The sequence below is a fragment of the Procambarus clarkii genome, chromosome 87 (assembly GCF_040958095.1).
Source record: "Procambarus clarkii isolate CNS0578487 chromosome 87, FALCON_Pclarkii_2.0, whole genome shotgun sequence".
In the NCBI taxonomy this organism is placed as follows: Eukaryota; Metazoa; Arthropoda; class Malacostraca; order Decapoda; family Cambaridae; genus Procambarus; species Procambarus clarkii.
Window position 1 is genome coordinate 13,526,764 of NC_091236.1, and position 72,089 is coordinate 13,598,852.

The following is a 72,089-nucleotide window of genomic DNA, read 5'->3' on the forward strand; positions in this document are numbered from 1 at the left end:
CTACCTACCTTCCTAGAAGCCCAGCCCCCATTAGCCCCTAAAAGCACCCACTCCTGACCTCTTTCACCCCCCTACACCCCCCGGACCCCCCCCAGACACCCCCCGGATCCCCCCGGACATCCCCCGGATCCTCCCCGCCCCCAGTCATCTTCCAGACACCCCCCCCAGATCCCCCCTGCCCCCAGTCACCCCCCAGACACCCCCCAGACCCCCAGAGAAAGGGAGAACTCTGGTACAAGAGTTTCCATGAAGAATCTCAAGGTTTGGTACACCAATGCTGATGGGGTATCTAATAAAGCAGAAGAGATAAAAGAAAGAGTGAGTGAAGCAGATCCTGACATAGTTGCAATTGTGGAAACTAAAATTAATGACATGATCTCAGATGCAATCTTTCCTGAAGGGTACCAGGTGATACGAAAAGAGAGGACACAGAGACAGGGAGGGGGAGTGGCACTCCTAATAAAGCGGAAATGGAAGTTTGAAGACCTGGGAAATCGAGTTACCAATGAGTGCACAAGCTTCATACATGGAAATCTGGCAGTAGATGGGAGGAAGATTGTGATCTTGGTAATCTACAATCCCACACCAAACAGTAGAAGACCCAGGCAGGAGTATGATGACAACAACAAGGCATGTATAGATGAACTGCAGAAGGCAGCAACACCTGCCCACAGAATGAGAGCGAAGCTGCTGATCATGGGGGACCTAAATCATGGAGAGATAAATTGGGAATCAAGGAATCCCCATGGAGGGGACGAAACGTGAGGAGCAAAATTAGTAGATGTTATAGACAGGAATTTCCTAACACAACATGTGAAGGAAGACACAAGGGAAAGAGGAGGAGATGCACCGAGCCTATTAGACCTGATTTTCACCCAGAACGTAGAAGATATCGAGAATTTAGAGCATGAAATACCTCTAGGGGCCAGTGACCATTGTGTCCTAGTCTTTGACTACATGATGGAATTCAAACTTATGACCATATAACAAGAGATCTGGGAAAGGAGAGTTGACTACAGGAAGGGGACTATAAGAGGATAAGGGACTATCTGGGTGAAGTGCAGTGGGAGGAAAAAATTAGAGGTAAAACAGTTCAAGATATGATGGACCTAGAAATCCCAGGAGGCCGAAGAGAGATTTATACCAACAGTAAAGGGAAAAAATAAGAAGGAATATAATAACCCATGGTTTAATAGACAGTGTCAGGAAGCAAAAATGGCCAGCAGGCGGGAGTGGAGGAAGTACAGAAGACAAAGGACAGAGGACAACAGGATCAGATACAACAGAGCTTGGAACGATTATATTAACATAAGACGAACATTGGAAAGGGACTATGAGAACGATATTGCAATCAAAGCGAAAAAACAACCTAAGTTGCTACACAGTCATATAAGAAGAAAAATGTCGGTGAACGACCAAGTGACAAGACTAAGGAAGACAGAGGGGGCATATACTGAAAGTGACAAGGAAATCTGCGAGGCACTGAATGCCAGTTTCCATGGAGTGTTCACTACCGAGCAGCTCCCATTAATGGAAGGGGTTATCCTAGAAGAAAGACTATCAGATATAGAGGTGACAGCAGAGGAGGTAGTGAAACAGTTGACAACTCTAGATGCAACTAAAGCAGTTGGACCAGACAAAGTATCACCGTGAATACTAAAAGAAGCAGCGCAGGCCCTCAGCGTGCCTCTGGCAATGATCTTTAATGAGTCACTTACGTCGGGAGAATTGCCCAGTTGCTGGAAGAAGGCAAATGTCGTGCCGATCTTCAAGAAAGGTGATAGGGAGGAGGCACTTAACTATAGACCTGTATCACTGACAAGCATCCCCAGTAAAATACTGGAAAGAATAATTAGGCTACGACTGGTTAGACACCTGGAGAACATTAGGTTTGTGAACAAACATCAACATGGGTTCTGGACAGGGAAATCGTGCCTAACAAACCTTCTGGAATTCTATGATAAAATAACGAGGATAAGACAGATCAGAAATGGTTGGGCAGACTGCATATTTCTGGACTGCCAAAAAGCCTTTGATACAGTACCACACATGAAACTGCTGTTCAAGCTCGAGAGGCAGGCGGGGGTGGGGGGAAAGGTCCTAGCATGGATAAGGAACTACCTAACAGGAAGGAGCCAAAGAGTTATGGTAAGGGGCGAGAAGTCGGACTGGCGAACAGTAACAAGTGGAGTACCACAAGGATCGGTGCTGGGACCAATTCTATTTCTTGTATATGTTAACGACATGTTTACAGGCGTAGAGACCTACATGTCGATGTTTGCGGATGACGCAAAGTTGATGAGAAGAGTTGTGATAGATGAGGATTGCAGGATCCTCCAAGAGGACCTGAACAGGTTGCAGAGATGGTCAGAGAAATGGCTACTGGAATTCAACATGAGCAAATGTAAAGTTATGGAAATGGGACTAGGAGATAGGAGACCAAAGGGACAGTACACAATGAAGGGGAACAGCCTACCTGTGACGACGCGCGAAAGAGACCTGGTGGTGGACGTAACACCTAATCTATCTCCTGAGGCACATATAAATAGGATAATGACAGCAGCGTACTCTACACTGGCAAAAGTTAGAACATCATTCAGAAACCTAAGTAAGGAGGCATTTAGGGCGCTTTACACTGCCTACGTGAGGCCAGTCTTAGAGTATGCCGCCTCATCATGGAGTCCCCATCTGAAAAAGCATATAATGAAACTGGAAAAGGTTCAGAGGTTTGCAACGAGACTCGTCCCAGAGCTACGAGGGATGGGGTATGAGGAGCGCCTGAGGTAACTGTGCCTTACGACATTAGAAAGAAGAAGGGAGAGGGGGGACATGATAGGAACGTATAAGATACTCAGAGGGATTGACAGAGTGGACATAAACGAAATGTTCACACGGAATAGTAACAGAACGAGGGGACATGGATGGAAGCTTGAAACTCAGATGAGTCACAGAGATGTTAGGAAGTTTTCTTTTAGAGTGAGAGTAGTGGGAAAATGGAATGCACTTCAGGAACAGGTTGTGGAAGCAAATAATATTCATAATTTTAAAACCAGGTATGATAGGGAAATGGGACAGGAGTCATTGCTGTAAACAACCGATGCTCGAAAGGCGGGATCCAAGAGTCAATGCTCGATCCTGCAGACACAACTAGGTGAGTACACACACACACACACACACACACAACTACACACACACACACACACACATACACACACACTAATGTGTGTACTCACCTATTTGTACTCATCTATTTGTGCTTGCGGGAGTTGAGCTTTGGCTCTTTGGTCCAGCCTCTCAACTGTCAATCAACTGGTGTACAAATTCCCTACTGAACATTCACTCCATAACCTACTTAAACCTCCCTAACATATTGAAAATTCACTCCCTACTGAATTGAAAAGCTGTCCAACTTTTGCATCATTCAAAATCAATACTAAAAAGTACCTAATTTCATCTTCATAGTTTTTCACTTTTTGCCATAAAATTGCACTGTATCTAGTGCTACCCAATCTCCCAACCTTTATGTTCCCAATTTGAACATCTTTACCATTGTGATCATTGCTGTCTTCTTATATGTGCTGCCAATCTGCTGTATGGTATTTATAAATCTTGTTTATCTGTATCTTTTGCTACCCAGTCTCCCAATCTTTATGTACCCAATCTGAACATCTTTACCATTGTGATCATTCCTGTCTTATATGTGCTGTCAATCTGCTGTATGGTGTCTATTAATCTTGTTTAAATTACTAATCAAGCTGTCAATGTAATCAATCAGAGCTTTAATATAACAATGTGCTTTAATATACTTACTAAGCTCTCTCATCTCATTTTTCTCTTGCAATGTATCTTTATCATTTATCAATTCTGATAGAAATTACCTACTTAAAATTATCTGTTAGATTAAGGACCTGCCCGAAACGCTGCGCGTACTAGTGGCTTTACAAGAATGTAAATACTGTACTATCCAATGTATTCTCACAAACCCAATGTACCTTCTTGTATATAAATAAATAAATAAATAAATAAATAAATAAATAAATAAATAAATAAATAAATTAATTAATTCCTGAGCCTACTGGGCTCTATCATATCTACATTTAAAACTGTGTATGGAGTCATCCTCCACCACATCACTGCCTAATGCATGATATCCGTTAACTACTCTGACACTAAAAAAGTTCCTTCTAACGTCCCTGTGGCTCATGTGGGTACTCAGTTTCCACCTGTGTTCCCTTGTTCGCGTCCCACCAGTGTTGAATAGTTTAACCTTGTTTACCCGGTCGATTCCCCTGAGGATTTTGTAGGTTGTGATCATGTCCCCCCTTACTCTTCTGTCTTCCAGTGTTGTAAGGTGCATTTCCCGCAGCCTTTCCTCGTAACTCATGCCTCTTAGTTCTGGGACTAGTCTAGTGGCATACCTTTAGACTTTTTCCAGCTTCGTCTTGTGCTTGACAAGGTACGGGCTCCATGCTGGGGCCGCATACTCCAGGATTGGTCTTACATATGTGGTGTACAAGATTCTGAATGATTCCTTACACAGGTTCCTGAATGCTGTTCTGATGTTAGCCAGCCTCGCATATGCCGCAGACGTTATTCTTTTTATGTGGGCTTCAGGAGACAGGTTTGGTGTGATATCAACTCCTAGATCTTTCTCTCTGTCCGTTTCATTAAGTACTTCATCTCCTATTCTGTATCCTGTGTCTGACCTCCTGTTTCCACTGCCTAGTTTCATTATTTTGCATTTACTCGGGTTGAACTTCAACAGCCATTTGTTGGACCATTCACTCAGTCTGTCTAGGTCATCTTGTAGCCTCCTACTATCATCCTCAGTTTCAATCCTCCTCATAATTTTTGAATCATCGGCAAACATTGAGAGAAACGATTCTATACCCTCTGGGAGATCATTTACATATATCAGAAACAGTATAGGTCCAAGGACTGAAACCTGCGGGACTCCACTCGTAACGTCTCGCCAATCTGAGACCTCACCACTCACACTGACTCGTTGTCTCCTGTTGCTTAGGTAATCCTTTATCCAATGGAGCACCTTCCCGTTCACTCCAGCCTGCATCTCCAGCTTTTTCACTAGCCTCTTGTGTGGCACTGTATCAAAGGCTTTCTGACAGTCCAAAAATATGCAGTCTGCCTACCCTTCTCTTTCTTGCCTTATTTTTTTTGCCTGGTCGTAGAATTCAAGTAACCCTGTGAGGCAGGACCTGCCATCCCTGAACCCATGTTGATGCTGTGTTACAAAGTTCTTGCACTCCAGTTGCTCCACTAGCTTTCTTCGCACAATCATCTCCATCAGCTTGCATGGTATGCAGGTTAGGGACACCGGCCTGTAATTCAGTGCCTCCTGTCTATCCCCTTTCTTGTATATCGGGACTACGTTAGCTTCTTTCCAAATTTCTGGCAGTCCCCCTGTTGCCAGTATTTTGTTATACACTATGGAGAGTGGTAGGCACAGTTCTTCTGCTCCTTCCTTTAGTATCCAAGGGGAGATTCCATCTGGGCCTATAGCCTTTGTTACATCCAACTCTTGTAAACACTTCCTTACTTCCCCGCTGGTAATCTCAAACTCTTCCAGTGGTTCCTGGTTAGTTATTCCCTCTCTTATCACTGGAATTTCTCCTTGCTCTAAGGTGAAGACCTGGAATTTCTTATTCAGTTCCTCACACACTTCCTTGTCGTTTGTAGTGAATCCTTCTGCCCCTCTCCTTAATTTCATAACCTGTTCCTTTACTGTTTTTTACTCCTGATGTGGCTATGCAGCAATTTAGGCTGAGTCTTTGCCTTGCTTGCGATGTCATTTTCGTATTGTCTTTCTGCCTCTCTTCTCATCCTGAAATATTCATTCCTGGCATTCTGGTATCTTTCTCTGTTCTCCAGTGTCCTGTTATTCCTATAGTTTCTCCATGCCCTTTTACTTTGCTGCTTAGCTAGCCTACATCTCTGATTAAACCATGGGTTTCTCATCTTCATTTCACTGTTTTCCTTTTGGACTGGGACAAACTCGTTTGCTGCATCCTTGCACTTCTGCGTGATGTAGTCCATCATATCTTGGGCCTTCTTTCCTCGGAGCTCTGTTTCCCATGCTATTTCTGTTTGGAATTTTCTTATCTCCTCATATTTTCCCTTTCGGTATGTTAACTATTTGGTTTCGGTATCCCTCCTCGAGTTCAATAACCCTTCTTCAATCAGATACTCAAACACCAGTACTCTGTGGTCGCTCATTCCTACTGGGGCCTCAAAACCGATTTCTCTTATATGTCGGAGTCGTTCAGAGTGAAGACCAGGTCGAGTCTCGCTGGTTCGTCATTTCCTCTCATCCTTGTGGGTTCTCTGACATGCTGAGTTAAAAAGTTTCTAGTCACCACCTCCAGTAGTTTGGCTCTCCACGCATCCTGTGTGTGTGTGTGTGTGTGTGTGTGTGTGTGTGTGTGTGTGTGTGTGTGTGTGTGTGTGTGTGTGTGTGTGTGTGTGTGTGTGTGTGTGTGTGTGCGTGTGTGTGTACTCACCTAGTTATACTCACCTAGTTGTATCTGCAGGATTGAGCATTGACTCTTGGATCCCGCCTTTCGAGCATCGGTTGTTTACAGCAATGACTCCTGTCCCATTTCCCTATCATACCTGGTTTTAAAATTATGAATAGTATTTGCTTCCACAACCTGTTCCTGAAGTGCATTCCATTTTCCCACTACTTTCACGCTAAAAGAAAACTTCCTAACATCTCTGTGACTCATCTGAGTTTCAAGCTTCCATCCATGTCCCCTCGTTCTGTTACTATTCCGTGTGAACATTTCGTCTATGTCCACTCTGTCAATCCCTCTGAGTATCTTATACGTTCCTATCATGTCCCCCCTCTCCCTTCTTCTTTCTAGTGTCGTAAGGCACAGTTCCCTCAGGCGCTCCTCATACCCCATCCCTCGTAGCTCTGGGACGAGTCTCGTTGCAAACCTCTGAACCTTTTCCAGTTTCATTATATGCTTCTTCAGATGGGGACTCCATGATGAGGCGGCATACTCTAAGACTGGCCTCACGTAGGCACTGTAAAGCGCCCTAAATGCCTCCTTACGTAGGTTTCTGAATGATGTTCTAACTTTTGCCAGTGTAGAGTACGCTGCTGTCGTTATCCTATTTATATGTGCCTCAGGAGATAGATTAGGTGTTACGTCCACCCCCAGGTCTCTTTCGCGCGTCGTCACAGGTAGGCTGTTCCCCTTCATTGTGTACTGTCCCTTTGGTCTCCTATCTCCTAGTACCATTTCCATAACTTTACATTTGCTCGTGTTGAATTCCAGTAGCCATTTCTCTGACCATCTCTGCAACCTGTTCAGGTCCTCTTGGAGGATCCTGCAATCCTCATCTATCACAACTCTTCTCATCAACTTTGCGTCATCCGCAAACATCGACATGTAGGACTCTACGCCTGTAAACATGTCGTTAACATATACAAGAAATAGAATTGGTCCCAGCACCGATCCTTGTGGTACTCCACTTGTTACTGTTCGCCAGTCCGACTTCTCGCCCCTTACCATAACTCTTTGGCTCCTTCCTGTTAGGTAGTTCCTTATCCATGCTAGGACCTTTCCCCCCACCCCCGCCTGCCTCTCGAGCTTGAACAGCAGTCTCATGTGTGGTACTGTATCAAAGGCTTTTTGGCAGTCCAGAAATATGCAGTCTGCCCAACCATCTCTGTCCTGTCTTATCCTCGTTATTTTATCATAGAATTCCAGAAAGTTTGTTAGGCACGATTTCCCTGTGTTACGGCCCTCTCGGGACGCAACGGGGTTCTTACTCTGATGTTGTTAGAGGAAGTTGTATCCGACCCCAAGCCAGTAGAGGCTTTCAAGGGATGCGATCCGTGACGCAAGTAACTTAAAGGGTGAAGGGAAAGAAAGTTAAGAACTTAAGACTATAATTACCATCACCAAATAAATAAATAAGATATAAAAGAGTTCACAGGGGGAGGGGTATAAACACTTATTTACAGGGGAAATACACTGTAGTCTTCTGCTGAAGACTATGGATCCTCGCTCTTGGTGCTGAATCCTCGGTGCTTCTTCGTGGCCTCACAACGAATCCTTCTGAGAAGCTGAGCCTACCCTGGCCACAGGTCAGCCAAAACACAGGTCCACTGGGGGCACCGCCGTGGAGGCCGTCAACCACAAATCCAGCCGGTCTGCTGGCAGGTTCCGGACCCGCAACGCTGGTCAGGCCACTCCACGAACGATATTAGGGTAACGCCCTAGACAGGAGTCTCGTGTGATATCACAAATCACTCTCCTGTCCTCAGTACCCCAGTGGATAATCGTCTCCAGCCGTCGGTCCCGGGTAATCCTTCTACTGTCACTCCACTGACAGGGTAACACCACAGTGTTCTTCCGGGAAGCGACGTCACAGCTGCTGCAGCAAAGCACAAGGTATGGAGACGGCTGCCTCGGGTAGACTGACTCAACTTCCATCACAGCAGTCCCAGGTCGACTCTGTAAGCAGACATGTCATCAATAACTGGGACACACTAAGGCACCTCACTTACAGGCTCAGACACAAACGCCCACCTATCCACTCCATAGATGGCGCTGGTGTCTGAGCACCACCTCACCAGAGGTCAGCAGCGGCTGTGTTGTGAGCTGCACAGGACTGGAAATTGGCCCTTGTGGCCAATATACGTCGTCCTCGCCAGGTGTCGTCGTCCATTTGGTGGGGGTTTCGGGAGCTGACCCACAGATGGAGCGGTTGTCACTGCTCCGGGCTCGGACACTGGATCCGGGTTCGTAACACCTCCCCACCAAAAAGAATTTGGTTTGGGGTTCTATGAAAAGAAACACAAACCAAATTAGTACGGCGACACAACTCCAAATGGACTTACTTATACTGAAAACTGGAACGGCGAGGCTGTCTCGTCCACAGAACTGTACTACTGGACAATTCCGGCACAACAGGAACTTGCAGATAGACGATGATCTGTCTGAAGTAGTCTTCCACGTCTCCACTGCGATGTCAAGCAGGGGCGTCATTTCACATCTCTCGAGTAAGGATCGGCGTAGACACGATGAAGGGCGACTCGACACTTCCCTGTGTCGTGGCACCGATGATGGCTGGACACAGACCGCATTTCTGGTACCGATCCGGCGGTCCTTCAGGGAGTCGGGCACCTGGAATACAGGGGTCTGATAATTCAGAGTGACAGCGACAGCGGGTAAAACAGTACTTACAGCATACTCCTCTACTAGGTCCACACCTGGTCCCAACAGAGCTGTTCGTACGTCGCAGATGGCATTCGCTCTGCCACCGTCAGGTCGACCAACGTTCCACATAACGCTGCATTGAGGCTCAGCAATCACGCGGGGGGTGTCAACCTGTCGGAAACAGTCACTCATATTATCATTTCTCGTACCTCCTGTATCTACCATCACCTTCCAGGTCCTCACAGTGCACGTCTCCAATCCCTGGGAACTCTTCACGATGTTCACGGGAGCCATCATCCTTCGGGTCGTCCACTGATCCTTACTTAGAACACAGAGAACACATACGAGAACAAAACAAAATACCGGTAGGAAACATTTGGTTACCTTAGGGACAAGTTTCCTGAGCCTGTCATGTCCATAGCCGGCAACATCCACTAGCCTGGCTTGGACCGAAGAGGGCACTAGACCTTTTGAACACACCTCACATACCTCTGACGTCTGGGGAATCTCTGGCTGGTTCAATAAACGCTGTAACTTGCCATACCGCAAGCACACATCCGCCTTCGCTCCAGACTCGTTGGTATCCGTGGGTGCCTGCACACAAGGCCTCTCTTCTAGCTCAGGTACTTCTGCCATCGTAACCTCATGTTCCTTGTCGAGAGAAGAATCAGGAGACACTGCTAGATAGCTGTCGATCTGCGGGTGAGAGGACAAATTAGACATGTTCAAATCCGGGTCTGTCTTTACCTGGACATTACCACGGCCCGTCGTTACCTCAGACCTTGCTGTTCTGGCTGACTCGTCCGCTATCTTGGGATGATTGGTGCTCCAATCGGTCACCAAGTCATTGGCTAGTACCACGTCAATCCCAGCCACAGGGAGGGTATCGACTACTGCCAACGCACATGTGCCGCTAAAATAAGGCGAGTCGAGATGTACTGGCACTAAGGGGGCGATGTACTGCGTCCTAGGAAACCCAACCAGGACAACCTGTTGTCTCCCGTCCACACTTACTCCCTCGGGTAACGAGCTCTTCACGATCAGGGACTGGGCTGCTCCACTATCTCTGAGCACTACAACTGATCTACCAGTATGATCACTCGATACATACCCGCCTGAAGTGTGAGGGGAAAACAATCTGGGTTCTTCCTGCGTCGTCGTCGACTGGCTTCCTGCTGGTGGTATTACACAGCTCATCATCATCATCACCTCCCTACGTGCGCTGCCACCTCTTCTGCCTCGGCACCTAGCAGCTACATGCCCTTTCTGCCCACAAGTCCAGCACACCATATTCCTCCTCGGGCTCCAGTGTTTCGGACTTCTAGGACTTGTTCTTCGAGGGCTACTTGGGGGCGTCTTCTTAGCACTTTGTGGGACGGGTCTTTCCTCTTCATCATGAGGTCTGTCAAACCGGCGCTGGTAATTCCTTGGGACGTACTTAGCAGACGGCCTATGAGTCAGGATGTACTCTTCAGCCATGGTGGCTGCCGCACTCAAGGTCTCCACCTGCTGTTCCTCTAGGTACGTCTTCAGGTCTACAGACAAACAATCCTTGAAGTCCTCGAGCAGTATCAGCTGCTCGAGGTCTTCCTTGGTCTCCACCTTCCGAGAGGCACACCATTCTTGAAAAATTCGCTCCTTGATGGTGGCGAATTCGGTGAAAGTGTGCTCTGAGGTCTTCTTCAGGTTTCTGAACTTTTGCCTATATGCCTCAGGTACCAATTGGTACGCCATGAGCACCACCTTCTTCACCTTGTCGTAATCGCCGGAGTCGTCAAGGGATAACGTAGAGTAGGCGATTTGGGCCTTCCCAGTCAAGACTGACTGTATCATGATGGCCCAATTCTCCCTTGGCCACTCCAAAGAGGCAGCGACTTTCTCGAAGGCTGCAAAGAACTTCGAAACGTCCCTCTCATTGAATTTGGGGACCATTTTGATGTTTCTTACCGGATCGAAACCGCTGGTGTCCGTTGTTGGCCTCTGACCACCGCCTAATCGTAATACTTCTAGTTCATGTTGTCTCTGTCTTTCGTTTTCTTCTCTCTCTCGCTGTTCTCTTTCTCGTTTCTCTTCTCTCTCTCGCTCTTCTCTTTCTCTTTTCTCTTCTCTTTCTCGCTCTTCTCTTTCTCTTTTCTCTTCTCTTTCTCGCTCTTCCCTTTCTCTTTCTCGTTCTTCTCTCTCTCTTTCTCGTTCTTCTCTCTCTCGTCTCTCTTCTCTTTCTCGTGCTTCTCTCTCTCGTTTCTCTTCTAATTCTAGACGCCTCATCGCCAATTCCTTTTCTTTCATCTCCATTTCTTTATTTTTCATCTCCACTTCTTTCCCAGCAAACAATTTTAGGTTGCCACAACATATCTGGAAAGTATTTGAAAGTATTGGAAACGTTTGTTTTATCGTATCAGATACGATATTGTGTGTGGACTTAAATAGGTTTCCAAAACTTATAACCAGGACATATGTATCTAACACTAATTTGAGATGTTGTGGCAACTTTACACTCCTAACATGAGTCATTCATAATCCATTCATATACCAATATGAATCTCTTATGAAAGGTTTGAGCCAATAATCTGAACCCTTTTCACATCTTTGTGTTTAAAGTTAAATTTTTTGAAATTAAATTATATTTTATATTATATTATTTTTATTATATTTTATATTATATTATTATTTTCAATTTAAATATTAAAACCAATTTAAGGGTAAAAAAAATCTAATAATTTATATTTCTTTTATTATTTACTAACAATTATAATTATTTACTAACGGAGAGAGGGGAGGCTGTACGGCGGAGAGTGGCGGCTGTGGCGGACAGTGGCGGCGGTGGCGGATAGTGGCGGCGGCGGGCGGACAGTGGTGGCGGCGGGCGGACAGTGGCGGCGGTGGCGGATAGTGGCGGCGGGCGGACAGTGGCGGCGGTGGCGGATAGTGGCGGCGGGTGGACAGTGGCGGCGGGCGGACAGTGGCGGCGGGCGGACAGTGGCGGATAGTGGCGGCGGGCGGACCGTGGCGGCTTTGGCGGCGGTGGTGGACAGTGGTGGCGGGCGGACAGTGGCGGCGGAGGGCGGACAGTGGCGGCGGCGGGCGGACAGTGGCGGCGGCGGGCGGACAGTGGCGGCGGCGGGCGGACAGTAGCGGCGGTGGGCGGACAGTGGTGGCAGCGGGCGGACAGTGGTGGCGGCGGGCGGACAGTGGAGGCGGCGGGCGGACAGTGGTGGCGGCGGGCGGACAGTGGTGGCGGCGGGCGGACAGTGGTGGCGGCGGGCGGACAGTGGTGGCGGCGGGCGGACAGTGGTGGCGGCGGGCGGACAGTGGTGGCGGTGGCAGACAGTGGTGGCGGTGGCGGACAGTGGTGGCGGTGGCGGACAGTGGTGGCGGTGGCGGATAGTGGCAGCGGGCGGACAGTGGCGGCGGGCGGACAGTGGCGGCGGTGGCGGATAGTGGCGGCGGGCGGACAGTGGCGTCGGGCGGACAGTGGCGGCGGTGGCGGATAGTGGCGGCGGGCGGACAGTGGCGGCGGGCGGACAGTGGCGGCGGTGGCGGATAGTGGCGGCGGGCGGACAGGGCGGCGACGGGCGGACAGTGGCGGCGGGAGGACAGTGGCGGCGGTGGCGGATAGTGGCGGCGGGCGGACAGTGGCGGCAGGCGGACAGTGGCGGCGGGCGGACAGTGGCGGCTGTGGCGGATAGTGGCGGCGGGCAGACCGTGGCGGCTTTGGCGGCGGTGGTGGACAGTGGCGGCGGGCGGACAGTGGCGGCGGCGGGCGGACAGTGGCGGCGGCGGGCGGACAGTGGCGGCGGCGGGCGGACAGTGGAGGCGGCGGGCGGACAGTGGAGGCGGCGGGCGGACAGTGGAGGCGGCGGGCGGACAGTGGAGGCGGCGGGCGGACAGTGGAGGCGGCGGGCGGACAGTGGAGGCGGCGGGCGGACAGTGGTGGCGGCGGGCGGACAGTGGTGGCGGCGGGCGGACAGTGGTGGCGGCGGGCGGACAGTGGTGGCGGCGGGCGGACAGTGGTGGCGGCGGGCGGACAGTGGTGGCGGCGGGCGGACAGTGGTGGCGGTGGCAGACAGTGGTGGCGGTGGCGGACAGTGGCGGACAGTGGCGGCGGTGGCGGACAGTGACGGCGGTGGCGGACAGTGGTGGCGGTGGCAGACAGTGGTGGCGGTGGCGGACAGTGGCGGACAGTGGCGGCGGTGGCGGACAGTGACGGCGGTGGCGGCGGTGGCGGACAGTGGCGGCGGTGGCGGACAGTGGCGGCGGTGGCGGACACTGGCGGCTGTGTCTGGCGGTGGTGGCGGGCGGTGGCGGGTGGCAGCGTCTGTGATGAGTGGTGGCGGCTGGCGGTGGTGGGTGGTGGCGGCGGTGGTGGTGGGTGGTGGTGGTGGGTGGTGGTGGCGGCGGCGGCTGGTGGTGGTGGTGGTGGTGGTGGCGGCGGTGGTGGTGGTGGGTGGTGGTGGCGGCGGTGGTGGTGGGTGGTGGTGGCGGCGGCGGCTGGTGGTGGTGGGTGGTGGCGGCGGTGGTGGTGGGTGGTGGTGGCGGCGGCGGCTGGTGGTGGTGGGTGGTGGCGGCGGGTGGTGGGTGGCGGCGGCGGCTGGTGGTGGTGGGTGGTGGCGGCTGTGGTGGGTGGTGGCGGCTGTGGTGGGTGGTGGCGGGCGGTGGCGGGCGGCGGCGGCTGTGGTGGGTGGTGACGATCGGCGGTGGGGGGGGGCTGGTGGCGGCTGGCGGTGGCGGCTTGCGGTGGCGACTGTGGCAACGGGCGGTGACGGCTGATAGCGGGCGGTGGTGGCGGCTGGTGGCGGGTGGTGGCTGGTGGCGGGTGGTGGCGGGTGGCGGCTGGTGGTGGGTGGTGGCGGGTGGCGGCTGGTGGTGGGTGGTGGCGGCTGGTGGTGGGTGGCGGGTGGTGGGTGGCGGTGGCTGGTGGCGGGTGGCGGCTGGTGGTGGGTGGTGGCGGGTGGCGGCTGGTGGTGGGTGGCGGGTGGCGGCGGGTGGCGGCTGGTGGTGGGTGGTGGCAGGTGGCGGCTGGTGGTGGCTGGTGGCGGGTGGCGGCTGGTGGCGGGTGGCAGCTGGTGGTGGCGGCGGGTGGTGAGTGGCGGTGGTGGGTGGCGGTGGCTGGTGGCGGGTGGCGGCTGGTGGCGGGTGGTGGCGGGTGGCGGCTGGTGGTGGGTGGTGGCGGGTGGCGGCTGGTGGTGGGTGGTGGTGGGTGGCGGCTGGTGATGGGTGGCGGGTGGCGGCGGGTGGTGGGTGGTGGCGGCGGGTGGTGGCGGCGGGTGGTGAGTGGCGGTGGTGGGTGGCGGTGGGAGGTGGCGGGTGGCGGCTGGTGGTGGGTGGCGGCTGGTGGTGGGTGGCGGCTGGTGGTGGATGGCGGGTGGCGGCGGGTGGCGGCTGGTGGTGGGTGGCGGGTGGCGGCGGGTGGCGGCTGGTGGTGGGTGGCAAGTGGCGGCGGGTGGCGGCTGGTGGTGGGTGGTGGCAGGTGGCGGCTGGTGGTGGGTGGTGGCGGCGGGTGGTGAGTGGCGGTGGTGGGTGGCGGTGGCTGCTGGCGGGTGGCGGCTGGTGGCGGGTGGTGGCGGGTGGCGGCTGGTGGCGGGTGGCGGCTGGTGGCGGGTGGTGGCAGGTGGCGGCTGGTGGTGGGTGGTGGCGGGTGGCGGCGGGTGGCGGCTGGTGGTGGGTGGCGGGTGGCGGCGGGTGGCGGCTGGTGGTGGGTGGCGGGTGGCGGCGGGTGGCGGCTGGTGGTGGGTGGTGGCAGGTGGCGGCTGGTGGTGGGTGGTGGCGGGTGGCGGCTGGTGGTGGGTGGTGGCGGCGGGTGGTGAGTGGCGGTGGTGGGTGTCGGTGGCTGGTGGCGGGTGGCGGGTGGTGGCGGGTGGCGGGTGGTGGCGGGTGGCGGCTGGTGGCGGCTGGTGGCGGGTGGCGGCTGGTGGTGGGCGGCGGGTGGCGGCGGGTGGCGGCTGGTGGCGGCCAGCTGGGACACACCCTTCACCACTGAAGGTCTGAGCAAAACTAACCATATGTCTCTCTCACCCACCAGCCCAGTGTTGCCAGCTCGCGCTCTCAAAATGTTTCCTTCAAAGATTGTATATTATCTTTGAACAACAAGTTTGATTATCAAGGAAATAATGCATATATTATTGTCACATTAATACTGTGCAATATCTTATTACATTCCTGCTAAATAATTATAATTTGAAACAGGACAAAAAATCAAACATATATATAAAAACCAACATTAGAGATCACGAGGCCTAGGCCTCGCCTGTGACCACAAATCCTGCCTCCCTGGCCTGCTACTCTCTCACACCTCACACTCTTAACTCTCTCATAATCACTCTCACTCTCTTACTCTGTCACTCTTACTCTCTGTCACTCTTACTCTCTGTCACTCTTACTCTCTGTCACTCTTACTCTGTCACTCTTACTCTCTGTCACTCTTACACTCTGTCACTCTTACTCTCTGTCACTCTTACTCTCTGTCACTCTTACTCTGTCACTCTTACTCTCTGTCACTCTTACTCTCTGTCACTCTTACTCTCTGTCACTCTTACTCTCTGTCACTCTTACTCTCTGTCACTCTTACTCTCTGTCACTCTTACTCTCTGTCACTCTTACTCTGTCACTCTTACTCTGTCACTCTTACTCTGTCACTCTTACTCTGTCACTCTTACTCTCTGTCACTCTTACTCTCTGTCACTCTTACTCTCTGTCACTCTTACTCACTCTCAGTCACCCTTACCCATTCATACTCACTCTCTCACTCTTACTCTCATACTCTTACTCTCAATTACTCTTACTCTCAATCACTCTTACTCCCAATCACTCCTACTCCCAATCACTCCTACTCCCAATCACTCCTACTCTCAATCACTCCTACTCTCATTCTTACTCTTACCCTTACTCCCTATCACTCTTACTCTCAATCACTCTTATTCTCATTCTTACTCTTACTCTCACTCTTACTCTTACTCCCAATCACTCTTACTCCCAATCACTCTTACTCTCAATCACTCTTACTCTCAATCACTCTTACTCTCAATCACTCTTACTCTCATTCCTACTCTTACTCACTCTTACTCTCAATCACTCTTATTCTCATTCTTACTCCTACTCCCAATCACTCTTACTCCCAATCACTCTTACTCTCAATCACTCTTACTCCCAATCACTCTTACTCTCAATCACTCTTACTCTCAATCACTCATACTCTCAATCACTCTTACTCTCATTCTTACTCTTACTCACTCTTACTCTCAATCACTCTTATTCTCATTCTTACTCTTACTCCCAATCACTCTTACTCCCAATCACTCTTACTCTCAATCACTCTTACTCCCAATCACTCTTACTCTCAATCACTCTTACTCTCAATCACTTTTACTCTCAATCACTCTTACTCTCAATCACTCTTACTCTCACTAACTCTCAATCACTCTTACTCTCACTCTAACTCTCAATCACTCTTACGCACTTTTACTCACTCTTTCTCTCAGTCATCCTTACTCACTCTCATACTCACTCTTACTCTGTCACTCTTACTCTCTGTCACTCTTACTCTCTGTCACTCTTACTCTCTGTCACTCTTACTCTGTCACTCTTACTCTCTGTCACTCTTACTCTCTGTCACTCTTACTCTCTATCACTCTTACTCTGTCATTCTTACTCTGTCACTCTTACTCACTCTCAGTCACCCTTACCCATTCATACTCACTCTCTCACTCTTACTCTCATACTCTTACTCTCAATTACTCTTACTCTCAATCACTCTTACTCCCAATCACTCCTACTCCCAATCACTCCTACTCTCAATCACTCCTACTCTCATTCTTACTCTTACTCCCAATCACTCTTACTCTCAATCACTCTTATTCTCATTCTTACTCTTACTCTCACTCTTACTCCCAATCACTCTTACTCCCAATCACTCTTACTCTCAATCACTCTTACTCTCAATCACTCTTACTCTCAATCACTCTTACTCTTACTCACTCTTACTCTCAATCACTCTTATTCTCATTCTTACTCCTACTCTCACTCTTACTCTTACTCCCAATCACTCTTACTCCCAATCACTCTTACTCTCAATCACTCTTACTCCCAATCACTCTTACTCTCAATCACTCTTACTCTCAATCACTCTTACTCTCAATCACTCTTACTCTCACTAACTCTCAATCACTCTTACTCTCACTCTAACTCTCAATCACTCTTACTCTCATACTCACCCTTACTCTCAATCACTTTACTCTCACTCTTACTCATTCTGTCACCCTTACTCTCACTCACTCTGTCACTCTTACTCACTCTCAGTCACTCTTACTCTCATACTCACTCTTACTCACACTTACACACTCTCTGGCACTCTCACTCACCTTCAGTCACTCCTACTCACTCTTACTCACACTTACACACTCTCTGGCACTCTCACTCACCTTCAGTCACTCTTACTCACTCTTACCCACTCTCGCTCACTCTTACTCACTCTAGTTAATAAGAACACGCCAATATAAGACAACAAAACGTTTTCAGATTCTTTCTCACCACTTTCCAGCAACTTTTATAATTTATATAAATTATCTTAGGGAATAATACATAAATTATATATTTAAACATGATATTAGTGTTTAGTGGAATGCATAAGGAGTCAAATTGTGTTAAAAAGAGCGATTTTTAGAAAATTTGGAAAACTACTTTTTTCTGTTCATATTATAACTAAATGGATTTTAAAGGTTTCACTCAGCCAATATATATCATTCACAATTTATTAATGAATTTTACAAAAAAACACCATAAATTTTATATTTAAACATGTAAAAACTATTTGTTTTACATTTGGAAGAAAATAATTGTAGAAAAACAATTTATAATTAAACCTTTGTGTTTGGATTTTTTGAGTAAAAGTTTCTCAAAGGCTCTCCTGCACCATTCTCAATGCAAATCATTCCCACACCTATGGGAAGAGATAGGCGAACGTTGTGTAGATGATTTGTGTTTGCTGGGTTATCTTTTAATTCTCGTTCTAATTCTAACTTCTTCCACTCTATCTCGCGATTTATCTCTAGGGCACGCATTTTGACTGTTAGGAAGCTGATATTAAGCTCACCTGCATCACTGTCAACGTCGCTGCCCTTATCTTCCTTTTCCGTGGAAGCTATTTCCTCACCTTCCTTTGTACTAGGAGCCTCGCCTCCCTGTTTCTCTTCTGCCTTCAAGTGCCGGTGAACCTTGGACAAGATCTCCACACGGGAATCACTGGCACGGATCTTGATCTCCAGGTAGGCGCTCACTAGTACAAGTTCCGGTTTGCTCAGATACTTTAATCTGGCAAGACAGTCCTCTCTGTTCAGAAAAGCCTGAACATCGTCCAGATCATCGATGGTAGCTTTTCCTGCCATTGTCACAGATGGAACACTCAACTAGCACTTAACACACCGCTTTCACGTTAGCACTTTGCGCACCGAGCACTGTTCTACGTCAATATGGCACTTTATCGCACCAAACACTGCACTTGCCACTATTGCACGTAATCACTTCGGGCACCGCACTACGCAATATCGCACTTAATCACAGCGAACCCTTCGCTCTACAATATTGCACTGAATCACTGAGCACCGCACTACTCAATATTGCACTTAATCGCTTAATCACAGCGAGCACCGCACTGCACAATATCGTACTTAGTCACTCTGAGCACCGCACAGGACGTATAACGTCACAATCGTCACACAGGGGGAATTATTTACAGGGATTACGCCACTTCACCACCCCTGTCAAACATACTTAACAAGGGGACGGATCCCGCTGGGGATGCCAATTATGTTACGGCACTCTCGGGACGCAACGGGGTTCTTACTCTGATGTTGTTAGAGGAAGTTGTATCCGACCCCAAGCCAGTAGAGGCTATCAAGGGATGCGATCCGTGACGCAAGTAACTTAAAGGGTGAAGGGAAAGAAAGTTAAGAACTTAAGACTATAATTACCATCACCAAATAAATAAATAAGATATAAAAGAGTTCACAGGGGGAGGGATATAAACACTTATTTACAGGGGAAATACACTGAAGTCTTCTGCTGAAGACTATGGATCCTCGCTCTTGGTGCTGAATCCTCGGTGCTTCTTCGTGGCCTCACAACGAATCCTTTTGAGAAGCTGAGCCTACCCTGGCCACAGGTCAGCCAAAACACAGGTCCACTGGGGGCACCGCCATGGAGGCCGTCAACCACAAATCCAGCCGGTCTGCTGGCAGGTTCCGGACCCGCAACGCTGGTCAGAAATCACTCTCCTGTCCTCAGTACCCCAGTGGATAATCGTCTCCAGCCGTCGGTCCCGGGTAATCCTTCTACTGTCACTCCACTGACAGGGTAACACCACAGTGTTCTTCCGGGAAGCGACGTCACAGCTGCTGCAGCAAAGCACAAGGTATGGAGACGGCTGCCTCGGGTAGACTGACTCAACTTCCATCACAGCAGTCCCAGGTCAACTCTGTAAGCAGACACGTCATCAATAACTGGGACACACTAAGGCACCTCACTTACAGGCTCAGACACAAATGCCCACCTATCCACTCCATAGATGGCGCTGGTGTCTGAGCACCACCTCACCAGAGGTCTGCAGCGGCTGTGTTGTGAGCTGCACAGGACTGGAAACTGGCCCTTGTGGCCAATATACGTCGTCCTCGCCAGGTGTCGTCGTCCATTTGGTGGGGGTTTCGGGAGCTGACCCACAGATGGCGCGGTTGTCACTGCTCCGGGCTCGGACACTGGATCCGGGTTCGTAACACCCTGTCCAGAACCCATGTTGATGTTTGTTCACAAACCTATTGTTCTCCAGGTGTGCAACCAGTCGTAGCCTAATTATTCTTTCCTGTATTTTACAGGGGATGCTTGTCAGTGATACAGGTCTATAGTTAAGTGCCTCCTCCCTATCACCTTTCTTGAAGATCGGCACGACATTTGCCTTCTTCCAGCAACTGGGCAATTCTTCCGACATAAGTGACTCATTAAAGATCATTGCCAGAGGCACGCTGAGGGCCCTCGCTGCTTCTTTTAGTATCCACGGTGATACTTTGTCTGGTCCAACTGCTTTAGTTGCATCTAGAGTTCTCAACTGTTTCATTACCTCCTCTGCTGTCACCTCTATATCTGATAGTCTTTCATCTAGGGTAACCCCTTCCAATAATGGGAGCTGCTCAGGCTCGGTAGTGAACACTCCATGGAAACTGGCATTCAGTGCCTCGCAGATTTCCTTGTCACTTTCAGTATATGCCCCCTCTGTCTTCCTTAGTCTTGTCACTTCGTCGTTCACCGACATTTGTGTGTGTGTGTGTGTGTGTGTGTGTGTGTGTGTGTGTGTGTGTGTGTGTGTAATCACCTAATTGTGCTTGTGGGGGTTGAGCTTTGGCTCTTTGGTCCCGCCTCTCAACCGTCAATCAACTGGTGTACAGATTCCTGAGCCTACTGGGCTCTATCATATTTACATTTGAAACTGTGTATGGAGTCAGCCTCCACCACATCACTTCCTAGTGCATTCCATTTACTAACTACTCTGACACTGAAAAAGTTCTTTCTAACGTCTCTGTGGCTCATTTGGGTACCCAGCTTCCACCTGTGTCCCCTTGTTCGCGTCCCACCAGTGTTGAATAGTTTATCCTTGTTTACCCGGTCGATTCCCCTGAGGATTTTATAGGTTGTGATCCTGTCCCCTCTTACTCTTCTGTCTTCCAGTGCCGTAAGCTGCATTTCTCGCAGCCTTTCCTCATAACTCATGCCTCTTAGTTCTGGGACTAGTCTAGTAGCATACCTTTGGACTTTTTCCAGCTTCGTCTTGTGCTTGACAAGGTACGGGCTCCATGCTGGGGCCGCATACTCCAGGATTGGTTTTACATATGTGGTGTACAAGATTCTGAATGATTCCTTACACAGGTTTCTGAACGCCGTTCTGATGTTAGCCAGCCTCGCATATGCAGCAGACGTTATTCTTTTTATGTGGGCTTCAGGAGACAGGTTTGGTGTGATATCAACTCCTAGATCTTTCTCTCTGTCCGTTTCATTAAGTACTTCATCTCCTATTCAGTATCCTGTGCCTGGCCTCCTGTTTCAACTGCCTAGTTTCATTACTTTGCATTTACTCGGGTTGAACTTCAACAGCCATTTGTTGGACCATTCACTCAGTCTGTCTAGGTCATCTTGTAGCCTCCTACTATCATCCTCAGTTTCAATCCTCCTCATAATTTTTGCATCATCGGCAAACATTGAGAGAAACGATTCTATACCCTCTGGGAGATCATTTACATATATCAGAAACAGTATAGATCCAAGGACTGAAACCTGCGGGACTCCACTCGTAACGTCTCGCCAATCTGAGACCTCACCACTCACACTGACTCGTGGTCTCCTGTTGCTTAGGTGCTCCTTTACCGAATGGAGTACCTTCCCTTTCACTCCAGCCTGCATCTCCAGCTTTTTCACTAGCCTCTTGTGTGGCACTGTATCAAAGGCTTTCTGACAGTCCAAAAATATGCAGTCTGCCTACCCTTCTCTTTCGTGCCTTATTTTTTTTGCCTGGTCGTAGAATTCAAGTAACCCTGTGAGGCAGGACCTGCCATCCCTGAACCCATGTTGATGCTGTGTTACAAAGTTCTTGCACTCCGGATGCTCCACTAGCTTCTTCGCACAATCATCTCCATCAGCTTGCATGGTATGCAGGTTAGGGACACCGGCCTATAATTCAGTGCCTCCTGTCTATCCCCTTTCTTGTATATCGGGACTACGTTAGCTTCTTTCCAAATTTCTGGCAGTCCCCCTGTTGCCAGTGATTTGTTATACACTATGGAGAGTGGTAGACACAGTTCTTCTGCTCCTTCCTTTAGTATCCAAGGGGAGATTCCATCTGGGCCTATAGCCTTTGTTACATCCAACTCTTGTAAACACTTCCTTACTTCCCCGCTGGTAATCTCAAACTCTTCCAGTGGTTCCTGGTTAGTTATTCCCTCTCTTATCACTGGAATTTCTCCTTGCTCTAAGGTGAAGACCTCCTGGAATTTCTTATTCAGTTCCTCACACACTTCCTTGTCGTTTGTAGTGAATCCTTCTGCCCCTCTCCTTAATTTCATAACCTGTTCCTTTACTGTTGTTTTTTTCCTGATGTGGCTATGCAGCAATTTAGGCTGAGTCTTTGCCTTGCTTGCGATGTCATTTTCGTATTGTCTTTCTGCCTCTCTTCTCATCCTGAAATATTCATTCCTGGCATTCTGGTATTTTCTCTACTCTCCAGTGTCCTGTTATTCCTATAGTTTCTCCATGCCCTTTTACTTTGCTGCTTAGCTAGCCTACATCTCTGATTAAATTATGGGTTTCTCATCTTTATTTCACAGTTTTCCTTTTGGACTGGGACAAACTTGTCTGCTGCATCCTTGCACTTCTGCGTGATGTAGTCCATCATATCTTGGGCCTTCTTTCCTCGGAGCTCTGTTTCCCATGCTATTTCTGTTTGGAATTTTCTTATCTCCTCATATTTTCCCTTTCGGTATGTTAACTATTTAGTTTCGGTATCCCTCCTCGAGTTCAATAACCCTTCTTCAATCAGATACTCAAACACCAGTACTCTGTGGTCGCTCATTCCTACTGGGGCCTCAAAACCGATTTCTCTTATATGTCGGAGTCGTTCAGAGTGAAGACCAGGTCGAGTCTCGCTGGTTCGTCATTTCCTCTCATCCTTGTGGGTTCTCTGACATGCTGAGTTAAAAGGTTTCTCGTCACCACCTCCAGTAGTTTGGCTCTCCACGCATCCTGTGTGTGTGTGTGTGTGTGTGTGTGTGTGTGTGTGTGTGTGTGTACTCACCTAGTTATACTCACCTAGTTGTGTCTGCAGGATCGAGCATTGACTCTTGGATCCCGCCTTTCGAGCATCGGTTGTTTACAGCAATGACTCCTGTCCCATTTCCCTATCATACCTGGTTTTAAAATTATGAATAGTATTTGCTTCCACAACCTGTTCCTGAAGTGCATTCCATTTTCCCACTACTTTCACGCTAAAAGAAAATTTCCTAACATCTCTGTGACTCATCTGAGTTTCAAGCTTCCATCCATGTCCCCTCGTTCTGTTACTATTCCGTGTGAACATTTCGTCTATGTCCACTCTGTCAATCCCTCCGAGTATCTTATACGTTCCTATCATGTCTCCCCTCTCCCTTCTTCTTTCTAGTGTCGTAAGGCACAGTTCCCTCAGGTGCTCCTCATACCCCATCCCTCGTAGCTCTGGGATGAGTCTCGTTGCAAACCTCTGAACCTTTTCCAGTTTCATTATATGCTTCTTCAGATGGGGACTCCATGATGAGGCGGCATACTCTAAGACTGGCCTCACGTAGGCAGTGTAAAGCGCCCTAAATGCCTCCTTGCTTAGGTTTCTGAATGATGTTCTAACTTTTGCCAGTGTAGAGTACGCTGCTGTCGTTATCCTATTTTTATGTGTCTCAGGAGATAGATTAGGTGTTACGTCCACCCCCAGGTCTCTTTCGCGCGTCGTCACAGGAAGGCTGTTCCCCTTCATTGTGTACTGTCCCTTTGGTCTCCTATCTCCTAGTCCCATTTCCATAACATTACATTTGCTCGTGTTGAATTCCAGTAGCCATTTCTCTGACCATCTCTGCAACCTGTTCAGGTCCTCTTGGAGGATCCTGCAATCCTCATCCGTCACAACTCTTCTCATCAACTTTGCGTCATTCGCAAACATCGACATGTAGGACTCTACGCCTGTAAACATGTCGTTAACATATACAAGAAATAGAATTGGTCCCAGCACCGATCCTTGTGGTACTCCACATGTTACTGTTCGCCAGTCCGACTTCTCGCCCCTTACCGTAACTCGTTGGCTCCTTCCTGTTAGGTAGTTCCTTATCCACGCTAGGACCTTTCCCCCCACCCCCGCCTGCCTCTCGAGCTTGAACAGCAGTCTCATGTGCTGTACTGTATCAAAGGCTTTTTGGCAGTCTAGAAATATGCAGTCTGCCCAACCATCTCTGTCCTGTCTTATCCTCGTTATTTTATCATAGAATTCCAGAAGGTTTGTTAGGCACGATTTCCCTGTCCAGAACCCATGTTGATGTTTGTTCACAAACCTAATGTTCTCCAGGTGTGCAACCAGTCGTAGCCTAATTATTCTTTCCAGTATTTTACACGGGAAGCTTGTCAGTGATACAGGTCTATAGTTAAGTGCCTCCTCCCTATCACCTTTCTTGAAGATCGGCACGACATTTGCCTTCTTCCAGCAACTGGGCAATTCTCCCGACATAAGTGACTCATTAAAGATCATTGCCAGACGCACGCTGAGGGCCTGCGCTGCTTCTTTTAGTATCCACGGTGATACTTTGTCTGGTCCAACTGCTTCAGTTGCATCTAGAGTTGTCAACTGTTTCATTACCTCCTCTGCTGTCACCTCTATATCTGATAGTCTTTCATCTAGGGTAACCCCTTCCAGTAATGGGAGCTGCTCAGGCTCGGTAGTGAACACTCCATGGAAACTGGCATTCAGTGCCTCGCAGATTTCCTTGTCACTTTCAGTATATGCCCCCTCTGTCTTCCTTAGTCTTGTCACTTGGTCGTTCACCGACATTTGAGTGTGTGTGTGTGTGTGTGTGTGTGTGTGTGTGTGTGTGTGTGTGTGTGTGTGTGTGTGTGTGTGTGTGTGTGTGTGTGTGTAATCACCTAATTGTGCTTGCGGGGGTTGAGCTTTGGCTCTTTGGTCCCGCCTCTCAACCGTCAATCAACTGGTGTACAGATTCCTGAGCCTACTGGGCTCTATCATATCTACATTTGAAACTGTGTATGGGGTCAGCCTCCATCACATCACTTCCAAGTGCATTCCATTTACTAACTACTCTGACACTGAAAAAGTTCCTTCTAACGTCTCTGTGGCTCATTTGGGTACTCAGCTTCCACCTGTGTCCCCTTGTTCGCGTCCCATCAGTGTTGAATAGTTCATCCTTGTTTACCCGGTCGATTCCCCCTGAGGATTTTGTAGGTTGTGATCATGTCCCCCCCTTACTCTTCTGTCTTCCAGTGTCGTAAGCTGCATTTCCCGCAGCCTCTCCTCATAACTCATGCCTCTTAGTTCTGGGACTAGTCTAGTAGCATACCTTTGGACTTTTTCCAGCTTCGTCTTGTGCTTGACAAGGTACGGGCTCCATGCTGGGGCCGCATACTCCAGGATTGGTCTTACATATGTGGTGTACAAGATTCTGAATGATTCCTTACACAGGTTCCTGAACGCCGTTCTGATGTTAGCCAGCCTCGCATATGCCGCAGACGTTATTCTTTTTATGTGGGCTTCAGGAGACAGGTTTGGTGTGATATCAACTCCTAGATCTTTCTCTCTGTCTGTTTCATTAAGTACTTCATCTCCTATTCTGTATCCTGTGCCTGGCCTCCTGTTTCCACTGCCTAGTTTCATTACTTTGCATTTACTTTGGTTGAACTTCAACAGTCATTTGTTGGACCATTCACTCAGTCTATCCAGGTCATCTTGTAGCCTCCTACTATCATCCTCTGTTTCAATCCTCCTCATAATTTTTGCATTGTCGGCAAACATTGAGAGGAACGAATCTATACCCTCTGGGAGATCATTTACATATACCAGAAACAGTATAGGTCCAAGGACTGACCCCTGCGGGACTCCACTTGTGACGTGTCGCCAACCTGAGACCTCACCCTTCACACAGACTCGTTGTCTCCTGTTGCTTAGGTACTCCTCTATCCACCGGAGTACCTTCCCTTTCACTCCAGCCTGCATCTCCAACTTTCGCACTAGCCTCTTGTGTGGCACTGTATCAAAGGCTTTCTGACAATCCAAAAATATGCAGTCTGCCCACCCTTCTCTTTCTTGCCTTATTTTTGTTGCAACCCGTTCTCTCAAATTTAATAAGTCAATATTGACTTATTATATATGTGCATAGGTGACATACTTAACATAATAGATACCCTTAAAATGATTCATAGAAAACACCGACCTTACCTAACCTTGTTAGTATCTTTAGATAAGCATCTTATTGCTTCGTAATTACAATTATTACCTAACCTATAATAGGTATAGGTTAAGTAATAATTGTAATTACGAAGCAATAAGATGCTTATCTTAAGATACTAACAAGGTTAGGTAAGGTCGGTGTTTTCTATGAATCTTTTTAAGGGTATCTATTTTGTTTAGTATATCACCTATGCACGTAGTTAATAAGTCTATATTGACTTTACGAATTTGCGAGAACGGGTTGTTTGTTGCCTGGTCGTAGAATTCAAGTAACCCTGTGAGGCAGGACCTGCCATCCCTGAACCCATGTTGATGCTGTGTTACAAAGTTCTTTCGCTCCAGATGCTCCACTAGTTTTTTTCGCACAATCTTCTCCATCAGCTTGCATGGTATGCAGGTTAGGGACACTGGCCTGTAGTTCAGTGCCTCCTGTCTATCCCCTTTCTTGTATATCGGGACTACGTTAGCTGCTTTCCAAATATCTGGCAGTTCCCCTGTTGCCAGTGATTTGTTATACTCTATGGAGAGTGGTAGGCACAGTTCTCTTGTTCCTTCCTATAAAACCCAAGGGGAGATTCCATCTGGGCCTATAGCCTTCGTCACATCCAACTCTAGGAAACACTTCCTTACTTCCCCACTGGTAATCTCAAACTCTTCCAGTGGTTCCTGGTTAGCTATTCCCTCACTTACCTCTGGAATTTCTCCTTGCTCTAAGGTGAAGACCTCCTGGAATTTCTTATTCAATTCCTCACACACTTCCTTGTCATTTGTAGTGTGTGTGTGTGTGTGTGTGTGTGTGTGTGTGTGTGTGTGTGTGTACTCACCTAGTTGTGTCTGAAGGATCGAGCATTGACTCTTGGATCCCGCCTCCCGTGTGTGTGAGTGTGTGTGTTTGTGTGTGTGTGTGTGTGTGTAATTACCTAAGTGTAATTACCTAAGTGTAGTTACAGGATGAGAGCTACGCTAATGGTGTCCCGTCTTCCCAGCACTCTTTGTCATATAACGCTTTGAAACTACTGACGGTCTTGGCCTCCACCACCTTCTCCCCTAACTTGTTCCAACCGTCTACCACTCTGTTTGCGAAAGTGAATTTTCTTATATTTCTTCGGCATCTGTGTTTAGCTAGTTTATATCTATGACCTCTTGTTCTTAACGTTCCAGGTCTCAGTAAATCTTCCCTATCGATTTTATCAATTCCTGTTACTATTTTGTATGTAGTGATCATATCACCTCTTTTTCTTCTGTCTTCTAGTTTTGGCATATTTAATGCCTCTAACCTCTCCTCGTAGCTCTTGCCCTTCAGTTCTGGGAGCCACTTAGTAGCATGTCTTTGCACCTTTTCCAGTTTGTTGATGTGCTTCTTAAGATATGGGCACCACACAACTGCTGCATATTCTAGCTTTGGCCTAACAAAAGTCGTGAACAATGTGTGTGTGTGTGTGTGTGTGTGTGTGTGTACTCATCTATATGTACTCACCTATATGTGCTTGCAGGATCGAGCATTGACTCTTGGATCCCGCCTTTCTAGCTATCGGTTGTTTACAGCAATGACTCCTGTCCCATTTCCCTATCATACCTAGTTTTAAAAGTATGAATAGTATTTGCTTCCACAACCTGTTCCCCAAGTGCATTCCATTTTTCTACTACTCTCACGCTAAAAGAAAACTTCCTACCATCTCTGTGACTCATCTGAGTTTCCAGTTTCCACCCATGTCCCCTCGTTCTGTTATTATTACGTGTGAACATTTCATCTATTTCCACTTTGTCAATTCCCCTGAGTATTTTATATGTCCCTATCATATCTCCTCTCTCCCTTCTTTTCTCTAGTGTCGTTAGGTTCAGTTCCTTCAGCCGCTCTTCATATCCCATCCCTCGTAACTCTGGGACAAGCCTCGTCGCAAACCTCTGAACCTTCTCCAGTTTCTTTATGTGTTTCTTCAGGTGGGGGCTCCATGATGGCGCGGCATACTCTAAGACGGGTCTCACGTAGGCAGTGTAAAGCGCCCTAAAAGCTTCCTCATTTAGGTTTCTGAATGAAGTTCTAATTTTCGCCAGTGTAGAGTACGCTGCTGTCGTTATCCTATTTATATGTGCCTCAGGAGTTAGATTAGGTGTCACATCCACTCCCAGGTCTCTTTCTCGAATCGTTACAGGTAGGCTGTTCCCCTTCATTGTGTACTGTCCCTTTGGTCTCCTGTCACCTGATCCCATTTCCATAACTTTACATTTACTGGTGTTAAACTCCAGTAGCCATTTCCCTGACCATCTCTGCAGCCTGTTTAAGTCCTCTTGGAGGATCCTACAATCCTCGTCTGTCACAACTCTTCTTATTAATTTTGCGTCATCTGCAAACATTGACATGTATGATTCTACTCCTGTAAACATATCATTTACGTAAATTAGAAAGAGGATTGGTCCCAGCACCGATCCTTGAGGTACTCCACTTGTTACTGTTCGCCAGTCCGACTTTTCGCCCCTTACCATTACCCTCTGGCTCCTTCCTGTTAGGTAGTTCTTCACCCATACTAGGGCCTTTCCGCTTACTCCTGCCTGCCTCTCAAGTTTGTATAGCAGTCTCATGTGCGGTACCGTATCAAAGGCCTTTTGGCAGTCAAGAAATATGCAGTCTGCCCAGCCTTCTCTGTCCTGCCTTATCCTTGTTACTTTATCATAGAATTCTAAAAGGTTTGTTAGGCATGATTTCCCTGTCCAGAACCCATGTTGGTGCTTGTTTACAAACCCAATGCTCTCCAGGTGCTCAACAAGTCTTAGCCTAATTATTCTTTCAAGTATTTTGCAGGGGATGCTTGTCAGTGATACGGGTCTGTAGTTGAGTGCCTCCTCCCTATCACCTTTTTTGAAAATCGGTACGACATTTGCCTCCTTCCAGCAACTGGGCAATTCTCCCGACATAAGTGACTCATTAAAGATCATTGCCAGAGGCACGCTGAGAGCCTGCGCTGCCTCTTTAAGTATCCACGGTGATACTTTGTCTGGTCCAACAGCTTTATTTGCATCCAGTGTTGTCAACTGTTTCATTACATCCTCTGCTGTCACCTCTATATCTGATAGTCTTTCATCTTGGGTAATCTCTTCTAACAATGGGAGCTGCTCAGGCTCGGTTGTGAACACTCCATGGAATTTTGCATTCAGTACCTCGCAGATTTCCTTGTCGCTTTCTGTATATGCCCCTTCTGTTTTCCTCAGTCTTGTCACTTGGTCATTTACCGACATCTTCCTTCTTATATGGCTATGTAGTAATTTTGGTTGTTTTTTCGCTTTGATTGCAATATCATTCTCATAATTTCTTTCCGGCACTCGTCTTATGTTAATGTAATCATTCCTAGCTCTGTTACATCTAATCCTGTTGTCCTCTGTCCTTTGTCTTCTGTACTTCCTCCACTCCCTCCTGCTTCTCACCTTTGCTTCCTGACACTGTCTATTAAACCATGGGTTATTATATTCCCTCCTGCTTTTTTCCTTTATTGTTGGAATAAATCTATCTTCAGCCTCCTTGCATTTCAATATGACTTGGTTCATCATACCTTGCACTGTTTTTCCTCTAAGTTCTTCCTCCCACTGCACTTCTCCCAGGTAGTCCCTTATCCTTCTGTAGTCCCCTTTTCTGTAATCAAGTCTCCTTTCCCGGACCTCTTGTCCTTTGGTCACAATTTTAAACTCCATCATGTAGTCAAAAACTAGGACACAATGGTCACTAGCTCCTAGTGGTATTTCATGTTCCAACTGCTCGATGTCTTCTACATTCTGAGTGATAATGAGATCTAATAGGCTGGGCGTATCCCCTCCTCTTTCCCTAGTATCTTCTTTCACATGCTGTGTTAGGAAATTCCTGTCAATAACGTCTACCAGCTTCGCTCCCCAGGTCTCCTCCCCGCCATGGGGATTCCTCGTTTCCCAATCTATCTCTCCGTGATTTAGGTCCCCCATGACCAGCAGCTTCGCTCTCATTCTATGCGCTAAAGTTGCTGCCCTCTGCAGTTCGTCCATACATGTCTTGTTGCTGTCCTCGTACTCCTGCCTGGGCCTTCTACTGTTTGGTGGGGGATTGTAGAGTATCAAGATTACAATCTTCTTCCCATCCACTGTCAGAGTTCCATGTATGAAGCTTGTGCTTTCATTGGTACCCGGATTTTCCAGCTCATCAAACTTCCATTTCCGCTTTATTAGTAGTGCCACTCCTCCTCCCTGTCTCTGTGTCCTTTCTTTTCTTATCACCTAGTACCCCTCTGGAAAGATTGCATCTGAGATCATGCCATTTATTTTAGTTTCCACTATTGCCACTATGTCTGGGTCTGCCTCACTAACTCTTTCTTTTATCTCTTCTGCTTTATTGGCTACCCCATCAGCATTGGTGTACCAAACCTTGAGACTCTTCTTGGAAACTCGGGCGTCAGAGTTCCCCCTTTCACCAGGGGTCTGGGGGGAACTGGGGGGTGTCTGGGGGTCAAGTAGGGGCTGTGGGGGTGAGTGGGGGGGTGCTAGGGGGGTGCCTGGGAGTGCCTGGTAGGCGAATGGGGTCTGGGCATCTAGGGGGGTAGGAAGGGCATAATGGGTCTGAAAGTTAGGGGTCTGAATAGCATAGGGGGGTTGAGAAATAGAGTGAGACTGAGAGTCAGATAGAGGTTGAGAGGTTGGGGGGGAGAGGGATACTGAGGGCGGAGAGCTGAGATGAGAATGGAGCATGGGTGCTGGGAGTGGAAGAGAGGGTATATTAGTTAGGGGGGAATCGGGGGTAGGTGGGGGTTTTGGGGTAGAAGAGGGGAAGAGGGAGATGGGGGAAGGTGTTAGGGAGTCACAAGGTGAGGGGGTTAAATGTGGGCTGGAGGTGCATAGGAGGGGTGAGGGTTGGGTGGGGTTTGGGGATGAGTGGAAGAGGGGTGCAGTGGAAGCTGGGATGGAGTAGATGGAATTGAAGTCAATGGGGTAGAAGGGGCAGGGGAGTAGGAAGGGGTATTTGGGGAGGGGGGATGGGAAGGTGGGTTTGGGGAGGGCATGGCTTGACCCACTGGGGTCGCTGACAAGTGTGATGTAGCAGGGGCAGGGGAATCGTTGGGGAGGTGCAAATGTGGAAGGGACAGGGGGGTTTTGGGAGGCTGAGGCAGGGGGGATGTATAGGAGGGCTGAGTTGGGGAGGATGCGACCTGGGAGGTGACCTGGGAGGTGGCCTGGGAGGTGACCTGGGATGTGACCTGGGAGGTGAGACTACCTGAGAGGCTAGTTCGGTGTCGTTGTTGCCATCTATTTTTGTGGGCTATTTGCTCATCTTTCGTCATAAACCTCTCTATAAACACATTGTAATGGGTTTCACTTCCTCTGAGTAAATGCTTGGTCCTCATTATGTACTCCACTGCCTCCTCATTGGAGAATTGCACCAGAACAGGTCTATTCTTGGTACAATTGTAAGGTCCAACCCGTCGATTGATATCCACCTCGTGTTCTGCCATTCCTGCTCCAATACACCTCAATATCTCGTGCAATTCGTATTTTTCTGTTTCTATTCTCTCTTGTCTTGTTGGTGCCCTAGATTCGAATAATCCATGTATTATAATAGACCGTCTCCTCAGTAATTCATTGTCATGCTGGTAGCCTGTCCCCTGGGGATTCCCCATCCCAACCGCAGTCACTAACCCATCCCCCACTAATCCTCTATCCTTAGCCATGCTGCTAATCCTTCCTAATTCATTTGTGATACGAGCACATTCCCTCTCCCAGTCCTCTCTTCCCTTCCTAATCTCTTCCTGAACATAGAGCATAAGTTCTTGTTTCTGCCTCTCTACCGCATCCTGTATTTGCTGAAATACCTCACTTTTAATCCCCTGGATTAGATCCTCCAACCAATCACTCCTTCTCTCTACAAATTTCCCTATTAATTTGTCTATAAATCTGTCCTCCTCCTCATCCCTGCTGGTGATTGACCTTGAACCCCTTCTAGTCATTGCAGTAACAATCTAGCCAAAAAGGCGCTCCTCAATACCTTGCACAATCTGCTAACACAATAGGTGAGTGAATCTCCAATCGTCGTCCCACGTGGTGGTAGAAGGGTTGCTGCCGGAGGTGAGGTCACGCGGTCAGAGGTCGGTGAGGTCTGCTTCCACACTGCACACTTGCCACAGTATTTCCTCAACTATTTTGAATTACGCTAATTAAACTGTTTTTCTTCACTACCTTATATCTCTGGTCAAAACCCAAGGTTTTTTCATTCACTTGTACACACTTTTTCACATCGAGGTTGCCTGATTACCCCTCCCACTCCACTAGTGAACCAGGAGCTCCCAACCCCACGTCCACCCAACACGATGGTCACAAGACAAGACATTTGTGTGTGTGTGTGTGTGTGTGTGTGTGTGTACTCACCTAGTTGTACTCACTAGTTGTGCTTGCTCTGGGGGTTGAGTTCTGGCTCTTTGGTCCCGCATCTCAACCGTCCATCAACTGATGTACAGATTCCTGAGCCTACTGGGCTCTATCATATCTACATTTGAAACTGTGTATGGAGTCAGCCTCCACCACATCACTGCCTAATGCATTCCATCTGTTAACTACTCTGACACTGAAAAAGTTCTTTCTAACGTCCCCTGTGGCTCATTTGGGTACTCAGTCTCCACCTGTGTCCCCTTGTTCGCGTACCACGCATGTTAAAAAGTGTATCCTTATCTACCCTGTCAATTCCTCTGAGAATTTTGTAGGTAGTGATCATGTCTCCCCTTATTCTTGTCTTCCAGAAGACAGTGTCGTAAGGTGCATCTCACGCAGCCTTTCCTCGTAACTCATGCCTCTTAGTTCTGGGACTAGCCTAGGGGATATACCTCTGAACTTTTTCCAGCTTCGTCTTGTGCTTGACAAGGTACGGGTTCCATGCTGGGACCACATACTCCAGGATTGGTTTTACATATGTGGTATACAAGGTTCTGAATGATTCCTTACACAGGTTCCTGAAGGCTGTTCTGATGTTAGCCAGCCTCGCATATGCCGCAGATGTAATTATTATTATGAAGCCTTCAGGAGACAGGTTTGGTGTGATATCAACTCCAAGATCTTTCTCTCTGTCCGTTTCATGAAGTACTTCATCTCCCATTCGGGATCCTGTGTCTGGACCCCTGTTTCCACCACCTAGTTTCATTACCTTACATTTATTCGTGTTGCACTTTAGTAGCCATTGTTGGACCATTCATTCAGTCTGTCTAGGTTATCTTGTAACCTCCTATTATCTTCCTGTTTTAATCCTCCTCAAAATTTTTGCATCATCAGCAAATAATAAGAGAACCGATTCTATACCCTCTGGGAGATCATTAACATATATCAGAATATATGTACTCACCTATTTGTGCTTGCGGAGGTTGAGCTTTGGGTCTTTGGTGTGTGTGCGTGTGTGTGTGTGTGTGTGTGTGTGTGTGTGTGTGTGTGTGTGTGTGTGTGTGTGTGTGTGTGTGTGTGTGTGTGTGTGTGTGTGTGTGTGTACTCATAGTTTTTTTTAGTGTAGTTCATTTATTATGCACCCCATACCCATCTTGTGGGCGGTAGTGGAAAGGGTTACAGAGGCAAATAATTCATATTATTAGCTAAGCAAGTTACAATCTTGATGAGCTAGTTACAATATTCAAAACACGTCGTCACATCAACAATGGGTTCGAGACCGACCAAAAGTACAGGTTCTAAATTAAGCAACTGACATATGTGGAGAGCTAGTGTCCAATTGATATGTTTGTCCTGCACATCACTCCCATCCAGTGGGCAGCGGTGGATAGGTTACAATCACTCAATTACTACCTACAGTTAGCAAACTGGGGATATTTGGCTAAAATTTCTGGTAGCAGATCATTTTGAATGAAATATTTACACATCGCTGGAACATTGGTTATATAATTGTCTCTAAATTCACGTATCTTTTCGCATCAATCACATAGTGACGGAGGGTGTGCGAATAATTTTGTTGACACAATTTACATTTGGTCAGGTCTACATCAGCAGATAATGAGAATTCCCAGAGATACTTGTAACCGAGTCTAAGCCGAGCAGTAGTAACATCTAGAAGTCTGCTGATTGTATTGGATGATCCATAGATGTGTGGCTCCTCTTGCATGATAGTATGATGATAGATGGAATTTCTGGTGTCAATTTCACTTTGCCTCAGATGTATAAGATCTTGTCGAAGTTCTTGGTGTATTATTGCTCTCAGAGAGTACTCATATGGCTGTATTTCTTGAGATTGTGTTCCAGCTTCTATGTACTCTCTTAAGATCTCTCAAACTGACTCCCTCGTCGATAACCTTGACTACCTTTTACATTGTGATCATATCTCTTCAGATCCTTGTAAACAGGAACAGCATCAAATACAAGTTTGCAGGCAGACGTCCGAACTTTCCCGTAGCAGATATATGTGTTGAAGGATATGAGGCCTCCATGTTGTTGATAGGGACACATGAACTGATGGAACAAATATATATTCATAATGATTCCTTAATCAGATTTCAAAATAAAATTTTTACGTTTGGCACTCTTGTGTATGTCACTGATGATATCATATTTATGCCTGCTCAATGAGACTCATGTGATATCATGTGCCTTCATGTGTTATCATGGGAGGATGTTTCATGTGATATCTATCTAACTTCCAGGGCATTTTTGGTTGCTAGAGTTGTAGTAAAGACGAATGTTTCGCCCGGACGTCTACCTCGGGTGGGATTTGGCGATCGCTTGGTATAAGCCCAGATAACCCCTTCCTTACCCTCCACCACCTTTCATGTCCTCATCAGTTTCAAATCACTTTCTAACATCGACATAATAGAATCTATTCCCCCCCATGTAGATCACTCACATGTGTCACGGGGATGACGTGGTCAGTGCGTGCAGGCGTGTGCCTCTATAAAGTCCGCGGAGTTTATATTAACTCAATAATTTTCTCAGTAGAGGTCCCAAAACTGGCACCTGTTTGTTACTGAGTCTTTCCAAATCTCTTTGACCTATGGTTAACCATGTTTCTTTTTCTGGTTTAATTAGTTGGACTTTTTTTGAAGCCCCTCCTTCTCCGCCCGGACTGCTTCCCTGTCACCCTGACTGATTCCCTGTCACCCTGACTGCTTCCCTGTCACTCTGACTCCCTGTCACCCGGACTGCTTCCCTGTCACCCTGACTGCTTCCCTGTCACCCTGACTGCTTCCCTGTCACCCGGACTGCTTCCCTGTCACTTTGACTGCTTCCCTGTCACCCGGACTGCTTCCCTGTCACTCTGACTGCTTCCCTGTCACCCTGACTGCTTCCCTGTCACTCTGACTGCTTCCCTGTCACCCTGACTGCTTCCCTGTCACCCGGACTGCTTCCCTGTCACCCGGACTGCTTCCCTGTCACCCGGACTGATTCCCTGTCACCCTGACTGCTTCCCTGTCACCCTGACTGCTTCCCTGTCACCCTGACTGCTTCCCTGTCACCCTGACTGCTTCCCTGTCACCCTGACTGCTTCCCTGTCACCCGGACTGCTTCCCTGTCACCCTGACTGCTTCCCTGTCACTCTGACTGCTTCCCTGACACCCTGACTGCTTCCCTGTCACTCTGACTGCTTCCCTGTCACCCTGACTGCTTCCCTGTCACTCTGACTGCTTCCCTGTCACCCTGACTGCTTCCCTGTCACCCGGACTGCTTCCCTGTCACCCGGACTGCTTCCCTGTCACCCGGACTGATTCCCTGTCACCCTGACTGCTTCCCTGTCACCCTGACTGCTTCCCTGTCACCCTGACTGCTTCCCTGTCACCCTGACTGCTTCCCTGTCACCCTGACTGCTTCCCTGTCACCCGGACTGCTTCCCTGTCACCCTGACTGCTTCCCTGTCACTCTGACTGCTTCCCTGTCACCCTGACTGCTTCCCTGTCACTCTGACTGCTTCCCTGTCACCCTGACTGCTTCCCTGTCACTCTGACTGCTTCCCTGTCACCCTGACTGCTTCCCTGTCACCCGGACTGCTTCCCTGTCACCCTGACTGCTTCCCTGTCACCCTGACTGCTTCCCTGTCACCCTGACTGCTTCCCTGTCACCCGGCCTGCTTCCCTGTCACCCTGACTGCTTCCCTGTCACCCTGACTGCTTCCCTGTCACCCTGACTGCTTCCCTGTCACTCTGACTGCTTCCCTGTCACCCTGACTGCTTCCCTGTCACTCTGACTGCTTCCCTGTCACCCTGACTGCTTCCCTGTCTCTCTGACTGCTTCCCTGTCACCCTGACTGCTTCCCTGTCACCCGGACTGCTTCCCTGTCACCCGGACTGCTTCCCTGTCACCCGGACTGATTCCCTGTCACCCGGACTGCTTCCCTGTCACCCGGACTGCTTCCCTGTCACCCGGACTGCTTCCCTGTCACCCGGACTGCTTCCCTGTCACCCTGACTGCTTCCCTGTCACCCAGACTGCTTCCCTGTCACCCTGACTGCTTCCCTGTCACCCGGACTGCTTTCCCTGTCACCCGGACTGCTTCCCTGTCACCCGGACTGCTTTCCCTGTCACCCGGATTGCTTCCCTGTCACCCGGACTGCTTCCCTGTCACACCGGAGGGCTCTGTCACACCTGAAGGCTCTGTCACACCCTAGGGCTCTGTCACACCCTAGGGCTCTGTCACACCCAAGGGCTCTGTCACACCCTAGGGTTCTGTCACACCCTAGGGCTCTGTCACACCCTAGGGCTCTGTCACACCCTAGGGCTCTGTCACACCCTAGGGCTCTGTCACACCGGAGGGCTCTGTCACACCGGAGGGCTCTGTCACACCGGAGGGCTCTGTCACACCCTAGGGCTCTGTCACACCGGAAGGCTCTGTCACACCCTAGGGCTCTGTCACACCCAAGGGCTCTGTCACACCCTACGGCTCTGTCACACCGGAGGGCTCAGTCACACCCCTAGGGCTCTGTCACACTGGAAGGCTCTGTCACACTGGAAGGCTCTGTCACACCCTAGGGCTCTGTCACACCATAGGGCTCTGTCACACCCTAGGGCTCTGTCACACCGGAGGGGCCTGTCACACCGGAGGGCTCTGTCACACCGGAAGGCTCTGTCACACCGGAGGGCTCTGTCACACCGGAGGGCTCTGTCACACCGGAGGACTCTGTCACACCCTAGGGCTCTGTCACACCCTAGGGCTCTGTCACACCGGAGGGCTCTGTCACACCCTAGGGCTCTGTCACACCCTAGGGCTCTGTCACACCCTAGGGCTCTGTCACACCGGAGGGCTCTGTCACACCCTACGGCTCTGTCACACCCTACGGCTCTGTCACACCGGAAGGCTCTGTCACACCGGAGGGCTCTGTCGCACCCTACGCTCTGTCACACCGGAGGGCTCTGTCACACCCTACGCTCTGTCACACCGGAGGGCTCTGTCAGACCCTAGGGCTCTGTCACACCGGAGGGCTCTGTCACAGCGTACGGCTCTGTCACACCGAAGGGCTCTGCCACACCCTAGGGCTCTGTCACACTGGAGGGCTCTGTCACACTGGAGGGCTCTGTCACACTGGAGGGCTCTGTCACACCCTAGGGCTCTGTCACACTGGAGGGCTTGCCACACCGGAGGGCTCTGTCACACTGGAGGGTTCTGTCACACCGGAGGGCTCTGTCACACCGGAGGGCTCTGTCACACCGGAGGGCTCTGTCACACCGGACTAGGGGTCTGTCACACCGGAAGACTCTGTCACACCCTAGGGCTCTGTCACACCCTAGAGCTCTGTCACACCGGAGGGCTCTGTCACACCCTAGAGCTCTGTCACACCGGAGGGCTCTATCACACCGGAGGGCTCTGTCACGCCGGAGGGGTCTGTCACACCGGAGGGCTCTGTCACACCGGAGGGCTCTGTCACACCGGAGGGCTCTGTCACACCGGAGGGCTCAGTCACACCGGAGGGCTCTGTCACACCGGAGGGCTCAGTCACACCGGAGGGCTCTGTCACACCGGAGGGCTCTGTCACACTGGAGGGCTCTGTCACACCGGAGGGCTCTGTCACACCCTACGGCTCTGTCACACCCTACGGCTCTGTCACACCGGAAGGCTCTGTCACACCCTACGCTCTGTCACACCGGAGGGCTCTGTCAGACCCTAGGGCTCAGTCACACCGGAGGGCTCTGTCACACCGGAGGACTCTGTCACACCGGAGGGCTCTGCCACACCGGAGGGCTCTGTCACACCGGAGGGCTCTGTCACACCGGAGGGCTCAGTCACACCGGAGGGCTCTGTCACACCGGAGGGCTCTGTCACACCGGAGGGCTCAGTCACACCGGAGGACTCTGTCACGCCGGAGGACTCTGTCACACCGGAGGGCTCTGTCACACCGGAGGGCTCAGTCACACCGGATTACTCTGTCACGCCGGAGGATTCTGTCACACCGGAGGGCTGTCACACCAGAGGGCTCTGTCACACCGGAGGGCTCAGTCACACCGGAGGACTCTGTCACGCCAGAGGACTCTGTCACACCGGAGGGCTCTGTCACACCCTAGGGCTCTGTCACACCGGAGGGCTCTGTCACACCGGAGGACTCTGTCACACCGGAGGGCTCTGTCACACCGGAGGACTCTGTCACGCCAGAGGACTCTGTCACACCGGAGGGCTCTGTCACACCCTAGGGCTCTGTCACACTGTAGGGCTCTGTCACACTGGAGGGCTCTGTCACACCGGAGGACTCTGTCACACCGGAGGGCTCTGTCACACCGGAGGACTCTGTCACACCGTAGAGCTCTGTCACACCGGAGGACTCTGTCACACTGGAGGGTTCTGTCACACCCTAGGGCTCTGTCACACCGTAGGGCTCTGTCACACCGGAGGGCTCTGTCACACCGGAGGACTCTGTCACACTGGAGGGCTCTGTCACACCCTAGGGCTCTGTCACACCATAGGGCTCTGTCACACCGGAGGGCTCTGTCACACCGGAGGACTCTGTCACACCGTAGGGCTCTGTCACACCGGAGGACTCTGTCACGCCAGAGGACTCTGTCACACCGGAGGGCTCTGTCACACCCTAGGGCTCTGTCACACCGGAGGACTCTGTCACATCGGATGGCTCAGTCACACCGGATGACTCTGTCACGCCAGAGGACTCTGTCACACCGGAGGGCTCTGTCACACCCTAGGGCTCTGTCACACCTGAGGGCTCTGTCACACCGGAGGGCTCTGTCACACCCTACGGCTCTGTCACACCCTACGGCTCTGTCACACCGGAAGGCTCTGTCACACCGGAGGGCTCTGCCACACCCTACGCTCTGTCACACCGGAGGGCTCTGTCAGACCCTAGGGCTCTGTCACACCGGAGGGCTCTGTCACACCGTACGGCTCTGTCACACCGGAGGGCTCTGCCACACCCTAGGGCTCTGTCACACTGGAGGGCTCTGTCACACTGGAGGGCTCTGTCACACTGGAGGGCTCTGTCACACCGGAGGGCTCTGTCACACCGGAGGGCTCTGCCACACCGGAGGGCTCTGTCACACTGGAGGGCTCTGTCACAGCGGAGGGCTCTGCCACACCCTAGGGCTCTGTCACACTGGAGGGCTCTGTTACATCCTAGGGCTCTGTCACACTGGAGGGCTCTGCCACACCGGAGGGCTCTGTCACACTGGAGGGTTCTGTCACACCGGAGGGCTCTGTCACACCGGAGGGCTCTGTCACACCGGAGGGCTCTGTCACACCGGACTAGGGATCTGTCACACCGGAAGACTCTGTCACACCCTAGGGCTCTGTCACACCCTAGAGCTCTGTCACACTTGAGGGCTCTGTCACACCCTAGAGCTCTGTCACACCCTACGGCTCTATCACACCGGAGCGCTCTGTCACGCCGGAGGGGTCTGTCACACCGGAGGGCTCTGTCACACCGGAGGGCTCTGTCACACCGGAGGGCTCTGTCACACCGGAGGGCTCAGTCACACCGGAGGGCTCTGTCACACCGGAGGGCTCAGTCACACCGGAGGGCTCTGTCACACCGGAGGGCTCTGTCACACTGGAGGGCTCTGTCACACCGGAGGGCTCTGTCACACCCTACGGCTCTGTCACACCCTACGGCTGTGTCACACCGGAAGGCTCTGTCACACCCTACGCTCTGTCACACCGGAGGGCTCTGTCAGACCCTAGGGCTCTGTCACACCGGAGGGCTCTGTCACACCGGAGGACTCTGTCACACCGGAGGGCTCTGCCACACCGGAGGGCTCTGTCACACTGGAGGGCTCTGTCACACCGGAGGGCTCTGTCACACCGGAGGGCTCAGTCACACCGGAGGACTCTGTCACGCCGGAGGACTCTGTCACACCGGAGGGCTCTGTCACACCGGAGGGCTCAGTCACACCGGATTACTCTGTCACGCCGGAGGACTCTGTCACACCGGAGGGCTGTCACACCAGAGGGCTCTGTCACACCGGAGGGCTCAGTCACACCGGAGGACTCTGTCACGCCAGAGGACTCTGTCACACCGGAGGGCTCTGTCACACCCTAGGGCTCTGTCACACCGTAGGGCTCTGTCACACCGGAGGGCTCTGTCACACCGGAGGACTCTGTCTCACCGGAGGGCTCTGTCACACCGGAGGACTCTGTCACACCGTAGGGCTCTGTCACACCGGAGGACTCTGTCACACTGGAGGGCTCTGTCACACCCTAGGGCTCTGTCACACCGTAGGGCTCTGTCACACCGGAGGGCTCTGTCACACCGGAGGACTCTGTCACACCGTAGGGCTCTGTCGCACCGGAGGACTCTGTCACGCCAGAGGACTCTGTCACACTGGAGGGCTCTGTCACACCCTAGGGCTCTGTCACACCGTAGGGCTCTGTCACGCCGGAGGGCTCTGTCACACCGGAGGACTCTGTCACACCGTAGGGCTCTGTCACACCGGAGGACTCTGTCACGCCAGAGGACTCTGTCACACCGGAGGGCTCTGTCACACCCTAGGGCTCTGTCACACCGGAGGACTCTGTCACACCGGGTGGCTCAGTCACACCGGAGGACTCTGTCACGCCAGAGGACTCTGTCACACCGGAGGGCTCTGTCACACCCTAGGGCTCTGTCACACCTGAGGGCTCTGTCACACCGGAGGACTCTGTCACACCGGAGGGCTCTGTCACACCGGACTCTGTCACTCACTACCTCTTTACTTTTCCTCTCTAAGATACATATTAGTGCCACACTGAGGTGTCTGCCAGCGTGGTACAATGTGACCATATATGTGAGGTCTTCCTGGCAGCGTTGGATCCGGCTCAGACGACACGAATGAATTTTCCAACACTTTCCCAACTGTGGTGAGTGTAGCTGACCTTCTGGAGCCGTGGGGAGTCCCGCTGGTGTGTGTGTGCCAACCTCCCTCTCTCGCCCCGCACTATCTTCTTCCTTGAACACTGTCACTAGGTGCTTGAGCTCCAGTGTGCACCAGTCGCTTGAGCGCCAGTGTGTGCACCAGTCGCTTGAGCGCCAGTGTGCACCAGTCGCTTGAGCGCCAGTGTGCACCAGTGGCTTGAGCGCCAGTGTGGGCACCAGTCGCTTGAGCGCCAGTGTGGGCACCAGTCGCTTGAGCGCCAGTGTGTGCACCAGTCGCTTGAGCGCCAGTGTGCACCAGTGGCTTGAGCGCCAGTGTGCACCAGTGGCTTGAGCGCCAGTGTGCACCAGCCGCTTGAGCGCCAGTGTGCACCAGCCGCTTGAGCGCCAGTGTGCACCAGTCACTTGAGCGCCAGTGTGCACCAGTTGCTCGCTGCTTCACGGCTCCACAACTTCAGACATGGCCTTACAAGTTCAGACATAACATCACTCCTTTGCACATGCCTTTACAGCTTTACATATGGCTCCACACATGGCATCACTGCTGTCGGAAATCCGACACTTAACACACTAATAATATGTTAACATAGTAACCGTCATTAAGACGTAGTTAATTTACTTTCGTTAGTCACCAAAAGTTAAAAGAGAATTGGCGATTCCATGACGTCATCACAACAACATATATACACATCTCGTATCCTTTAACTTCAGTCTAGTGATTTATATTAATATAAAAGTGATCACTATGACTGGATTTAACATAATTATCAATAAAAATGAAGCTTGCCTCCCTATTGTCAAATGAAGCTAAAGACGTGGAACCATCCATGGGGGACGCCGTGAGCGATAGGGCAGCCAGTGATTGTAAACAAGACAAGACAGACAGCAACTCCCTCTCAAACTGTCACATACAGATCTCAGACACTTCCCATGAGCTTCGATTAAGTCTCCGATCAACTGAAGTTCTCGATACCTTGGGAAGTATTGTATCCGGTCTACAAATAGAATATAATTTAACATAATCTATATGGGCCTTTATAATTATAATTATATGTCGTGTAGTTGGGTTATATTGAACGAGAACTCAAATGGTAAGCCTGGGTTCACTAATAACATAAGGTTTCCTTGTTGCGTAACACATTTGTGGATGCAGTTATCTCTGTTATCATATGGCCGGTATTGTTCAAGGGAGAGAAGTTACTGAGAGATTTAATTCCTACAAGACACCTGTGGCACTTCCTTACTTTAACAAAGACCCACAGCCACCATTATATGGCCCAGGACCTGGACCACATGTGGCCAACCAAACACAGATGTTGAAATAACAGTTCTCACACTGCCAATACTGGCCATAACTACATAAAATAGCTAAGATTTCACAGTTATACTAACATAATTATAACATTTGTAGTACTAACATTATACCGTTGCCTATTTAGTCCACCATATGTGGTATAAAATATGTATCATTAACATTATATATATATAGCGTTTCTGCCCGAAACGCTACGAGTACTAGTGGCTGTACAAGAATGTAACAACTCTTGTATATATCTCAAAAAGAAAAATATATATATATATAGCTTACCTATAACCACCATTTGTGGTATAAGCTCTGTACATTTAAAAAACACCTGTGTGTTCAGTACAACCTGGCAGGTTAAATCTTAAAATACAGTTAACTTAGAAGTGTAGTTCAATATAAATAATTACACTAAAAAAATCAACAAATAAATAAAATATAAAATAAATACAATATAACAAAAAAAAATATTCTAGAATAAAAAGCACAGTAATGTGCCTACCCCACAACTGCTTCACACATGGCATGACAGCTTCACACATGGCATGACAGCTTCACACATGGCTTGACAGCTTCACACACGGCTTCATACATGGCATCACTGCTTCACACATGGCATCACCGCTTCACAGGTTCATACATGGCTTCACATATGGCCTCACAGCTTGACACATGGCTTCACAGCATGACACATGGCTTCACAGCTTGACACATGGCTTCACAGCTTGACACATGGCTTCACAGCATGACACATGGCCTCACAGCTTGACACATGGCTTCACAGCATGACACATGGCTTCACAGCATGACACATGGCCTCACAGCTTGACACATGGCTTCACAGCATGACACATGGCTTCACAGCTTGACACATGGCTTCACAGCTTGACACATGGCTTCACAGCTTGACACATGGCATCACAGCTTGACACATGGCATCACAGCTTCACACCTTCACACATGGCTTCACACATGGCATCACAGCTTCACACATGGCATCACAGCTTCACACATGGCATCACAGCTTCACACATGACTTCACAGCTTCACACATGACATCACAGCTTCACAGCTTCACACATAGCATTACACATGGCATCACTGCTTCACACATGGCTTCACAGCTTCATACATGGCATCACTGCTTCACAGCTTCATACATGGCATCACTGCTTCACAGCTTCATGCATCCCAGCAAACACAAATCATCTACACAACGTTCGCCTATCTCTTCCCATAGGTGTGGGAATGATTTGCATTGAGAATGGTGCAGGAGAGCCTTTGAGAAACTTTTACTCAAAAAATCCAAACACAAAGGTTTAATTATAAATTGTTTTTCTACAATTATTTTCTTCCAAATGTAAAACAAATAGTTTTTACATGTTTAAATATAAAATTTATGGTGTTTTTTTGTAAAATTCATTAATAAATTGTGAATGATATATATTGGCTGAGTGAAACCTTTAAAATCCATTTAGTTATAATATGAACAGAAAAAAGTAGTTTTCCAAATTTTCTAAAAATCGCTCTTTTTAACACAATTTGACTCCTTATGCATTCCACTAAACACTAATATCATGTTTAAATATATAATTTATGTATTATTCCCTAAGATAATTTATATAAATTTTAAAAGTTGCTGGAAAGTGGTGAGAACGAATCTGAAAACGTTTTGTTGTCTTATATTGGCGTGTTCTTATTAACTAGAGTGAGTAAGAGTGAGCGAGAGTGGGTAAGAGTGAGTAAGAGTGAATGAAGGTGAGTGAGAGTGCCAGAGAGTGTGTAAGTGTGAGTAAGAGTGAGTATAAGTAAGAGTGACTGAGAGTGAGTAAGAGTGACAGAGTGAGTAAGAGTGAGAGTAAGAGTGACAGAATGAGTAAGAGTGAGAGTAAAGTGATTGAGAGTAAGGGTGAGTATGAGAGTAAGAGTGATTGAGAGTTAGAGTGAGAGTAAGAGTGATTGAGAGTTAGTGAGAGTAAGAGTGATTGAGAGTAAGAGTGATTGAGAGTAAGAGTGATTGAGAGTAAGAGTGATTGAGAGTAAGAGTGATTGGGAGTAAGAGTGATTGAGAGTAAGAGTGATTGGGAGTAAGAGTGATTGGGAGTAGGAGTTAGAGTGAGAGTAGGAGTAAGAATGAGAATAAGAGTGATTGAGAGTAAGAGTGAGTAAGAGTAAGAATGAGAGTAAGAGTGATTGAGAGTAAGAGTGATTGAGAGTAAGAGTGATTGAGAGTAAGAGTGATTGGGAGTAAGAGTGATTGGGAGTAAGAGTGAGAGTAAGAATGAGAATAAGAGTGATTGAGAGTAAGAGTGATTGGGAGTAAGAGTAAGAATGAGAGTAGGAGTGATTGAGAGTAGGAGTGATTGGGAGTAGGAGTGATTGGGAGTAAGAGTGATTGAGAGTAAGAGTAATTGAGAGTAAGAGTATGAGAGTAAGAGTGAGAGAGTGAGTATGAATGGGTAAGGGTGACTGAGAGTGAGTAAGAATGACAGAGTAAGAGTGACAGAGAGTAAGAGTGACAGAGAGTAAGAGTGACAGAGAGTAAGAGTGACAGAGTAAGAGTGACAGAGAGTAAGAGTGACAGAGAGTAAGAGTGACAGAGAGTAAGAGTGACAGAGTAAGAGTGACAGAGTAAGAGTGACAGAGAGTAAGAGTGACAGAGTAAGAGTGACAGAGAGTAAGAGTGACAGAGAGTAAGAGTGACAGAGTAAGAGTGACAGAGAGTAAGAGTGACAGAGAGTAAGAGTGACAGAGAGTAAGAGTGACAGAGTAAGAGTGACAGAGAGTAAGAGTGACAGAGAGTAAGAATGACAGAGAGTAAGAGTGACAGAGAGTAAGAGTGACAGAGAGTAAGAGTGACGGAGAGTAAGAGTGACAGAGTAAGAGTGACAGAGTAAGAGTGACAGAGAGTAAGAGTGACAGAGAGTAAGAGTGACAGAGTAAGAGTGACAGAGTAAGAGTGACAGAGAGTAAGAGTGACAGAGAGTAAGAGTGACAGAGTAAGAGTGACAGAGTGTAAGAGTGACAGAGTAAGAGTGACAGAGAGTAAGAGTGACAGAGAGTAAGAGTGACAGAGTAAGAGTGACAGAGAGTAAGAGTGACAGAGTAAGAGTACAGAGTAAGAGTGACAGAGAGTAAGAGTGACAGAGAGTAAGAGTGACAGAGAGTAAGAGTGACAGAGAGTAAGAGTGACAGAGAGTAAGAGTGACAGAGTAAGAGTGACAGAGTAAGAGTGACAGAGAGTAAGAGTGACAGAGAGTAAGAGTGACAGAGAGTAAGAGTGACAGAGTAAGAGTGACAGAGAGTAAGAGTGACAGAGAGTAAGAGTGACAGAGAGTAAGAGTGACAGAGAGTAAGAGTGACAGAGAGTAAGAGTGACAGAGTAAGAGAGTGAGAGTGATTATGAGAGAGTTAAGAGTGTGAGGTGTGAGAGGGGTATAGCAGGCCAGGGAGGCAGGATGTGTGGTCACAGGCGAGTCCTAGGCCTCGTGATCTCTAATGTTGGTTTTTATATATATGTGGGATTTTTTGTCCTGTTTCAAATTATAATTATTTAGCAGGAATGTAATAAGATATTGCACAGTATTAATGTGACAATAATATATGCATTATTTCCTTGATAATCAAACTTGTTGTTCAAAGATAATATACAATCTTTGAAGGAAACATTTTGAGAGCGCAAGCTGGCAACACTGTTCTGGTGGGTGAGAGAGACATATGGTTAGTTGTACTCAGACCTACAGTGGAGAAGGGTGTGTCCCAGCTGGCCGCCACCAGCCGCCACCCGCCGCCACCCGCCACCACCCGCCACCACCCACCACCAGCCGCCACTCGCCGCCACCCGCCACCCGCCGCCACCCGCCGCCACCCGCCACCCACCACCACCCACCACCAGCCGCCACCCACCACCAGCCGCCACCCGCCGCCACCCGCCGCCACCCACCACCCGCCGCCACCCACCACCAGCAACCACCCACCACCAGCCGCCACCCGCCGCCACCCACCACCAGCCGCCACCCGCCACCACCCACCACCAGCCGCCACCCGCCACCACCCACCACCACCCACCACCAGCCGCCACCCGCCACCACCCACCACCAGCCGCCACCCGCCACCGCCACCCACCACCGCCACCCGCCACCCGCCACCACCCACCACCAGCCGCCACCACCCACCACCAGCCGCCACCACCCACCACCAGCCGCCACCCGCCACCAGCCACCGCCACCCGCCACCAGCCACCGCCACCTACCACCACCCGCCACCAGCCACCGCCACCGCCACTCACCACCCGCCGCCACCACCCACCACCAGCCGCCACCCGCCACCCACCACCGCCACCCGCCGCCACCACCCACCACCACCAGCCGCCGCCGCCACCACCACCCACCACCACCGCCGCCACCACCCATCACCGCCGCCGCCACCACCACCCACCACCACCGCCGCCGCCACCACCCATCACCGCCGCCGCCGCCACCACCCACCACAGCCGCCGCCGACACCACCGCCACCACCCACCACAGCCGGCACCACCACCCACCACCACCACCCACCACCGCCGCCACCACCAGCCGCCACAAGCCGCCACCGCCCGCCACCGCCCGCCACCAGCCGCCATCACCACCACCACCACCACCAGCCGCCATCACCGCCACCAGCTGCCACCACCACCAGCCGCCACCACCACCACCACCAGCCGCCATCACCGCCACCAGCTGCCACCACCACCAGCCGCCATCACCGCCACCAGCTGCCACCACCACCAGCCGCCACCACCAGCCGCCACCACCAGCCGCCACCACCGCCACCACCACCTGCCACCAGCCGCCACCACCGCCCGCTATCAGCAGTCACCGCCCGTTGCCACAGTCGCCACCGCAAGCCGCCACCGCCAGCCGCCACCAGCCCCCCTCACCGCCGATCGTCACCACCCACCACAGCCGCCGCCGCCCGCCACCGCCCGCCACCGCCCGCCACCACCCACCACAGCCGCCACCACCCACCACCACCCGCCGCCACCACCCACCACCACCCGCCGCCACCACCCACCACCACCAGCCGCCGCCGCCACCCACCACCCGCCGCCGCCGCCACCACCACCCACCACCACCGCCGCCACCACCCACCACCACCAGCCGCCGCCGCCACCACCACCACCACCACCCACCACCACCGCCGCCACCACCAGCCGCCGCCACCGCCACCACCACCCACCACCACCGCCGCCACCACCCACCACCGCCAGCCGCCACCACTCATCACAGACCCCGCCACCGCCCGCCAGACACAGCCGCCAGTGTCCGCCACCGCCGCCACTGTCCGCCACCGCCGCCACTGTCCGCCACCGCCGTCACTGTCCGCCACCGCCGCCACTGTCCGCCACCGCCACCACTGTCCGCCCGCCGCCACCACTGTCCGCCCGCCGCCACCACTGTCCGCCCGCCGCCACCACTATCCGCCCGCCGCCTCCACTGTCCGCCCGCCGCCTCCACTGTCCGCCCGCCGCCTCCACTGTCCGCCCGCCGCCTTCACTGTCCGGCCGCCGCCTCCACTGTCCGCCCGCCGCCTCCACTGTCCGCCCGCCGCCTCCACTGTCCGCCCGCCGCCGCCACTGTCCGCCCGCCGCCGCCACTGTCCGCCCGCCGCCGCCACTGTCCGCCCGCCGCCGCCACTGTCCGCCCGCCGCCGCCACTGTCCGCCTGCCGCCTCCACTGTCCGCCCGCTGCCTCCACTGTCCGCCCGCCGCCTCCACTGTCCGCCCGCCGCCTCCACTGTCCGCCCGCCGCCTCCACTGTCCGCCCGCCGCCTCCACTGTCCGCCCGCCGCCGCCACTGTTCGCCCGCCGCCGCCACTGTCCGCCCGCCGCCGCCACTGTCCGCCCGCCGCCGCCACTGTCCGCCCGCCGCCACTGTCCACCACCGCCGCCACGGTCCGCCCGCCGCCACTATCCGCCACAGCCGCCACTGTCCTCCCGCCGCCACTGTCCGCCCGCCGCCGCCCTGTCCGCCCGCCGCCACTATCCGCCACCGCCGCCACTGTCCGCCCGCCGCCACTGTCCGCCCGCCGCCACTATCCGCCACCGCCGCCACTGTCCGCCCGACGCCACTGTCCGCCCGCCGCCACTGTCCGCCCGCCGCCACTGTCCGCCCGCCGCCACTGTCCTCCCGCCGCCACTGTCCGCCCGCCGCCGCCCTGTCCGCCCGCCGCCACTATCCGCCACCGCCGCCACTGTCCGCCCGCCGCCACTGTCCTCCCGCCGCCACTATCCGCCACCGCCGCCACTGTCCGCCCGACGCCACTGTCCGCCCGCCGCCACTGTCCGCCCGCCGCCACTGTCCGCCCGCCGCCACTGTCCGCCCGCCGCCACTGTCCGCCCGCCGCCACTGTCCGCCACCGCCGCCACTGTCCGCCACCGCCGCCACTGTCCGCCCGCCGCCACTGTCCGCCACCGCCGCTACTGTCCGCCCGCCGCCACTGTCCGCCCGCCGCCGCCACTGTCCGCCCGCCGCCACTGTCCGCCCGCCGCCACTATCCGCCACCGCCGCCACTGTCCGCCACAGCCGCCACTCTCTGCCGTACAGCCTCCCCTCTCTCCGTTAGTAAATAATTATAATTGTTAGTAAATAATAAAAGAAATATAAATTATTAGATTTTTTTTACCCTTAAATTGGTTTTAATATTTAAATTGAAAATAATAATATAATATAAAATATAATAAAATAATATAATATAAATATAATTTAATTTCAAGAAATTTAACTTTAAACACAAAGATGTAAAAAGGGTTCAGATTATTGGCTCAAACCTTTCATAAGAGATTCATATTGGTATATGAATGGATTATGAATGACTCATGTTAGGAGTGTAAAGTTGCCACAACATCTCAAATTAGTGTTAGATACATATGTCTTGGTTATAAGTTTTGGAAACCTATTTAAGTCCACACACAATATCGTATCTGATACGATAAAACAAACGTTTCCAATACTTTCAAATACTTTCCAGATATGTTGTGGCAACCTAAAATTGTTTGCTGGGCCCAGCAAACACAAATCATCTACACAACGTTCGCCTATCTCTTCCCATAGGTGTGGGAATGATTTGCATTGAGAATGGTGCAGGAGAACCTTTGAGAAACTTTTACTCAAAAAATCCAAACACAAAGGTTTAATTATAAATTGTTTTTCTACAATTATTTTCTTCCAAATGTAAAGCAAATAGTTTTTACATGTTTAAATATAAAATTTATGGTGTTTTTTTGTAAAATTCATTAATAAATTGTGAATGATATATATTGGCTGAGTGAAACCTTTAAAATCCATTTAGTTATAATTTGAACAGAAAAAAATAGTTTTCCAAATTTTCTAAAAATCGCTCTTTTTAACACAATTTGACTCCTTATGCATTCCACTAAACACTATATCATGTTTAAATATATAATTTATGTATTATTCCCTAAAATAATTTATATAAATTATATAAGTTGCTGGAAAGTGGTGTTAAAGATTCTGAAAACTTTTTGTTGTGTTATAATTGGAATGTTCTTATTAACTATGTCTCAAGTTCACAGTTTATCAAACAAGAATATTAACATTCGTCAACTCTTAAAATCTTATATGTTATCTTGCTGGTGCAAAATGGGTGAATCTTTAGGAACAGCTATAGTATCTATATATCACAAATGGTGTTTTCCCTAACTCAAACAATGTAGGGTTTATTATTCTACACATATTTCTAATGACTCTTAGATGTTTACATTCTCTGAAGTATAATTGTGAAGGCTGTGTCCATCACTCTCAACACAGATTCTTAAACTCCTCTCTGCAGGTTCAACTATATAATTAGTTTCCATTTTGAATCTCCATGGACATTTGTATCCAAAATGAAACCAATGTGGTTTCCTTCAGCGCCTTCAGCCAGCACATTTGCTCATTCATTTCCACAGATTCCAACATGGTTAAGGGATTTACAGAAATTTGTATATTCATATTGTTATATATTAAAAATGTGAATGCAGTTCAATATGATAAGACAAATACATGAGTTTATGATAAATTCGTTTTCTGTGATATACCATTGATATGCTCTTTTTTTCTTTAAACGGCAGACTAAACTAAAGTGCTCACATCAACAGATTTGATGTATAAATGGTCAACGCTCAACAGAGTTAGTATAAATGTATTAGTATAAATCTTACTTGTCTCATTGTTAATTCACATTCAATGTCAACTTGTGGTTTTGATGTGGCACGTTTGGCCAAGACACCCCACCCCATTATGCACCCCATACCCATCTTGTGGGCGGTTGTGGAAAGGGTTACAGAGGCACATAATGGGCTCAGGGACTGAACCCCACAATTCATTTAGCTAAGCAAGTTACAATCTTGATGAGCTAGTTACAAAATTCAATATAAGTCATCACATCAACAATGGGTTCGAGATCGACCTCAAGTACAGGTTCTAAATTAAGCAACTGACATATGTGGAGAGCTAGTATCAAAATTTATATGTTTGTCCTGCACACCGCCCCCCATCCAGTGGGCAGCGGTGGATAGGTTACAATCACTTAGTTGTTATCTACAGTTAGCAAACTGGGGATATTTGGCTAAAATTTCTGGTAGCAGATCATTTTGAATGAAATATTGACACATCGCTGGAACATTGGTTATAGAACTGTCTCTAAATTCATGTATCTTTTCGCACTCCATCACATAGTGACGGAGGGTGTGCGAATAATTTTGTTGACACAGTTTACATTTGGTCAGGTCTACATCAGCAGATAATGAGAATTTCCAGAGATACTTGTAACCGAGTCTAAGCCGAGCAGTAGTAACATCTAGAAGTCTGCTGATTTTATTGGATGATCCATAGATGTGTGGCTCCTCTTGTATGATAGTATGATGATAGATGGAATTACTAGTTCCAGTTTCTAGGCAGGCGATGAGTACTCACAATAACCTTAATTAAGCGTCAAAACAAAAATGTGTATACTCTTTTTACTCTCCTGACCTTAGTTCTCGAGCTATGTATTTCATTTTGGTACCAACGTGTTCGCAATAACATTCTCTAGAAGAACATCAGCAAAAACGGTCACCAAAAGTTATATGAATACCAGCACCCAATAAATACCTACGTAGATGACTCGCCGTGAGTGCCCAAGAGCAACAAAATGTTTTTACTCTTGGGATTGTTATCACTTCCACACTTGTCCTACAGCGTTAATTTTGGTATCAATGTACTCGCAATGAAATTCCCAACACGGTGATATGAATATAAACGTAGAATAATGGTCGCTGCCCACCCGCAAGAGTGTGGGAAGTGGCGGAACTGTTACCCAGTATTGGTGACAAGACGACACATGGGCGATACAGCGCTTTGAAAGTTTATAATTATTTCACTGTCCTGACATTATTATTGTATGTACGTCATTCATTTTTGTGCCAATGTTTTCGCAATAGAATGTTCTATGAGCCCGTAGGTAAAAAAGAGCAACAAAGCGTAAGATAGAATAGCACCATATATAAAACAACGCTGGTACATATCAGTGAGCGTCAAACACACACGAAATGTGTGTGTTTGATGGTGGTCAAACGATGTTTGATCAGGTGATGTCCTGATCCGCCTAATTAAAGTATGAATTATGTTGAGAAAAAATAAGAAAAAAGGGAAAAAACAGGGGTGGGAGAAACATGACAGAAAAAGAGTAAAAATACAATTTGGTCAACAAAACAGCATTCAGATTCAGATTCAGATTCAGATGTTTATTCAGGTAAGGTATATACATAAAAGTGATGTTACATTAATGGATTGATATATAGATAGAGCTAGTACATACAATGCCTAAAGCCACTATTACGCAATGCGTTTCGGGCAAGAAAAACATAAATATCTAGAACTTAATACTAATTGAGCATAAAGAATAAAAAGTGTTGAGAACAAATACAAATAAAGATAAAAAAAAGGGGGAACATGACTGAAAAAGCAGCACAAATACAATAGGTTGACAAACAGTGTTGATTAAAAAAAAAAAAAAAAAAAAAAAATAAATAACAGACATGGGTTGACAATAGAGGAGTGAGGTAGCTTACAGGGAATTTATTAGGTAGTGTTTAGTTTTTATCTTAAACTGGTTGAGAGAGGTACAGTCTTTAACATGGTTGGGAAGGTCATTCCACATTCTGGGCCCCTTGATTTGCAGAGCATTTCTAGTTTGATTAAGACGTACTCTAGGAATATCAAAACTGTATTTATTTCTGGTGTGGTGCTCATGGGTTCTGTTACAACCTTCTATGAAGCTTTTAAGATCAGGATTGGCATTATAGTTTAGCGTTTTATATATGTATAATACACATGAGAGAATGTGCAGTGACTTAATATCTAACATATTCAGAGATTTGAGTAGGGGTACCGAGTGATGTCTGGGGCCAGAGTTGGATATTGTTCTAATAGCAGCTTTGTGTTGCGTAATTAGAGGACGTAAGTGATTTTGGGTAGTAGAACCCCAAGCACAAATACCATAGTTGAGATAAGGATAGATAAGGGAAGTAATAGAGAGTCACCAGGGCAGGGCGTGGTACATAATATCTGATCTTAGAAAGAATGCCCACAGTTTTTGAAACTTTTTTTGATATATTTAGAATGTGTCCCTGGAAATTCAGCTTGTGGTCAATGAGAATGCCAAGGAATTTGCCATCTAATTTGTTACAAATTTGGGTATTGTTTATTTTGAGATTTATATGACTAGAGGATTTATTGCCAAACAGAATATAGAAAGTTTTGTCAATGTTAAGGGTGAGTTTGTTGGCAGTTAGCCAAAGATGGACTTTATTTAGCTCAGTATTTACTGTGGCATTTAGAGCATTGTTTAAAATAAAAGATATGGATTGACATTTTGGTGGTTAGGTAGGTTACATTGAGTTAATTAGGTAGTACTTAGTGTTTATCTGTTATAGATAGGAGCTGCATGCCTGGTATGGGCCAATAGGCCTTCTGCAGTTACCTTTGTTTTTATGTTTTTGTCCTGTAACCTAAATGGTTAGAGAGGCACAAATATGGGCTTAGGGACTGAACCCCACACTACATTTAGCTAAGCTGGTTACAATCTTGATGATATAGTTACAAAATTCTGTATAAGTCGTCACATTATCAATGGGTTCGAGATCAACCACAATTTCCTGAATGGATATAACAAAGGGGATATTAATAGGTTATTAAAATTGTCAACACACGATAGAACACGAAACAATGGGTATAAATTGGATAAGTTTAGATTTAGGAAAGACTTGGGTAAATACTGGGTCAGTAACAGGGTTGTTGATTTGTGGAATTTTTCTTAACTTATAAATTTATCTTTATTTATCTTAAACTGGTTGGGAGAGGTACAGTTTTTAACATAATTGGGAAGGTCATTCCACATTCGAGGTCCCTTGATTTGTAAAGCATTTCTAGTTTGACTAAGTCGTACTCTTGGAATATCAAATAGGTATTTGTTTCTGGTGTGGTGCTCATGGGATCTGTTACAACCTTCTAGGAAGCTTTTAGGGTCAGGATTGACATTACAGTGCAGCGTTTTATATATATAAAATACACATGAGAGTATGTGCAGGGACTTAATATCTAACATATTCAGAGATTTGAGTAAGGGGTCCATATATACTGCCCGGTTGCCTGAAATGCTATATGCCTACTATATTGGCTTTAGGTATTGTGTGCACTAGCTCTATCTATAAATCCAACATTATGTTTGTAAATCAACTATGTATGTACTTTCCTGAATAAAATTGACTTTACTGTACACTTATATGCTCTGTGGATTTGTTATCCCCTATCGTTTGGGAGAAAAAAAATGACTAATACGTTCGGCGAATGACTTTGACTTCAACTTCACTTTGACTTCGTTCATGTCATCGTATTTTCCGTAATATATAAAGGTTATGACAATGCAATTATATTATTGTGTGCAAATAAGTTGGAAATTTCATGTACCCTAAAAATAGTAAAATAAAGAATAAGAATAATTAAATAATTGTTGTAGTAAATTGTCACACGTTCATCATACGCAAACGAACACACAGTTTGGAGCGTCAGTACAACAAGATCGCCGCCATTTTAAAACACGGCTTCGAATGTAAGTAATGTTTTTCTCGTACTAACACTGTATTATGCAATAGATTAGGTCTTGAATTCACAAATTTAGTTGTTACATCTGACAGAGTATGTTAGACTGTGTAATGCTGGTCCATGTTGACGTATTTGTGGGCTTGGTTGGTTTACATGTGATGGCACCCCTAATAAGGACACCCCACAACTGCTGCATATTCTAGCTTTGGACTAGCAAAAGTGGTGAACAATTTCTTTAGTATTTCGCCATCCATGTATTTAAAAGCAATTCTGAAGTTGGAATGCATGGCATAGGCTCCTCACACAATGTTCTTTATGTGGTCCTCAGGTGATAGTTTTCTATTTAGAACCACCCCTAGATCTCTTTCTTTATCAGAATTCCTTAAAGATTTCTCACATGGTTTTCCTAATGATAGATTGTGGGCTGTAAGGGACAGGTTTGATGTATGGATTAGTTGATAGAAGTTCCAGTCCTCCTATAGACAGGGATCTCACATCAGCTTGTATATTATACAAGGATAAGATTTGATAAATTCAGTTATTTGACTGAACACTGGCTCTGTTTAAATCAGAGATTTAAACATACATAGTCTAACCTAGCTCCTTTCTTTTTTACCTAGCTTTTAGCTAGCCTAACCTAGCTTTTTTTTCCCAAGCCGGTCTATGGCCCGTGTTTTTTTTCGATGCCTCAGTGGTCCATGCACATGTCCGTTCAAGGGGATTAAATAGCCGGTCTATGGCCCCTGGGTTTTACGAACTTTTTTTTCCCAAGCCGGTCTATGGCCCGTGTTTTTTTTCGATGCCTCAGTGGTCCATGCATAGGTCCGTTCAAGGGGATTAAATAGCCGTTCTATGGCCCCAGGGTTTTCTCAAATTTTCTTTCATAGCCGGTCTATGGCCCCTGGGTTTTACGAACTTTTTTCCCCAAGCCGGTCTATGGCCCCTGGGTTTTACGAACTTTTTTTCCCAAGCCGGTCTATGGCGTGTATGTTAAATAAAACAAATTTTTCACTTTTGACAATTGAGCACCTACTACATCCAGATTCTAGGGAGGACAGGAATATAATATAATATCTAATATATCTATCTGTGTGAAATAGATTAAATCCATTTATTTGATATTCAGCTAATAGTTCTGTATTTTCTACATTCATCCATGTTTTGGTAAGTGCAATAATATGTATTGTTTCATTGCAGATTAGAGATTCAAGATAGTTCTAGATTTCCGAAGTACTGAAACGCGCGCCATACAGGCTTGGTGGATCTAGGTGCAAGGTAAAATTATTTACATTTACTTGTTTTGTATTTATATGCATATATGCATTATATGCATTATTCTATAGAATAATAGATCTCGTAATAATTTTGCAAAAATAGTGGCATTTACTATTTTTAAAAGATTATTAAAAAATTTACTGATATGGTGCATTCGGAAGACAAACCCAATTTTTCACTTTTGACAATTGAGCTCGGGTGCATGGGGGGGGGGGGTGGGTTGTGTAAAAGCCTGGTTTGTGCCTCGGAGAGGCTATGGGATCCAGTAAGATCGTCCTTCCTTTCCTCCCTAGAATCTGGATGTAGCAGGTGCTCAATTGTCAAAAGTGAAAAATTGGGTTTGTCTTCCGAATGCACCATATCAGTAAATTTTTTAATAATCTTTTAAAAATAGTAAATGCCACTATTTTTGCAAAATTATTACGAGATCTATTATTCTAATAAGGGTATGATAAAATACAGTACACTGCCTACTGGTTTTACCTGTAATAAGGTTTGATACAGATGATTATCCGTTCAAGGGGATTAAATAGCCGTTCTATGGCCCCAGGGTTTTCTCAAATTTTCTTTCATAGCCGGTCTATGGCCCCTGGGTTTTACGAACTTTTTTTTCCCAAGCCGGTCTATGGCCCCTGAGTTTTACGAACTTCTTTTTCCCAAGCCGGTCTATGGCGTGTATGTTAAATAAACCAAATTTTTTCACTTTTGACAATTGAGCACCTGCTACATCCAGATTCTAGGGAAGAAAGGAAGGACGATCTTACTGGATCCCATAGCCTCTCCGAGGCACAAACCAGGCTTGTACACAACCCTCCCCCTGCACCCGAGCTATGTCAACAGGTCGTTCTTTCTCTTCGCCCTTATATCATCACACACAGAGATCACAATAACGTGATGCATCAAATGAACAAATCCACAAGGGCCGTGACGAGGATTTGAACCTGCGTCCGGGAGCATCCCAGACACTGCCTAAATCGACTGAGCTACAACAGGGTAAAAGGATCCAGGAAGTTCAGTAGAAGTTTGGTTTCAACCCTTTTACCCTGTCGTAGCTCAGTCGATTAAGGCAGTGTCTGGGATGCTCCCGGACACAGGTTTGAATCCTCATCACGGCCCTTGTGGATTTGTTCATTTGATGCATCACGTTATTGTGATCTGTGTGTGATGATGTAAGGGCGAAGAGGGAGAACGGCCTGTTGACATAGCTCGGGTGCAGGGGGGGGGGGTTGTGTAAAAGCCTGGTTTGTGCCTCGGAGAGGCTATGGGATCCAGTAAGTTCAGTAGAACTTCGGTTTCAACCCTTTTACCCTGTTGTAGCTCAGTCGATTAAGGCAGTGTCTGGGATGCTCCCGGACGCAGGTTCGAATCCTCGTCACGGCCCTTGTGGATTTGTTCATTTGATGCATCATGTTATTGTGATCTGTGTGTGTAATTCTTCACTTGCTACAGCAACAGGAATGTGTGTGTATGTATTTGTGTTGTTGAATATGACCGAAAGTGTAAGATTAATGATTCTAACACAAATCGTCTGAATATTTGTTTTTCTTCACTGTCGAGAGTAGTTAAAAAAATTTACTCGAGTTTATTTTCACACTTTATTTATGGTCCTTAAGTCCCTCTCCTTAATGCTGCTGCTGTTTCTCGCATCTTTGCATCGCTTGTATGTTTGGGGGTTTGGCCTCTTGCTATATATTGATTCCATTTGTGTGTGTTTGGGTCTCAGGCCCTCTCGCAATTTCTGTTGAACAAACCCCTTTTCCTAGTTCTGCATCTCTCCTTTGGTACAAATTTTGTTGTGCTTTTATCATATATTTCACAAAACTTGACATACATTTCATTTACTTCATGTCCTATCAGCAAGTGTTTGTCAAATTCTTTAAGGAAAGTTTATCATCCTGATTGCAGATCTCTAGCGCTATTATGTCAACTTCTTGTGGATTCGCAATCATTATTTAATTTACCTTTAGGTGTTCTTTCACCAGCACAGCAACACTGTACCTCTCCCAACCAGTTTAAGATAAAAACTAAGTACTAACTAATTAACTCAATGTAACCTACCTTACCCCCAAAATGTCAACCCATGTCTTCTATTTTAAACAATGCTGTTTTGTTGACCAAATTGTATTTTTGTTTTTTTCTGCAATGTTTCCCCCCCCCCCCACCACTCTACCACCACATTGAGTTTAGTAGCTCTGTGCACGTCAGGTGCTGTTTAATATACAGACCTACTCCTCCATTTGACCTAGTTTCTCTTATCACATCTATATCACTTTGTGCTTTAGGCCTGGTGGAGCTTGGTCCACCAGGCTGTTGTTTGGAGTGGCCCGCAGATCCACATACAGTCTGCATATGATATACAGTCTGTTGATCAATTAAACTACAGTAGTTAGTTTTTATCATCCGAATGCACCAATATGTGTTCATTCTTCCCAGATGAAGGAACTAGGTAATATTCATCATCTGAATGCACCATCTGAAGCTTTAACACACTCATGATACACGAGAGGTTTAAAAAACTTTTAAAACTTTTAAAACTTTTTGACCTATGTATTTAAAAGCAATTCTAAAGTTAAAAAGTGTAGCATAGGCCCCTCGCAGAATGTTCTTAATATGATCCTCAGGTTATAGTTTTCTATCTAAAACCACCCCTAGATCTCTTTCTTGATCAGAATTCTTTATAGATCTCTGTGGCTCGATCATAGAAACTGAGTAAATTCGTTACACTGGACCTTCCAGATCGAATACCATGCTGACAGTCTGATATATCTTTCAGTACGTCTGCATCTGAAATTGAGCAATACCGGATTTATTATTTGGTTTTATAAATTTTATACTTATAATCTTAACTTATTTCAGAGACCACGAGTAATCTGGGCTTCGAACTCAACAGAAAAGCCTTCCGTAGACCTGCTTCTTTGCTACATAATAGACAAAATTTAGTAAGTATTGATTTATTATGTGTTTGTTTATTTATTTATTTTTTCTTTATATACAAGAAGGTACATTGGGGGAGAGTACAATGACTTGAAGTTATACATTCTTGTAAAGCAACTAGCACTCATAGCGTTTCGGGCAGATCTAAGTATAGACCAAGGAACTTACCATCTTTTTTATTTCTGATGTTAACATTGTGTAACTGTAGATGAATTGCATTTGTTGATTTGCTCCCAAGTAAGATGTTGTAGGTCCTTTCTATGTTTAGTGGGAGTTTGTTGGTTGACATTAATAAGTGGATTTTTTTTTAATTTATTGTTTACATCATTATTTAATATGAGTGGGTTGGAGTCTGAGTAGATGAGGTTAGTGTCATCATTATCTCATATCTCAGTGATTTTGTCGTAATGGTCAAGTAGCTGTACTGTACAAGTAGAGGACATGAGAGATAGCTGTAAGAGGTATTTCAATATCTTCCTGCTCTAAATCCTTGTTGGCCAGGATTGTGGAGGTCATTGGTCTCTATAAAACTAGTAACCTGACTCCTGATCACTCTCAAATAATTTTATTATGTGGGATGTTAGTGCAACTGGTCTATAATTCTTTGCCAATGCTTGTGTTGTGTTGTGTTGTTTTGGTAGTGATGTGCAATGTGTTGTTTTGGTAGTGATTCGTCCAGTTCTGGTAGTAGTGCGGTTGTTGTGTGGTGTAGTACCTGTGTGCTTGTTAATGACTTGTATTCCAGTCTTGTGGGTATCTCCTTTCCCCTACGGGCCAACTGCTTTGTTCTTACCTAGCATTTTGCTTTGTTTGGGTATGAATGTTTGTGTGCCGTATATTTTGCAAAATTTGCCATATATCTCATTATTTTCTCCTCTGCCTAGCAACAAGTCTGTCTAATTATACTCATTAACTGTTTTTCAAAGTTCCCCATAGTGTCCTTTATTGAAATCGAGTTCATGAACCGTTTCAATGTTCTTATTTTCTTCTAGATTATATCTTAAAGTATATTTAAATGTAATTGTTATTAAAGTTATTAAATGTTATTGTGACATTGCATTGCAATTGAGCTATGTTGTTTACCGTACCGTTCATTTCGTGAGTATAAGTATAGATGCCACACTTGTGACAGGTAAAACCATGCCTTTTTTGAAAAACAGCACCGTCTGTTGCACGTAAGAGCAACCCACACTATATTATGTTGCGATATTATTTCAATATTTCCGATTGCATTGATAATTTGAATTTTCATAGATTTCAATTTATTTTCATTTCGATTTAATAATTTTGTGTGACATTGCATTGAAATTGAGCTGTTTTGTTTACCATACTGTTCATTTCATGAGTATAGTTTATTTTTTTATTTTTTTCATTTCATTTTTTTAGCTGTTCTTATTTTTCAGTGATGGGAATATCAGATCATTTGATGTTCCCAATTTTCTGATGGAAGCATCAGACCATTAGTAGAATGCATCGGATGAGGTAGTTTGGAATGGTGGGGAGGACGAGAGGGGGGTATGGTGGGGAAGACGAGGGGACAGAGGAGAGGGTAATGGTGGGGAGGACGAGGGGACTGGGGAGTTGGGGATGGTGGGGACAGGGGAATGCTGGGGAGGACAAAGGGGCAGGTGAATGGGAGATGGTGGGGGAGGAAGAAGGACAGGGGAGGGGAAAATGGTAAGGAGGACGATGGGACAGGGAAGTGGGAATAGTGGGGATGATGTGGGGACAGGGAAGTGGGAAGGACGAGAGGACTGTGGAATGGGGAATGGCAAAGTGAATTATAATTATATATATTAATTAATTCTTATAAATTTCCAGAAGCCTGTATCAACACCCACACTAATGCAACTGAAAGAGATGTTGAGACAAGTATTGCTGATATGTTGAAGAACGCCCCAAACAAACTCGGTGGAAACAGATACAAGGTAAAGTTTGCCAATTTGCTGTAGTCTAATTCAATTTCTTTTTAGTAATCTTTGAGAACATTTATGCTATGAATAAGATAAAATAATGTAACTGATTTTGACTAAATATGTAGATATATTTAATTTTCTGAGCACTAATAATGAAAGAAAACCAAAATAAGAGGTGGCTACTATCTCTAATAATGGGCTGGAATAATGCAGGATATAATAATATATATATATAAATATGACAATGTCAGACCACGGAGGAAGAATGAAACAGGAATTTCCTTAAGTACTTTTGTATATTAAATACATCTTCAGAAGGTCCTTCTGAAGATGTATTTAATATACAAAAGTACTTAAGGAAATTCCTGTTTCATTCTTCCTCCGTGGTCTGACATTGTCACATTCTTAATCACGTGTTTATTTTCGTGATATACACACATATATATAAATATATATATATATATATATATATATATATATATATATATATATATATATTATATATATATATTTATTTTTATAAATATATATATGATATATAGATTCTATATAGATTCTATTCTATTATTCTATTCTATTCTATTCTATAGTTTTATATAGATTCTTGTTTTAGTTTTTTTTTCTATAATATGGAAACGGTTTTTAATTAATAAATTAAATATTATATAATAAAATAATGTATTATTGAAAACAATTAGTAACAAACAATATTTCATTACAGGGTGGTGAAGCAAGAAGACATGTGCATCACACAGCAGACTTGGATATGACGAATACTGAAAATGGCTAATGTCTATATAGAAGAATCTATATGTGTCTATATATAGACACATATAGATTCCTATATATAACCTATATATATATATGTGTGTATATATATTATAATATATATATATATATATATATATATATATATATATATATATATATATATATATATATATATAGGTTAGGTTTGGTAGGGTTGGTTAGTTATCATATATCTACGTATAACTAGCTAAGTTTTACCTTTATATATATATTATTTATATATATATATATTATATAAAAAGTTTGTGAGGAAGACCTCTGGTGCCAATGTGGGGACCCATAGCCTCGGAGAAGAAAATAAAAAGTATTCAGAGGAGACCTTGTGGTCACTCACTAAACACTAATATTATCTTCTACCACCCCCATTCTTTTGTATGTACACATATATATTTGCTTTATTTGAACTTTGTTACAAAGAGGGAGTTACATATAGGTTACAAAGATGGTTATCATATATATATATTATTTATATATATATATTATTTATATATATATATATTATTTATATATATAAATAATATATTTATATATAAATAATATATATATATATAAATAATATATATATATATAAATAATATATATATATATATAAATAATATATTTATATATAAATAATATATATATATAAATAATATATATATATAAATATAAAATTTATATATAAATATATTATTTATATATAAATATATTATTTATATATAAATATATTATTTATATATAAATATATATATATATATATATATATATATATATATGTCGTACCTAATAGCCAGAACGCACTTCTCTGCCTACTATGCAAGGCACGATTTGCCTAATAAGCCAAGTTTTCATGAATTAATTGTTTTTCGTCTACCTAACCTACCTAACCTAACCTAACATAACTTTTTTCGGCTACCTAACCTAACCTATAGAGATAGATTAGGTTAGGTTAGGTATGGTTGGTTAGGTTCGGTCATATATCTACGTTAATTTTAACTCCAATAAAAAGAAATTGACCTCATACATAATGAAATGGGTAGCTTTATCATTTCATAAGAAAAAAATTAGGGAAAATATATTAATTCATGAAAACTTGGCTTATTAGGCAAATCGTGCCTTGCATAGTAGGCCGAGAAGTGCGTTCTGGCTACTAGGTACGACATATATATATATAATATATATTATATAAATTATTTATATATATATATTATTTATATATATATATTATATATATATATAATTATATAGGTCATATGTTTTTGTATTTTTGCTGATTTGTTAGTAAATAATAAAAGAAATATAAATTATTTGATTTTTTTACCCTTAAATTGGTTTTAATATTTAAATTAAAAACAATAATATAATATAAAAATATAAGAAAAATAATAATACATTATAAAATAAAATATAATAAAAATAATATAATATAATATAAAATAATATAATTTAATTTCAAGAAATTTAACTTTAAACACAAAGATGTGAAAAGGGTTCAGATAAGGCTCAAACCTTTCACAAGAGATTCATTTTGGTGTATGAATGGATTATGAATGACTCATGTTAGGAGTGTAAAGTTGCCACAACATCTCAAATTAGTGTTAGATACATATGTCTTGGTTATAAGTTTTGGAAACCTATTTAAGTCCACACACAATATCGTATCTGATACGATAAAACAAACGTTTCCAATCCTTTCAAATACTTTCCAGATATGTTGTGGCAACCTAAAATTGTTTGCTGGGAGGTGTTGTTAACTGGCCGAGGGGGGGCGGGTGGTTGGTTATCTGGCCGAGGGGGGAGCGGGGCAGGTGTTGTTCACTGGCCGTGGGGGGGCGGGGCAGGTGTTGTTCACTGGCCGAGGAGGGGCGGGGGTTGTTCACTGGCCGAGGGGGGGGCGGGGCAAGTGTTGTTCACTGGCCGTGGGGGGAGGGGGGCCGGGGCAGGTGTTGTTCACTGGCCGAGGGGGGAGCGGGGCAGGTGTTGTTCACTGGCCGTGGGGGAGGGGCGGGGCAGGTGTTGTTCACTGGCCGTGGGGGGGGGGCGGGGCAGGTGTTGTTCACTGGCCAAGGGGGGAACGGGGCAGGTGTTGTTCACTGGCCGTTAGGGGGGGGGCGGGGCAGGTGTTGTTCACTGGCCGTGGGGGGAGGCGGGGCAGGTGTTGTTCACTGGCCGTGTGGGGGGGGGGGCGGGGCAGGTGTTGTTCACTGGCCGTTGCAAGCGTTGTTCACTGGCCGTGTGGGGGGGCGGGTCAGGTGTTGTTCACTGGCCGTGTGGGGGCCGGGCAGGTGTTGTTCTCTGACCGTGGGGGGGGGGGGCGGGGCAGGTGTTGTTCACTGGCCGTGCAGGTGTTGTTCACTGGCCGTGGGGGGTGCGGGGCAGGTGATGTTCACTGGCCGTGTGGGGGGGGGGGCGGGGCAGGTGTTGTTCACTGGCCGTGGGGGGGGGCGGGGCAGGTGTTGTTCACTGGCCGTGGGAGGGGGGGTGCGGGACAGGTGTTGTTCACTGGCCGTGGGGGGTGGCGGGGCAGGTGTTGTTCACGGGGCGGGGCTGGTGTTGTTCACTGGCCGTGGGGGGGCGAGGCAGGTGTTGTTCACGGGGCGGGGCAGGTGTGGTTCACTGGCCGTGGGGGGGGGCAGGTGTTGTTCACTGGCCGTGGGGAGGGTGGGGCAGGTGTTGTTCACTGGCCGTGGGTGGGGGCAGGTGTTGTTCACTGGCTGTGTGGGGGGGCGGGGCAGGTGTTGTTCACGGGCCGTGTGTGGGGGGGGGGCGGGGCAGGTGTTGTTCACTGGCCGTGGGGGGAGGGCGGGACAGGTGTTGTTCACTGGCCGTGGGGGGGGGGCGGGGCAGGTGTTGTTCACTGGCCGTTTGGGGGGCGGGGCAGGTGTTGTTCACTGGCCGTGGGGAGGGAGGCGGGGCAGGTGTTGTTCACTGGCCGTGGGGGGGGGCGGGGCAGGTGTTGTTCACTGGCCGTGGGGGGGGGCGGGGCAGGTGTTGTTCACTGGCCGTGTGAGGGGGGGGGGGGCGGGGCAGGTGTTGTTCACTGGCCATGGGGAGGGAGGCGGGGCAGGTGTTGTTCACTGGCCGTGGGGGGGGGCAGGTGTTGTTCAATGGCCGTGGGGGGGGCAAGGCAGGTGTTGTTCACTGGCCGTGGGGGGAGGGCGGGGCAGGTGTTGTTCACTGGCCGTGGGAGAGCGGGGCAGGTGTTGTTCACTGGCCGTGTGGGGGCCGGGCAGGTGTTGTTCACTGACCGTGGGGGGGGGCGGGGCAGGTGTTGTTTACTGGCCGTGGGGGGGGGGAGCGGGGCAGGTATTGTTCACTGGCCGAGGGGGGGGCGGTGCAGGTGTTGTTCACTGGCCGTGTGGGGGGGCGGGGCAGGTGTTGTTTACTGGCCGTGGGGGGCAGGTGTTGTTCACTGGCCGAGGGGGGGCGGGGCAGGCGTTGTTCATTGGCCGTGGCAGGTGTTGTTCACTGGCCGAGGGGGGCGGGGCAGGTGTATTTCACTGGCCGTGGGGGGGGGCCGGGCAGGTGTTGTTCACTGGCCGTGGGGGAGCGGGGTAGGTGTTGTTCACTGGCCGTGGGGGGGGCGAGGCAGGTGATGTTCACTGGCCGTGGGAGGGGGGGGGCGGGGCAGGTGTTGTTCACTGTCCGGGGGGGGGGCGGGGCAGGTGTTGCTCATTGGCAGTGGCAGGTGTTGTTCACTGGCCGAGGTAGTGGCGGGGCAGGTGTTTTTCACTGGCCGTGGGGGGGGGGCGGGGCAGGTGTTGTTCACTGGCCGTGGGGTGCGGGGCAGGTGTTGTTCACTGGCCGTGGGTGGGGGGCGGGGCAGGTGTTGTTCACTGGCCGAGGAGGGGGCGGGGCGGGGCAGGTGTTGTTCACTGGCCGTGGGGGGGCGGGGCAGGTGTTGTTTACTGGCCGTGGGGGGAGCGGGGCAGGTATTGTTCACTGGCCGAGGGGGGGGGGGCGGGGCAGGTGTTGTTCACTGGCCGTGGGGGGAGGGGGGCGGGGCAGATGTTGTTCACTGGCCGAGGGGGGAGCGGGGCAGGTGTTGTTCACTGGCCGTAGGGGAGGGGCGGGGCAGGTGTTGTTCACTGGCCGTGGGGGGGGGGGCGGGGCAGGTGTTGTTCACTGGCCAAGGGGGGAACGGGGCAGGTGTTGTTCACTGGCCGTTAGGGGGGGGGCGGGGCAGGTGTTGTTCACTGGCTGTGTGGGGGGGGCGGGGCAGGTGTTGTTCACTGGCCGTTGCAAGTGTTGTTCACTGGCCGTGTGTGGGGGGCGGGTCAGGTGTTGTTCACTGGCCGTGTGGGGGTCGGGCAGGTGCTGTTCACTGACCGTGGGGGGGGGCGGGGCAGGTGTTGTTCACTGGCCGTGGGGGGTGCGGGGCAGGTGATGTTCACTGGCCGTGTGGGGGGGGGCAGGTGTTGTTCACTGGCCGTGGGGGGGGCAGGTGTTGTTCACTGGCCGTGGGAGGGGGGGTGCGGGACAGGTGTTGTTCACTGGCCGTGGGGGGTGGCGGGGCAGGTGTTGTTCACGGGGCGGGGCTGGTGTTGTTCACTTGCCGTGGGGGGGGGGCGGGGCAGGTGTTCCTCACTGGCCGTGGGGGGGGGTGGGGCAGGTGTTGTTCACTGGCCGTGGGGGGGCGAGGCAGGTGTTGTTCACGGGGCGGGGCAGGTGTGGTTCACTGGCCGTGGGGGGGGCAGGTGTTGTTCACTGGGTCGTGGGGAGGGTGGGGCAGGTGTTGTTCACAGGCCGTGGGGGGGGGCAGGTGTTGTTCACTGGCTGTGTGGGGGGGCGGGGCAGGTGTTGTTCACGGGCCGTGTGGGGGGGGGGCGGGGCAGGTGTTGTTCACTGGCTGTGGGGGGGGGCGGGACAGGTGTTGTTCATTTGCCGTGGGGGGGGGGCGAGGCAGGTGTTGTTCACTGGCCGTTTGGGGGGCGGGGCAGGTGTTGTTCACTGGCCGTGGGGAGGGAGGCGAGGCAGGTGTTGTTCACTGGCCGTGGGGGGGGGGAGCGGGGCAGGTGTTGTTCACTGGCCGTGGGGGGGGGCCGGGAAGGTGTTGTTCACTGGCCGTGGGGGGGGCGGGGCAGGTGTTGTTCACTGGCCCTTAGGGGGGGGCGGGGCAGGTGTTGTTCACTGACCGTGGGGGGGGGGCGGGGCAGGTGTTGTTCACTGGCCGTGGGGGGGGGCAGGTGTTGTTCACTGGCCGTGGGGGGGGGCGGGGCAGGTGTTGTTCACTGGCCGTGGGGGGGGGCTGGGCAGGTGTTGTTCACTGGCCGTGGGGGGGGGCAAGGCAGGTGTTGTTCACTGGCCGTGGGGGGGGCGGGGCAGGTGTTGTTCACTGGCCATGGGGGGGGGCGTGGCAGGTGTTGTTCACTAGCCGTGTGAGGGGGGGGGCGGGGCAGGTGTTGTTCACTGGCCATGGGGAGGGAGGCGGGGCAGGTGTTGTTCACTGGCCGTGGGGGGGCGGGGCAGGTGTTGTTCACTGGCCAAGGGGGAACGGGGCAGGTGTTGTTCACTGGCCGTTAGGGGGGGGGTGCGGGACAGGTGTTGTTCACTGGCCGTGGGGGGTGGCGGGGCAGGTGTTGTTCACGGGGCGGGGCTGGTGTTGTTCACTGGCCGTGGGGGGGGGGGCGGGGCAGGTGTTCCTCACTGGCCGTGGGGGGGCGGGGCAGGTGTTGTTCACTGGCCGTGGGGGGGCGAGGCAGGTGTTGTTCACGGGGCGGGGCAGGTGTGGTTCACTGGCCGTGGGGGGGGGGCAGGTGTTGTTCACTGGCCGTGGGGAGGGTGGGGCAGGTGTTGTTCACTGGCCGTGGGGGGGGGCAGGTGTTGTTCACTGGCTGTGTGGGGGGGCGGGGCAGGTGTTGTTCACGGGCCGTGTGTGGGGGGGGGGCGGGGCAGGTGTTGTTCACTGGCCGTGGGGGGGGGGGGCGGGACAGGTGTTGTTCACTGGCCGTGGGGGGGGGGCGGGGCAGGTGTTGTTCACTGGCCGTTTGGGGGGCGGGGCAGGTGTTGTTCACTGACCGTGGGGAGGGAGGCGGGGCAGGTGTTGTTCACTGGCCGTGGGGGGGGGAGCGGGGCAGGTGTTGTTCACTGGCCGTGGGGGGGGGCGGGGCAGGTGTTGTTCACTGGCCGTGGGGGGGGGCGGGGCAGGTGTTGTTCACTGGCCATGTGAGGGGGGGGCGGGGCAGGTGTTGTTCACTGGCCATGGGGAGGGAGGCGGGGCAGGTGTTGTTCACTGGCCGTGGGGGGGGCAGGTGTTGTTCACTGGCCGTGGGGGGGGCAAGGCAGGTGTTGTTCACTGGCCGTGGGGGGAGGGCGGGGCAGGTGTTGTTCACTGGCCGTGGGAGGGCGGGGCAGGTGTTGTTCACTGGCCGTGTGGGGGCCGGGCAGGTGTTGTTCACTAACCGTGGGGGGGGCGGGGCAGGTGTTGTTTACTGGCCGTGGGGGGGGGAGCGGGGCAGGTATTGTTCACTGGCCGAGGGGGGGGGCGGTGCAGGTGTTGTTCACTGGCCGTGTGGGGGGGGCGGGGCAGGTGTTGTTTACTGGCCGTGGGGGGCAGGTGTTGTTCACTGGCCGAGGGGGGGGGGGCGGGGCAGGTGTTGTTCATTGGCCGTGGCAGGTGTTGTTCACTGGCCGAGGGGGGCGGGGCAGGTGTATTTCACTGGCCGTGGGGGGGGGGGCCGGGCAGGTGTTGTTCACTGGCCGTGGGGGAGCGGGGTAGGTGTTGTTCACTGGCCGTGGGGGGGGGGCGAGGCAGGTGATGTTCACTGGCCGTGGGAGGGGGGGGCGGGGCAGGTGTTGTTCACTGTCCGGGGGGGGGGGGCGGGGCAGGTGTTGCTCATTGGCAGTGGCAGGTGTTGTTCACTGGCCGAGGTGGTTACGGGGCAGGTGTTTTTCACTGGCCGTGGGGGGGGGGCGGGGCAGGTGTTGTTCACTGGCCGTGGGGTGCGGGGCAGGTGTTGTTCACTGGCCGTGGGTGGGGGGCGGGGCAGGTGTTGTTCACTGGCCGAGGAGGGGGCGGGGCAGGTGTTGTTCACTGGCCGTGGGGGAGGGCGGGGCAGGTGTTGTTCACTGGCCGTGGGGGGGCGGGGCAGGTGTTGTTTACTGGCCGTGGGGGGGGGCGGGGCAGGTATTGTTCACTGGCCGAGGGGGGGGGGGCGGGGCAGGTGTTGTTCACTGGCCGTGGGGGGAGGGGGGCGGGGCAGATGTTGTTCACTGGCCGAGGGGGGGAGCGGGGCAGGTGTTGTTCACTGGCCGTGGGGGAGGGGCGGGGCAGGTGCTGTTCACTGGCCGTGGGGGGGGGGCGGGGCAGGTGTTGTTCACTGGCCAAGGGGGGAACGGGGCAGGTGTTGTTCACTGGCCGTTAGGGGGGGGGGCGGGGCAGGTGTTGTTCACTGGCCGTGGGGGGGGGGCGGGGCAGGTGTTGTTCACTGGCTGTGTGGGGGGGCGGGGTAGGTGTTGTTCACTGGCCGTTGCAAGTGTTGTTCACTGGCCGTGTGTGGGGGGCGGGTCAGGTGTTGTTCACTGGCCGTGTGGGGGTCGGGCAGGTGCTGTTCACTGACCGTGGGGGGGGGGGCGGGGCAGGTGTTGTTCACTGGCCGTGGGGGGGGGCGGGGCAGGTGTTGTTCACTGGCCGTGGGGGGTGCGGGGCAGGTGATGTTCACTGGCCGTGTGGGGGGGGGCGGGGCAGGTGTTGTTCACTGGCCGTGGGGGGGGGCAGGTGTTGTTCACTGGCCGTGGGAGGGGGGGTGCGGGACAGGTGTTGTTCACTGGCCGTGGGGGGTGGCGGGGCAGGTGTTGTTCACGGGGCGGGGCTGGTGTTGTTCACTTGCCGTGGGGGGGGGCGGGGCAGGTGTTCCTCACTGGCCGTGGGGGGGGCGGGGCAGGTGTTGTTCACTGGCCGTGGGGGGGCGAGGCAGGTGTTGTTCACGGGGCGGGGCAGGTGTGGTTCACTGGCCGTGGGGGGGGGGCAGGTGTTGTTCACTGGCCGTGGGGAGGGTGGGGCAGGTGTTGTTCACAGGCCGTGGGGGGCAGGTGTTGTTCAGTGGCTGTGTGGGGGGGCGGGGCAGGTGTTGTTCACGGGCCGTGTGGGGGGGGGGGCGGGGCAGGTGTTGTTCACTGGCTGTGGGGGGGGGGCGGGACAGGTGTTGTTCACTTGCCGTGGGGGGGGGCGAGGCAGGTGTTGTTCACTGGCCGTTTGGGGGGGCGGGGCAGGTGTTGTTCACTGGCCGTGGGGAGGGAGGCGGGGCAGGTGTTGTTCACTGGCCGTGGGGGGGGGAGCGGGGCAGGTGTTGTTCACTGGCCGTGGGGGGGGTCGGGAAGGTGTTGTTCACTGGCCGTGGGGGGGCGGGGCAGGTGTTGTTCACTGGCCGAGGGAGGGGCGGGGCAGGTGTTGTTCACTGGCCGTGGGGGGGGGGGCGGGGCAGGTGTTGTTCACTGGCCGTGGGGGGGGCGGGGCAGGTGTTGTTCACTGGCCGTGGGGGGGGGGCAGGTGTTGTTCACTGGCCGTGGGGGGGGGGGCGGGGCAGGTGTTGTTCACTGGCCGTGGGGGGGGCTGGGCAGGTGTTGTTCACTGGCCGTGGGGGGGGCAAGGCAGGTGTTGTTCACTGGCCGTGGGGGGGGCGGGGCAGGTGTTGTTCACTGGCCATTGGGGGGTGGGGCAGGTGTTGTTCACTAGCTGTGTGAGGGGGGGCGGGGCAGGTGTTGTTCACTGGCCATGGGGAGGGAGGCGGGGCAGGTGTTGTTCATTGGCCGTGGGGGTGGCGGGGCAGGTGTTGTTCACTGGCCGTGGGGGGGGTGCGGGGCAGGTGTTGTTCACTGGCCGTGGGGGGGGGCGGGGCAGGTGTTGTTCACTGGCCGTGGGGGGGGGGGGGCGGGGCAGGTGTTGTTCACTGGCTGTGAGGGGGGGCGGGGCAGGTGTTGTTCACTGGCCGTGGGGGGGGCAAGGCAGGTGTTGTTCACTGGCCGTCGGGATGGAGGCGGGGCAGGTGTTGTTCACTGGCCGTGGGGGGGGGGCGGGGCTGGTGTTGTTCACTGGCCGTGGGGGGGGGGGCGGGGCAGGTGTTGTTCACTGGCTGTGGGGGGGGCGGGGCAGGTGTTGTTCACTGGCTGTGGGGAGGGAGGTGGGGCAGGTGTTGTTCACTGGCCGTGGGGGGAGGCGGGGCAGGTGTTGTTCACTGGCCGTGGGGGGGGGGCGGGGCAGATATTCACTGGCCGAGGGGGGACGGGACAGGTGTTGTTCACTGGCCGTGGGGGGGGGCGGGGCAGGTGTTGTTCACTGGCCGTGGGGGGGCGGGGCAGGTGTTGTTCACTTGCCGTGGGGAGGGAGGCGGAGCAGGTGTTGTTCACTGGCCGTGGGGGGGGGCGGGGCAGGTGTTGTTCACTGGCCGTGGGGGGGCGGGGCAGGAGTTGTTCACTGGCCGTGGGGGGGGAGGCGGGGCCGGTGTTGTTTACTGGGCGTGGGGGGGCGGGGCAGGTGTTGTTCACTGGCCGTGGGGAGAGAGGCGGGGCAGGTGTTGTTAACTGGCCGTGGAGGGAGGCTGGCAGGTGTTGTTCACTGGCCGTGGGGAGGGGGGGCGGGGCCGGCGTTGTTCACTGGGCGTGGGGGGCGGGGCAGGTGTTGTTCACTGGCCGTGGGGAGGGAGGCGGGGCAGGTGTTGTTCACTGGCCGTGGGGGGAGGCTTGCAGGTGTTGTTCACTGGCCGTGGGGGGGGGCGGGGCAGGTGTTGTTCACTGGCCGAGGGGGGGGGGGCGGGACAGGTGTTGTTAACTGGCCGTGGGGGGGGGCGGGTCAGGAGTTGTTCACTGGCCGTGGGGGGGGGCGAGGCAGGTGTTGTTCACTGGCCGTGGGGGGGCGGGGCAGGTGTTGTTCACTGGCCGTGGGGAGGGAGGCGGGGCAGGTGTTGTTCACTGGCCGTGGGGGGGGGCGGGGCAGGTGTTGTTCACTGGCCGTGGGGGGGGGGCGGGGCAGGAGTTGTTCACTGGCCGTGGGGGGGGGGCGGGGCCGGTGTTGTTCACTGGCCGTGGGGGGGGGCGGGGCAGGTGTTGTTCACTGGCCGTGGGGAGGGAGGCGGGGCAGGTGTTGTTCACTGGCCGTGGGGGGGGGGGCGGGGCAGGAGTTGTTCACTGGCCGTGGGGGGGCGGGGCAGGAGTTGTTCACTGGCCGAGGGGGGGGCGGGGCAGGTGTTGTTCACTGGCCGTGGGGAGGGAGGCGGGGCAGGTGTTGTTCACTGGCCGTGGGGAGAGGCTGGCAGGTGTTGTTCACTGGCCGTGGGGGGGCGGGGCAGGTGTTG

General features: G+C 49.9%; 1 protein-coding gene across 1 annotated transcript; it reads right to left on the reverse strand.

Annotated features, from left to right (window-relative positions):
* Positions 1–37,933: 37,933 nt before the first annotated feature.
* On the reverse strand, positions 37,934–43,438 carry LOC138358945 (uncharacterized). The gene is made up of 6 exons (XM_069317436.1): positions 43,405–43,438; positions 42,364–42,456; positions 40,307–40,477; positions 39,984–40,172; positions 38,292–38,498; positions 37,934–38,157 (listed from the first exon to the last, which is right to left on the reverse strand). The coding sequence occupies exons 1-6, from the start codon at positions 43,436–43,438 to the stop codon at positions 37,934–37,936; spliced, it is 918 nt and encodes a 305-aa protein (XP_069173537.1).
* Positions 43,439–72,089: the final 28,651 nt, after the last annotated feature.

What these genes read in the sequence shown, in the direction of transcription:
- LOC138358945 (XM_069317436.1), bottom strand. Translation starts at nt 43,438, where the DNA reads ATGTGTCAAGCTGTGAGGCCATATGTGAAGCCAT. An exon ending in TCTGAGATCTGTATGTGACA is followed by an intron (nt 40,478 to 42,363) that starts GTTTGAGAGGGA and finishes CCGGTGTGACAG; the next exon opens with AGCCCTCCGGTGTGACAGAG. An exon ending in CGGTGTGACAGAGCCCTCCG is followed by an intron (nt 40,173 to 40,306) that starts GTGTGACAGAGC and finishes CCGGTGTGACAG; the next exon opens with AGCCCTCCAGTGTGACAGAG.